This window comes from Acomys minous (assembly GCF_964271855.1).
Source record: "Acomys minous genome assembly, chromosome: 2".
NCBI lineage: Eukaryota > Metazoa > Chordata > Mammalia > Rodentia > Muridae > Acomys > Acomys minous.
Window position 1 is genome coordinate 121,345,990 of NC_140484.1, and position 72,089 is coordinate 121,418,078.

At 39.5% G+C, this 72,089-nt stretch overlaps 1 protein-coding gene and 2 long non-coding RNA genes across 4 annotated transcripts; 1 reads left to right on the forward strand and 2 right to left on the reverse strand.

Moving 5' to 3' along the window:
* Positions 1–15,263: 15,263 nt before the first annotated feature.
* LOC311581668 lies at positions 15,264–19,327 on the reverse strand. Its single transcript, XR_014773840.1, has 3 exons — positions 19,080–19,327; positions 18,301–18,382; positions 15,264–16,015 (listed from the first exon to the last, which is right to left on the reverse strand). It is a non-coding gene; the product is annotated as an uncharacterized lncRNA (long non-coding RNA).
* Positions 19,328–19,449: 122 nt separating this feature from the next.
* Positions 19,450–54,178, forward strand: CTSC (cathepsin C). Of its 2 annotated transcripts, XM_084773383.1 has the most exons (7): positions 19,461–19,763; positions 22,252–22,397; positions 38,032–38,198; positions 41,491–41,634; positions 44,216–44,331; positions 51,251–51,382; positions 52,722–54,178. In XM_084773383.1, the coding sequence occupies exons 1-7, from the start codon at positions 19,508–19,510 to the stop codon at positions 53,225–53,227; spliced, it is 1,467 nt and encodes a 488-aa protein (XP_084629509.1). In that variant the 5' UTR covers positions 19,461–19,507; the 3' UTR covers positions 53,228–54,178. The 2 variants fall into 2 exon arrangements, with proteins under 2 accessions (XP_084629510.1, XP_084629509.1); XM_084773384.1 differs by lacking the exons at positions 38,032–38,198; positions 41,491–41,634; positions 44,216–44,331; positions 51,251–51,382; positions 52,722–54,178 and adding exons at positions 27,906–27,990; positions 29,671–32,856 and having other exon boundaries at positions 19,450–19,763.
* LOC311592681 lies at positions 53,599–57,508 on the reverse strand. The gene is made up of 2 exons (XR_014777484.1): positions 54,678–57,508; positions 53,599–54,642 (listed from the first exon to the last, which is right to left on the reverse strand). It is a non-coding gene; the product is annotated as an uncharacterized lncRNA (long non-coding RNA).
* Between the last annotated feature and the right edge of the window lie 14,581 nt (positions 57,509–72,089).

The window sequence follows — 72,089 nt, forward strand, 5'->3', positions numbered from 1 at the left end:
AATTCAAAACTGACGTTCATAATTGCAGCATCATTTTGAGTCCTTCCCCGTTAGCAGAGAAATCCCTGTTTATTTAAGGGACTAGCTGATCCAAATCCTAGTTAAAGATTAGTTAGATGATGTTTTCAGATTTACACTGGAAACAAAGTTTCTTCAAGTACTTCAGATACTCAGACGATGAAAACAAACATTCATTCACAATGGTTACTGAATGTAGCACTGATAGAGGTATGAGCACCATTCTCAAGCCTTTGTCCATCGCTGGCTGAGATACAAGGACAATATGTGCACTGACTTGTGAAGAGAGGTACATCCAGATAGACAGGCTGATGGGGGACAATATGCCAGCATAGTAATAGGCAGAATGATGTGAGTGTGGTAGCAACGTATGCTGGGTGCTTTTCTGTATTTACAATGTATAGGCACATACGTGTGGGCTGCAGATGCACATTTGTGCGTGTACTCATGAAGGCCAACGGTTTGATGCCAGATGTCTTCCTCGATCACCACCCACCTTGCCTGTTGAGATAGGATCTCTTGCTGAACCGGAGCTCACAGGTTCTGGCTAGTCCGCCGAGCCAGCTTCCTGCTGACATTTCTGTCTCTGCTCCATTCCCATTGGGATTACAGGCTGGCCAGCCTCCCCTACCAGCTTTCACCTGCTTCTAGGGATTCTAACTTAGGCCTTCACAGGTCCACACACGTGCTTCACCGACTGAGCCATCTCCCCAGTCCCACCTAGTTGACTTTTATTACACATTACATAGCAAAATTTCCAAGTGACTTTTGCCTTATTTTTTTTTTTTTCTCTTTTCTGGCTAAGTTTTCTTCCCCTTCAATGTGTTCTTATAGGACATGTAAGTGTTTGATGCAAAAAGACAGAAACCAATTACTCTCTCCATGGGGCCCCAGTGTCTATTTTGCATCCTTTCAGATCATGACTGAACCTTCTGCATCCTCTCAATTTCTTCTGCCTACCACTGTGCCTTCCTCCCTCCTACGAGACTCATTTGGGCAGAACTTACACTTATGTCAAAGAGAAAGAAGTTACAGAAGGGGAGAGACCTTGTTTTGTGGTTTTGTGAGCTCCGCTAGATTGCATATATCTAATCTGAATGCTCCCTGAGGTGCTGTTTCCACAAGGGAAAATCTGCAGAGAAGAAACAGGCCCACGACAGTGTTTGATTCAGATCTTGGGGTAGGTATGGAGACTTTCCCCTTTAGTTTTATATGATAAAAAGTAGATGCATAAGACATATTGCACACTGAAAGCATGTAGAATTGCACACAGTCCAAAATTTGAGCACTGATACTATTGCTTGTAAGCTAGGGTACTATCTACAATGTCAGTAAATTGGACTATGATATACCTGTCTGCCAGCTTTGCCAAGATTGTGCTTTCTTAGTGTAATACCACATGCATGAAATAGTACATGTTAGTAAAAGTGATTGGTTCTCTTTTATCCTGAAACACAAATAAAACTTTATTTTTTTGTTTTTTGTTTTTTGTTTTTCGAGACAGAGTTTCCCTGTAGCCTTGACTGTCCTGGACTCACTTTGTAGACCAGGCTGGCCTCGAACTCACAGTGATCTGCCTGCCTCCGCCTCCTGAGTGCTGGGATTAAAGGCGTGCGCCACCACGCCCAGCCAAATAACACTTTAAATGGTTAGAACTTGGTAATTCATTATGCAGAGCCATAATTTCTGACTTCCAATGTATACCTCTCAAAGATGATATATTATAATTATTTCTACAATTTCTTATAAAAAACAATCAGCTTAAGCAATAGAAAACAATGTTTCATTCATAACCCATAAAGCAAATTCACAGTTTGTTGTTAAATAATTTAACTTAAGAACTATATAAACATTTTATTCTGGAGCCAGGTGGAGCTTAGGCAGAGGCAGGTAGATCTTAGTTCAAAGCCAGCCTGCCTAATCTACAGAGTGAGTTCTAGGACAGCTAGAACTACATAGCGAAACCCCTGCCTCAAAAAACCAACACACACACACACACATTTATAAAACATATATATATATATATCAATACATACACAAATGTAGTATTATTTACAATGGGATATTGACAAGATAAGTAACAAAACATTCAGAGAAAGATTCTCCAACAAATACTGATAGTTATTTGAACAGTGAATAAAGAATATGGGGGTCACCGTAAACTGGGGACACATTGAGAGAGATTGAGACAAGGGGAAGAGAGAAGAGGAAGCTTTAAAATAACAGAAGTAAGGAAGAGAACGTCAGTGATTTTGAAACATTTCTTCTTGGCCATACTGAGTGAAAATGAGAGTGGAATCCATCCAAGGCTGAAATAACAGCTCCCGCCACCTGTCTTTACAGAAGTACTCGTTGTATGTGGTTAAGATGACCTTGTTGGAAGTCTTATGTAGTAGTAAGTATAAAGTATTATGCATAGGAACCCAGTGTTCATAGCCTCCTAGCTTTATTTAATTTGGGGTGTGGGGGGTGGGGATTGACACAATCAACTCCATTTGGTCTGCTAACCTTCATGTATTTAGTAATATTACCATATCAATATCTACTTAAGAAAATCTATCTAAATACAAGGCCCACTGCCTGTCTGCGCTCATCTGAATATGTTGCTTCTTCCACTCCTTAGAACAATTTCATACCATCCTTTTTGAAACCTTGGGCACACAGGTTTTCCTGATATTCTGTCTTTGCCTGTTATGCAAAGCACATTCTCGATATCTCAGAGGAGTTCATCGTGAGAGTGTGTGGAGACCATTAATGATGAACTAGTGGTGATCCTGATATTGGGACCTCCAATTAAACTTCATTTTGCCAATCAAAACTTTAGTAAGAAAAGTGGAAGTTTCACATCATTTCCTAATCTTGCCACTCTCCATACTCCATACTAAGATGGACCAGTGTTCTCTCTCTGTCTGTCTCTGTCTCTGTCTCTGTCTCTGTCTCTGTCTCTGTCTCTGTCTCTGTCTCTGTCTCTCTCTCTCTCTCTCTCTCTCTCTCTCTCTCTCTCTCTCTCTCTCTCTCTCTCTCTTTCCCTCCCCCCTTCCTCTCTCCTCCCCTCCCCTCTCCATTAGGTTCCCTATTCCTTCTCTTTAATAAGCCTTTCACCAGAACTAGAAAAGTTCATCCTTGGTGAGGTAACCCAGACCCAGAAAGACAGGCATGGTATATACTCACTTATTATTGGATATTAACCCAATGAAGACATCCTCTGAGGGACTCCAGCCAGCAGGTGATCTGGACAGACACTGGGACTCAGCGAGCCTGAGTCTGGGCCGAGCTCTGAGAATTGGATGGAAGAGTGGAAGTGGGGTCAGGAGCCCCACAGGGAGGCCATCAGGCTTGGTAGAACTAGACCCAGGGGGCCCTGCACAAACTGAGGCACCAACCAAGGACAATGCAAGCAGAGAACCTAGACTGCCCTATTCAGATATAGCTGATGGACACCTCATTCTCCACTGTCCCTGAAGGGAAGTCTGAGGCCTGCAATTTGGTCACTTCCCCTTGGCGGGGAGGCCCTACTGGCACACAGAGGAAGGGAATGCAGGCTATCTTGATGACCTGATGAGATCTGAGAGGGGAGCCCAGCCCCCAGAGGTCAAGAATAGAAGAGGGAAGGGGGTTGGGAACTGGAATATACAAGTAAGGGGATAATATACCTATGCAATGTAAATAAATTATAACAAATAAAAATGAAAAAATAAAACTTGTCACTTTAAAAGACTAACATTCAAATCTCTGCCACAATTATTTTTTTACATGTATAAGTTTCTGGTAATTTTTATTTACCAAATTATATTGATAATTTTCCAAGACTACAGCTCAGTTTTTGTTCCAAAAGTATTCTGTGTAATTAACATGTTCATAGAATCAAAAGATTTTAGTTTTATGTTAAAACATAGTTATAAAGGCCTTCCTCCTCACAAATTATATACTAGATCACTCCATTTGCTTACATTGACTATCGACTGTTAACATCATGATCACACAGTTCTTATGAATAAAATAATTTGAATATTTTAGTCACATATTTGTCCTATTTTTTCTTCTACAGAAGGAGTAATTAATCATATAACTTAAGGTAGAGTTTAGATAGCTGCCGTGTCATCTAATAGAAACTTGGGGCTAAGGAAATTGCTGCGTCTAATTAATGGTGGAAACAGCTCTAGATTTACTATCACTTACAGGTGGGGAGAGAGGGGGCAGTCTGAGCCATTCTGTAACCAGACTTTAATTTTGGTCCAATTGTGGTCTTACTATAACTATCCCTGTTAAAACAATACTAGTAATTGTTAGATAAAAGCATCAAAAGTAATTTAAAAAGAAAGAACTTTACGGACTCAACTCTCAATTTCTTCAGACCATCTCCCCATGACAAAGAGCCCCTTAGAAACTAAAAATAGAGTCTCTACAGATCAAGACTCCTGTTTGTTAACCTTGGTAATGAAAATGTGAGTTGCTCCTTCTTGAGATATTCCTAAACCTCTATTTTCAGAGGAAAGATTCGCAGGTTTACCAGAAAGCCTCGTAGAAGATTGGGCATCGTCATCTGAGAGTTTTTTTTTTTTAGGTTTGAGTGTACTTTCTGTTACTGTAACCAACACTTGACACTAAGAAGATTACCAAGAGAAAAGGATGGCTTTGGTTTACAGTTTTAGAGATCTCATCCTGTGATTAACTTGCCGTTCTACAAGGCAGAAAGAACACTGTGTTGGGATGTGACTACAGGAACAAAGCTATTTAGTTCCTGATCTGAAAGAGAGTTAATCTCTGCATGCGAAATTCAGTCATATTGTTCTTTTGGCTGCCATCAGATGCAGATGAGTTTTTCATTAGCCCTTCCAATTACGCAACGCATCTGTTGCCTACAGCATGTAAGTGTTCCAAAGAAAACTAATAAAGACGGCCAGTGTACCCCGATGATTCCATTTTATTCGTCTTTATCCCAGTCCTAAGCAACCAGAAAGTTTAGATAGCTAATTTATATATCATTTGCTAAGGACAGGGAAATGACAAGTTCATATCAGATTAAGTTCAAAAGCATTGTGATGTGCTTTACTATGATATAACGGTTTAGTGGAGCTTATCGGTTCCACTCAGTCTATGTCACAGGACCAAAAATAAGAGCCACTTCCCACAGTGAGTCCATCAGGGTGGCCACACCACAGTGTCAGCTGATCTCAGTTCTCTAGATTTAGAAACTGTCAACTGAAGATCTACATTCACTAAACTGGGAGTGTGCTTTGAGTCCAAGACTTGTGGCATCAACTTTGGAAGTGATCTTAGAGGTAGATGCCAAAGGTGTCTCTTACTTGCATAGGGTTGGGGCTTGGTGAGGGCACAAATTTATCCATTAAATTTTAGAGTCAAAATGTCCTCTTCCATGCTTTCATCACACCAGTCTTTATTTGTTGCAACTAATTCAAAGATGTGATTTTTTTTTTCTCTTTCAAACCCCTCTTTAAACCTTATCTTCATGGAAACCACCATGAAGTATTGCTGTCAGCTTGAGGTGTAGATGGGGCCTCTTGTTCCACAGCCACAGTAGCCAATGGCCTGGGTAGGTGAACAGGTGAAAACATTTCCATAGGCACTTGCTTTCCAAAAGAGCACTTCTGCCAGTTTTTCTGGTGCATACCAGTAAGATATGCTGAAGGCAGGACATTCATGAGTTCAAGAAGACTACCCTTGCCAAGACAGCCTTTCATGTGATGTTTTCAAATCGATTTTTTATCTTAAAGACTGGAGGTCTCATATTAGGGGACCCGCATGGAGACTGAGCTGCCTATCCAGTCCATCTAAACAAGAGGTCTACATCCTCTCCATGCATGGTCCTTGGTTGGTGCATAAGTCCTTACAGCCCCCAACCCCCACTGCTGGGCCCAGATTTGTTGGCTCTTTTAATCTCCTTGCAGAGCTCCTGTCCCCTCCAGGACCTTCTATCCCCCAACTCTTCCACAAGACTCACTGAACTCTTCCTAAAGTTTGGCTGTGAGTCACAGCATCAGCTTTGATCCCCTACTGGGTGGAGTCTTTCAGCGACCATCCATAGCAGGCTCCCTTCCTGTTCCCTCTCTTCAACCACTTCTGGTGTCTATTCTATTTGCCCTCCTGAATGGGAATTAAGCATCACATGGACGCTGTTGCCTGCTCATTGATCACTTTTCCACCTGATGGGGCGGCCTTGCCAGGCTACTGAGGAGGAGGATGCAGGCGGTCCTGATGAGTCTTGGTAGGCTGGGGTCAGATGGTAGGAGAGGAGGGATCCCTCTGTCTGAGGACTAAGGGGTGGTGGTGGTACTGATGGTGGTGGTGGGATTAGGGAGGGAGGGTGGGGCTGGGAAGAGATGAGGAATGGGGCTACAATCGGGATGTAAAGTAAATAAACTTTTTAAAAATTATATGTATATGACTGAAGGTCTCAATGGATAAGGTTAAGGGTCAACACTCTTGTCCTATAGAAAACTTCACAAACTTCACAGCATTTCTTCAACTAAATTAAGCCATTCTGTCTGCACAAAATTTAACTGCCCTGACCACAACTATGACTGAGCTTATAATCTTTTCCTCACCAAACAGAATTATGTACCATGTCTTTCTACTTCAACTTCTATTCTCTCACCGCAAATCCAGATAAAGGCAGTGAGCAATAGCCCTGCCACAGCTACACTGCCTTGAATTTCTTCTGCCAAACAAAATAGCACATCGCTTTTAATTCATTCCGGCTTAAATCCTCAGGACACGGGTAGACTGTAGCTAGATGATTTGTTAGGCTGCAACCTGAATGGTCTCTAGCCTTCCAATGGAGTCTTTGCTCCGCTCTGAAACTTCCTCTCTGGCCCCTTGTCAACAGAACACTGTGTTCTACATGCCCACCAGAATGATTTTGTAAGCTCTTCATAGCATTCTAGGGCTTTTTGTACCATAGCTCTAAACTCTTCCACATTCCTTCCACAATCCGGTTCCAAAAGTCTGAGACCCACAGAGAGGTTTATTAGAGCAACCATCTCACTCTCAGCACTAATTTAGTATCTTAATTTGCTTCTCTCATCACTGTGATTAAATACCTAGGTCACAGTTTGAGAAGGCTCAGTTCACCTCAACAGGACAGACATGGTGGTTGGAGTGGCTCACAGCTTGCAGTTCCAGCAGCATGAGTGTGAGGGACTTGCTTGTACCCTATTAGCTGTCAAAACATTGGAGAAGAAACCTAGCCAGAGCACAGACTGCATTGTAACCCATAATGCTCACCCAAAGCAACCCACTGTTTTCATGGAGAACCCTGCCTACTCATAAGTGCTTCATGGTCTCCAAGAAGAGTTCTACCACCTGCAGATCAACTGTTCAAATACAGTGCAGGGTGTAGAGGATTGGGGCATTTCATACCCAAATTCTGAACACACACACACACACACACACAATTCAAGGCCTTGTGTTCTTTACCAGCCCTCTCCCATGGAGCTAAACTTCCAGCCTTAGTATTTACGAATTCTTTATTGCAGCCCTAAGTATTAGATAGTGTGAACATGCATAGTGTTTGTATATTTTAGACCCTCTATAATTGATTCTCACTTTCTGCTTTCACTTATTAAATAATTTGTTCTTATTTTATGTGTATATGTATGCATGTGACTGCACGTATATGTATATTTGCACTGTGTGTATACAGGTCCTGCAGAGGTCAGAAGATAGTGTTAGATACCCCAGAACTTGACCACTTCCCTGTGGTGTGTAGGCCTGGTGACGCTCAGAGAAAGAATAAGCAGGCTACCAAGACGAGACTTGATAGCCTATGGCCGTTTACTGGGGGAGGAGGTCCCCCTTGGTCACAGATATAGGGCAGGGGAATAGGATAAAAGTGGGAGGGAGTGAGGAACAGGAGGATACAAGGGATGTGATAACAATTGAGATGTAATCTGAATAATTTAATTAAATTTAAAAAACTGTGAGCTCTCTTATGGTCTAAATCACTGAGCCATCTCTATTGCCCCATGGGTTTAATTTTTAATTTAATTTCTCTGCCCTTAGCTCACAGGTAACACACTTATAGTTACTGTGCTCCCTGTATGGATCAGAAAGGTTAAGGGGAACTTACCAGAGATGACCACTCAGACACAGTGTATAAGTAATTGAAAGTCTGTTCCAGCAGGTTAGGACCATGCAAAGATGTTCTAGGATATGGTTTGGACTGTACAGAACACTGGGTTGTTTTTTTTGTTTGTTTGTTTTGTTTTTTTTTTTAAGGCAGAGACCATGTCTCAGCATCTGGCTCAGCAACTGCAGGAGGTCTTTGCAGAAGTAAGCAGTTTGAAGCAAGCAGTTTTAATAGAAACTAAGATAACTGCTTCACTGGAGGGGGTTCCGCACAAACAAGCCTTTTTATCAAGAGCTCAGATAAGCTCACTAGAACATCCTGACCTTTGGTTCCTAGAATAGAGTTGGGTAGTTTTCCATAGCTTTCTACAGCTTCCAGTCAAACCAGGAATAGCCTCAGCAAGAAGACAAGATGGAGGAACCTCTTTGCCGTCTTGCCCTGTCACACAGATCTACTAAAAATCACAGAAGTCAAAAAGGGGAAAAATAACTGAAAATTACAAAATGAAAGCACCCAATGATAAAAGTCTGTGTCTGTGCCTACTCCCTCAACTTGGTCTCAAGTATACATGTACAAGACAGTGTTTAGAAAAGGCAAACCATCAAGCACCTGAAAGGAATATTAGAGTTACACGTTTAGAGAGAAATTCCAGAGAAGGAAACTATTTTAGAACATTTATGGGTAGGCAAACACCAGGTTTTAAAAAATATGTAATGCAGAGGAGGGGAAAATAACATCCAAGACTGACCTTACTGCCCATTAGTTGTTCCTCTAAATATTTACAATGTTGCTCTTTATTTTGCTTGTCTAACACATTAAAAGCACTCGTGGATTTAAAATATAGATCAGCATAGCAAATTAGAGAAATTAAACATATTAAGAATAATTTGGTAAACTGCAAAGCTGATTTGAAATTACACTGAAATATTTCAGTCAGATTCTAATGCTAATCCTGACAGAAAAGAACGAGGGAGGCGGGTTGCAGAGAGAGCACACTCACTGCGCAGTGCATTATTTTGCGCAGAAAATATTGTAAATTTTTTATAAGTTTATCTTATAATCTGATAATCAACTTGACTACAGAGAAATAAAATTTGTAATGATACTTTACAGGTGACATTTAATAAGAAAATGTTACACTAAAAATAACTTGGCAACATAAGGAACAGATTCTTTTAAATAACATATCAAAGAAGTTGGGAATCCTACAATAAGCCATACATTTAAAAAAAAAAAAAGCACCTCATGTTTTAACCAAAGGATGTAGTTTTTCTCCATATATATATCCTAATATGTCCTTATTACTAAAAGATCATATGAATATATTAGAGAAACAAAACTAAACCAAGCTAAATATGATAAAAAGAAAAAAGTCACTAGGAATAAAAGGTTAGTTAATTAGAAAAACAGCAAAACAAAAACAATTGCAGATAGACCTACCCAAAAAAGCTTTTTTCTAAAATATTTTAACATTAGTTTTATTAAATGCTATATTAAGAAATAATAGGGAAGAGGTTGACAAAACATGCAATTTTGAACATGACAACTATTTAAAAAAATAAAAATGAGAGATTCTAAAATTCACGAAAAAGAAAATGTTTGAAAAATTATGAAAATATTGAATGGATTTACTTTCACTTGAACATTAAAACAAAACAAAGTTAAATAATACATCCTCCATGTACTGAAGAATTTAAAATATTTAAATCTGGTACTTAAATGTAGGACAATGAGGACTTTTAACAAGGGCATCCGAAGCAGTGGCTAATCAAAATATAAGTTAACTCCTGCATCACGCCACATATAAAATAAGACCTTGGGTGATGTAGAAATGCAGGGTCAGAAACAAACAAACAAATAAATAAATATCTGAAGTATTCCAACCAAATTTTTAAAATCTGAAGTATTAACATACAAAACAACTCAGAAAAAAAAAAGGTTTTCAGCAAGGAGCTCGGTGAAGGCGATAAAACCTTCTGAGCCCTCTGGAGACGATGACCTTCCTAGCGTGGTTCTGGGCAGCAATCATCAGCTTTGATCTCTATCAATTAGTCCTGCTGCCTTTCTTTAAAATGAAAGTACCTTGGGCTGACCACATGGCTCAGCAAGTAAAGGCTTTTGTCAGCAAGTCTGATGTCCTGAGGTTACTTCCTGGAATCAATGTGGTAGAAGAGAACTGACTCCTGCAAGGTGTCCTCTGACCTCAACATTCATTCTTTGGTATGTGCACACACACACACACACAGACAGACAGACAGACACACATACACACAGACATAAATAAATAAATAAATAAATATACAAATACATAAATAAATGTATATTTTTAGCAATTGTTCTTTTTTAAATGAAATGAAGTATTTTTAGGAAAGATAGATCTTCAAGAATTTTTCTTATGACATTGTTTATAGTGGTGAAGAATTATAATGCTGAAATACCAAGAGATAAATGCAAATGTCCATTAATAAGAAAATTATTTAATAGATTCATTATAGATGTTTATGTCTATGCAATTATATTGTGCAAATTAATTAAATTGCTTGAAGTGAAAAGATCTATAAGATCTCTATAATGTCATTTAAAGAAGGAAGAAGTATTTTATTAAGAATGAAAATAAGATTGAAGAGGAATATATTGAACATGCTACCACTTAATGTGCATAAACTGTGTGTGTGTGTGTGTGTTTATCATCAAAAGAATATTGTTTCCAGTGTATAATCTAAGACACAGTTCTAAGATTTCATATAATTTATTTAATACCTCAGTGTCCCTCACTGAACCGAAAGCTCACCCATTTGGCTTGGCTGACTGACCAGTGCATCCCAGGGACTTCCGGTCTGTCCTGTCTCCTGCTATAATAGCAGCTGGCACCACTACTTCTGCCTATTAACATGGGGCAGAGGCTGTGGGGAAGAACTCAAGATCTCGTGCTTAAGTGGCAAGCACTTTACTGACTAAGCCAATCTCCCAGGCCCTTTGCCAGACTTCATAATCTTTAATGTGAGGGAGCAGTAAAAACGCTATCTATCTGCCATCTATCTATTGTCTATGTATGACCTATCTACCCATTTACCTTATGGATGTGGAGGGGGAACACATAAATCCTCTTGTCCTTTTAATTATTATGCCAAATTAAATGTTTAAATCCACCCTGCCACTAATTAAGGAAGGTATCTGATTCTGAAAAGGAAAGAAGCTTCTCGACTTGGAGAAAGTGACAGTCTCGACCTTTACTCCGGCCAGCATAGGCCAGTTGGCTTGGTTCTGATCACTTCTTGACAAGACGCAGTTCTGCTATTTCAGAATTCACTTTGTTGAAATTATCTTTTCTTCCTGGCATAGCCTGCGACAAAAAAAAGGAAGCCAACCTAAACTGCAAAGCTTTGAAAATAAAATGATGACACATAGCTTAAACTTCCTGTTGCTCAACATGTGTTTGTAAGCGACTTCGTGCAAATCTTATTTATTACCTAGTCTTGGGTTTCTAAAGCTGGATGAATGTGTCTGAAGTGAATAGTACATGTAAGAAATACCAAATTTATTACTTGTTAATGCTAGTATTAACCCAGTGACAATCTGCTCCTGATAGACCTGATTTTTTTTTTCCTTTTGGTCTTTTGAGACAGGGTTTCTCTGTGTAGCCTTGGCTGTCCTGGACTTGCTTTGTAGACCAGGCTGGCCTCGATCTCACAGCAATCTACCTGCCTCTGCCTCCCAAGTCCTGAGATTAAAGGTGTGTGCTGCCATCACCCAGCTAGACCTGATTCTTAAAGCTGAAGAGTAAAGTGGTATATTGTTAATCAACATTTAATAATACTTATTGAAACTCTCTAATTGATGGGACAATCAATTAGAGCTTAGTGTTTTTGTTCCAGAAAAGCACGCATATTAATTCCACATGGCTTTAAGAAATATTTACAAATAAAATAAAGAAGTTGACTAGGAGCACTCTTTAAATACTGCTGTTTAAGGAGGAGCTGCTACGGAGGTAAATTATTTACGAGAAAGTCTTCTGCAAATGGTACAAATAAGCAGTCAGCACTCTGGGAGTATCCCTGTGAGTTGAAGGCCAGCCTGCTCTACAAAGTGAGTCCAGAACAGCATAGGCTACACAGAGAACCCTGTCTCAAAAAAAGAAAGAAAGAAAGAAAGAAAGAAAGAAAGAAAGAAAGAAAGAAAGGAAGGAAGAAAGAAAAAGAAAAAGAAATGTTGAAGTATTTCAGACAGAGGAGAGAAAGACACAAAGGTAATAAAGAGACAAAGAATCTGGGCGGCTTGATGATTAAATGTTTCTAGGGCAATTAGAAGAATAAAGAGTTAGTGAGGTCAGTCACACAGGGGTCATGAGAGTTTGCTCAAAATGATAAAAGCAGGACTGAGTGAAATGTACCAAACAGTGAAGTTACTTGATAAAAGAAAAAAGTGCAGTCAGAGGCGGAGATTCTTAGGGCACTGCTGATCAGATGAGAGGCACAGGGAAGAACAGGAGCTGGAATCATCAGGAGAAACACTTAGGTCCCCTTCTTGTTCATCAGTTCAAGGAAATGTTTGTGGATGTAGAAGGTAGTTGCTGTGGGTAACAGCAAGAAGGACTTTGCACAAGGAGCATTGGTCCATGCTGAGCCAAGGAGGGTACACACACAATAAGGATATGGAGTTTGCTTGACAAGGGTAGCCTAGTCTGTGGCCCAGGGGAGAATCTAACTCTTGATGGAATAAATGCTTCCTTAAATTGTTGCTTCAAAAGCCCAGACTGACGCAATACAAATATACAGTGAAGTGGGAATTCACAGCTCAGCTGCTTCCAGTCTGAACAGTTCACTTGTAAAACCTGTTTCCTTTCAATTCTGTATTTGGCTTCATTAATCATTAGAGAAGCCTCACTTTCTCCTCCTCTTCCTCCTTTTTTTTTTTTTGTTTTTTTGTTTTGTTTTGGTTTTTTTTGTTGTTGTTTTTTTGTTTTGTTTTGTTTTTTGAGACAGGATTTCTCTGTGTAGCCTTGGCTGTCCTGGACTTGTTTTGTAGATCAGGCTGACCTCAAAGTGATCCACCTGCCTCTGCAGCTAGAGTGCTGGGATTTAAGGGCACGTGCCACCATGGGAAGCCTCACTTTCTTCTTCTTCTTCTTTTTTTTTAAATTTAAATAATTTATTCAGATTATATCTCAATTGTTGTCTTCTCACTTGTATCTTCCCATTTCCCCCTCCTTTTCTCTTTCACCTTATTCCCCTCCCCTAGGCCTGTGACAGAAGGGATCTCTTCCTCCATCACATGATCACAGCCTATCAGGTCTCATCCTGGTAGCCTGCTTACCCTTCCTCTGAGTGCCACCAGGCCTCCCCACCAAGGGGAAGTGGTCAAATAGAGGGCATCAGAGTTCATGTTAGAGTCAGTCCCCACTCCACACAGCTGTGGAGAATGCACTGTCGATTGGCTAGACCTGAATAGGGGTTCTAGGTTTACTGCATGCACTGTTCTTGGTTGGTACAGTAGTTTGACCAGACCCGCCTGGTCCAGATCCACCAGCATTGATGTTCTCCTTGTAGGGTTTCAGGACCCTCTGGGTCCTTCTGTTTCCCCATTCTCCCATATCTCTCTTACCTTGAGTCCCAATAGGAAGTTCCAGCATCTCTCCCAATCCCCTGCTAAATGAAGACTCTCAGAGGACATCCTTGTTGGGCTAGTGTCCAATTATAAGTGAGTATCTACCATGTGTATCTTTCTGGGTCTGGGTTAACTCACTCAGAATGACCATTTCTAGCTAGCTCCATTCTAACATTCTAATTTGAAACCTGATTTCCTTTCTGGGTTGTTACATATGTAGTCTCCAGCAGCGACTCTCCAGAAAACCCACTTAACTTTCTAAGTTTTGGTTTTGTTTTGTTTTGTTTTGTTTTTTTCTTTTCTTTTCTAGTTTTTCAAGACAGGGTTTCTCCATGTAGCCTTGGCTGTCTTAGACTTGTTTTGTAGACCAGGCTGGCCTTGAACTCTTAGTAACCCACCTGCTTCTGCCTCCTGAGTGCTGGGATTAAAGGCACGTGCCACTATGCCTTTATCTATTAAGAGAAGTAGTAAATTCTGGGAGAAGATCCTCAGATTGGTAGGAAAAAAGGCTACATTATAAACATGCTAATAAGCTATTAAAATATGAAAAATAATTCTCTAAAATGTCATAAGGTCAGGATTCTAACAAATTCAAGGATGTTTGTTTGTTTTTTTCTCATACATTATCTGAATAAAACTAGAGTATTCCCATACTTGATATTAAAAAAATGAAGCTAGTGACCCATGTTAGTTAACATGGTGTCTTTTCACTCTACCCCTCATGCTCTGGTCATATAACCACTTCTGCTTGCTCACCCCTGCTATCTTCTGAGCAAGGACACACATTTTTGAGGCAGCTTCCCTCACAGTATGTCAGGTAGAATGTTATTCTAGGTAAGCTGTTCTTAAAGTATATTCTTCATGTGTTTCTGGGGTTTTACACGAAATGAACACTGCTTCCAGTCATGTAAAAGCATGGATGTTAACAGTGCAACAGCTTTATCAATCTTGTATTTACCATGTCTTTTCATTGTAGCAAAAGACCATCCAAAGTCATTAGCTCCTTGGCCCCTTTGGGGTTCAATGACCCTTTCACATGGCTTGCATATTAGATGCTATGCATATCATATATGTACATGTATCATCATGATTCATAACAGTGGCATAATTACAGTTATAAAGTAGCAATGAAAATGATTTTATGGTTGGCGGTCACCACAACATGAGGAACTTGAAAGGGTCTCAGGTTTAGGAAAGCTGAAAACCTCTGGCCTGGACAATCAGGGCTCTCTGATATTTGCCAACATCACCCAGTAACACTTGTCTCAGAGTGTATCTCTACTGTGAAGATGTGATTGGTTTTGAAAACAGAATGTCACTTGTCACCTTCATTTTATTGTTACTGATAGGAGGATACTGAAATGGATTCAAAAACTACAGAGCTTCTTTCAGCACTTGAGGCCGGCTTAACTCTAGAAGACATGAGGAGAGGAGCAGCGGGGAGGTGTGGCTAAGCTTCTGGAAACTCCAAGGCCACCAAAGCTGCCCTGAGCCAGTAGTTTACAGGTTCTTGTCTTGATAATATGTAAAATGAAATTAGTGCACCATAGAGGACAGCGTTAAGAGGAAAGTTTATTATAGATTTATAGGTAGGAATAAGGAAGGAGAGAGAGAGAGAGAGCTGTTGTCCACAGGACATAGAGTATCATTCAGTTGCTAGTTTAGGGGCTGTTAAAGGGCTTATGACAGAAACTGGGCTGAGGTCATGCCAGTTGGCCCAACCAAGCATGCAGGTGCCTTTTGTAGGTTTCAACCAGCAGTCACATAGTCATGACATGATGTGCAGGCTCTAGGCAGAGGTTCTCATTTTTGAGATAATGATGACACAGAAACTCTTGGGTGCCCCTGCTCTGCATGTCTGGTTCTATCTCGTGTGTGTTATTGCCATTATTGTTAATAAATAGCTTTTTTTTTTCCTTCAAAAAACCCTTCTTAGTCATAGTAGAATAAGCACTATCTTGGAGTCTTTATACGTCATAAAGCTGAGCATGGCAGATTCCTTTGGTTCTTGAATTTGGGAAGCAGAGGCTGGTAGATCTCTATAAGAAGAAGGCCATACTATAAGGGTTTATACAGTGAGTTTGAGTTCCATGTCACCCAAGGCTACATAATGAGATCTTGTCAAACAAACAAGCAAAACAAAGATACTGTGAGCTGTGAGAAGAGTTTGAGAAATAATGCAACCGTGCAATTAAGCAACCAGGCAGCATCACAAAGTTAGGGTTGAGACTGCTCGCACAGTAACAGTTCAAATCCAGTGACTGTTCGTCTCTTCTTCTGCTTTTCTTTCCTTCATCCATTTTGCTGAGGAAATGAATGGGTAAACATTAGCTGAACTCTGGGATCAAGCTTGATGCACAATCCTATGGAAGAGCATAAACTGTGGTAGAAAAGCCAATCACACCACTGAATGAACCACAGGAGCACAGCAGGGTGTGGAGTTTTGACCAGGTGCCTAGCACATTAGGATACAAGCAAAGTCCTAAGTCCAGGCAGAGTGTTACAAGCCCCCAACAAACTGGTGCCTCCCTTCCCTACTGAGCATAATTTTGAACACAAGTCTCCCTCCCTGGCCACCACAGGGGCCACAGCAAGCCCATTTCCTTTCAAAAGAACCTGCTGTGACTGTGCTCACAGCAAGACTCCAGGATCCACCTCCACTTCCTAATGAGGCCAGCCACTGAAAGTGCAGCTGTCATGCCAGGGACTGCCCATTTCTGCCCAAGTTGCCTGCTGTACAGGCCATCCTGGGACCCAGACTCCTCGCTGGGCTGGTTGTGATTACCTCAGACTTCTCTTACTGTGGCTTTTTTTCCTTTTTCTCCCAAAGTCTAAGTCCTTTTCTTCTTTACCTACTTTGTCTTGGCTCTATATGTTCCTTTCTCACTTTTTCTTTTATAGACATTAATCTCAAGGAAGTCCTTTGAGCCTCAGTTTTACTAAGATTGAATTACATAATAACTACTTTATAGAATTATATCATACCTATTAAATAGGATGGTGTGTGTTTATTGCCTTCATACTGTATATCAAATATGATGGTATAGTGCCTTAGTAAAATGTAATACACTAAATAAAAAGTTATTATTGTCATTATTATAACCAAATGCCAGAAGTATTTGTAACATCAAATTCCATACCCAGAGTTGATATGTCCAGTGTTCTTTCTGCCTCTAAGGTCTTTTATTTTGATGGGAATGCCAGTACAGTGCTTTTCACATAAGTTCACAAGGCAGAGAATATGGCATCATGATGCCACATATCATTGCATTAGTCATTCTTTTAACAAATATGCAGAGAATTAATTGTGTGTTAGAAATTATTTATGACTCTAGGATTTTGAAGGCTAGTGACCAGGGAAAAGTTGTCTAATAGACATACATGCAGCGAAAGGCTGATGAGTTGGTTCGGTGGGTAAAAGTCTGGCATCCAACCCTGGATAGGTAAGTTTGAATCTTGGGATGGATGTGGCAGGAGGATGGAACTGACTCCAGTCTCTGTATATGTCCTCCTTACACAACATACATACATAAGTGTAATTTTAAAAGTTAAAGAGAGAAGAAAACTGTTTCTAAAAACAGAAATATACACAGCGACAAATGTCTGATATCTGAAGGGAACTGTTACCCACTTACTTAGTCATTGTAAAACCAGGTGAGATAGAAATAAGAATTATAATTATGTATACTTTACAGATTAAAAAGAAAAGAAAAAGACAAAAGACAATAACACATCTACTGCAGCTTGTGCCACAGCCGGACTATAAGCTTGAGTCTGAGAACATTTCTGAAAATGATCTCTAAACCTCAAGTTGAGTTTGTTTCCTCCAAAAGACACTAAAACACAATTGTTGGGTCGTACCTCAACATTATCTGGTTTGGCAGAGGTATGAGGTAGGACTCAGGAATTTGCATTTCTAGGAAACTGGCCCCAGCACTACACTACTAGAACTACACTAGATAGTGCTGCTCCTAGAAAGCTCCCTGTGTTGTGGAAGCCCAGAGACACTTTGCTTAGAAGCTCATTTTATTTATACTAAAAACTCTTGGACATGCAGCTTTGCATCCGTTTCTTGCTGATTCTCATTAACTGGCATTTAACAAGTGATTCAACTCTCTGTCTCCATTTCTTAATGTCAGATGTATTCATTAATCCAAGAGCCCTCCACCAGGGATCTCTTTGTCATTCCCAGTAGAAAGGCTGCTTCAATTTCTTTTCATAATTCACAAGTAAATGTTCTACTTTGATTATTATCATCAAAGAAATCCCCAAATTCAATGTTTAGTTCTAAGATATGGATTATTTAGTTTAAAAAAAATGTAATCTTTCAGCAAGGGCACACTTTGCAGAAATTTAAGAAGGTGATGTTAGTATGTAAGGGTGTCTTTAAGAAATGATAGCTTAATTATATAATGTCAGTTCTTAATCCTAGAAAGGCCTATAAAATGTAAAAGGTGTTGGTCCTTCCTCCACTTAGCTCTTGTAGCTTAATTTCACATTAAAGAGCACTTTCACCCCTTACTACCCAAGAAAGCCCAAAGCGTGCCTTCAGGCTTAGAAGCCTGAGTGTTTTTAAAGCAGAAACTTACAGAAGCGGTTTTTCTTCAACCACTTTGCTTCCTCAGACTGCTTGCCCTCAGTGGAAAAAGTCTGCATGCGAATATCTATGATCTGTGAGACGGGGCAAAAAAAAAAAAAAAAAAAAAAAGCGCAAGCTTAATTGGGCAAAGAGACACATCAAGTCAGCTTGTGGTCCATCTCTGTATCCACAAGTTAGCTCAGAAGGAACATAAGCCCAGCTCCCAACAGCCAGGCAGCCTAGAACAGCTCTCAGAAGAAGGGGGGAGGCTTCCGTAAAGATGCGATCTAACTGCAAGCCGGAAGTCTGAATCAGAAAGGTAAGGCTCTGAAGACAACTTTCCCATCCTCTCACCCTACGCCACGCTTGACGAGGAAGCTCAGAACATGACCACCCTCAGGTCACGCTGGGCAAGCTACTTCCTCTTTCTCTACCTCTTGCTTTTTTGTTTTGAAAATAAAAGGGCTTGAACAATGTTATCATTGAGAGTCCTGTCACCTCCTCCACCCCCTCACCCCATTCAACAAATCCTATAATATTCCAGAGAGGGAAAACAAATCTGACGCGCCTAACCTGCAAATATGCACCACCTCACTACCGCTGGAATCTTCTGGTAAATGGGCAGACAGGAAAGCAAACAAAACCGTAAAGATAAATAGGTAGAGTTGAGAAATGGAACATAAGTTATCAAACAACTCGAGTGGCTGAAGTTAGCGAGGAAAGTTTTTCCGCAGGAGACAAAAATGCAAGTGAAGATCAAGAGAAGAAAACAAGGGAAAGAGAATTTACCTTCAGTAGACCTAAGTCTCTAGGTCAACCCTGTCCTGGGGTGGGGGTGGGGACGGGAGGTTCTATTTTAATCACACTGTCATTACAAAACTCAGCAATAGAGTCCTCAGCTTTAGGGTCTGGCTGGAGGCGCTGAGGGGCAGAAGTCCGCCAAAGCCACAGTTCTCCCTCTTAGTGCTGCCCATCCCCACCCTGCCAGATCTCTAACTTTCTAAGGCCACTTTTTTAAGTCTTCGCCTCACAGATCTTCCTAATCTCGTCCGGCCTCACCTAGTCACACCCTGCCCCGCCCCATATCCCCAGTCTCTCCACCCCCCACCCTCGCAGCCTCTCCGCTCCTCCCCCCACCTCATTCGGTTCTCACTGCCCTGTAACGTAACCCCGCCCACGGGCCTAGGGTTTCCGGACTCCAGGGTATTTTAAGGCGCATGCCACTAGGGTCGCCTGACTCCCATCGCGTGGTGCTCCAGTCCTTGCTTTCTCTGCCATCTGCTTCCCGGGCGCCATCAGCCATGGGTCCCTGGCCCCATTTGTTGTGCGCCGTCCTGCTCCTGGTGGTTTTGGAAGTCTGCACAGTGCGCTCCGACACACCTGCCAACTGCACCTACCCTGACCTGCTTGGTTCCTGGGTCTTCCAGGTGGGCCCCCGACGTCCCCGAGGAGACGTAAACTGCTCAGAGATGGGTAAGCCGCGTCCCGGGATCCCCGAGTTGCTCTTTTCGGTCCCTGAGTCCCTCCTGGCTCAGGGCCGTCGCTTGCGGGTGACCGCAGAGTTAAAAGCAGACGACCGGTCTCCTGGGGGAATCCGAGCCAGAGCCAGAGCCAGGGCCGCCAAGTTGAATTTGAGCTGCTGAGAACTTCTAACTTTACACTTATTTTCTTGGTTATAACTCGTATCTTCAAGAAAACTTTCCCCAGATGTTAAAATTGTTTTATTTGCTTTGATTTCTTGAATAGGAGTGGAGAACTGCCTTCTTGATCCTCTCCTCCGTTCTGACAGGTTGTTTTAAAAACTCCTGTTGAGCTCAGAATCTGTAGGGCATAGCAAGATTTTTGTTATTGTTGGTTTTTGGTTTTTGGTTCGTTCGTTTTTGGGGGGGGGCGGCGATGCGCTCCCCTCTCCCCGCGGTGAGGTTGTGGGCTAGAACCATTCTCTCCCAGAGGATTTCTAACTGGGCCTGTGTCACGTGCTATTTACCTTGACATTTCTGGCTGCACTGTTTAATGATTGCAAGAGATAACACAAAAGCTGTTTTCTGGTTCTTTTGTCACGCTTTACCCGGCAGTAGTTGGAAATGCCTGGAACCAAGCACAATGCCTTGGCTCATGGGAGTTCTATCAGTTAATGTGTAGTGAGTGAACCCTGGGCCATTCCACGTGCCTCAGACTAATTGCTTACCTCTAAGAAAACTTCAGAACACATCAGAAGAGCGACACTTCTGGTCTTCCCTCACAGTCTGACTTGCACAGAGAAACTTAACTCTCAGCTGTAGCTTCCTTGTCAGCAGAAAGAAAGGCTATTACATCTCCCCTAAAAAGGTCATTTAAGTAATTCCAGGTGACTACGGGTTTCGCTTCAGAGTGGGCGGTGTCTACCATTGTTTCTTTTCTAAATTTGAGCATGGAGGTGAAGCAGAAGGGAGAACAGGTTTGCTTTGCCTTATCACATGCAGTCTCCACCTGGGGTGTTACTGTAAAAGAAGGAAGGGCTGCAAAGAAGTGTGGGACTGCGTGGACACAGCTGAACGTTTTTTCTAGGAGCCTCTGCCTATAAACCTTGTGACTCTAACCCAACAGGTAAACACACACAGATTTGACCCCTGGTATTCTGATAGTTAAACATTAATATCAACTCAAACTATTTTTATGTATTAGAAGCCTCACGGCCGGGCTGTGGTGAGGCATGCCTTTAATCCCAGCACTCGAGAGGCAGAGGCAGGCAGATCATTGTAAGTTCGAGGTCAGCCTGGTTTACAAAGTGAGTCTAGAACAGCCAAGGCTATGCAGAGAGACTCTGTCTTGAAAAACAAAACAAACAAAACAAAACAAACAAACAAAAAACCCAAAAAATGTATTAGAAGCCTCATGTTGGCTGAATCCTTCAGAAGGATTCAGGCTAAGTGTTAATCTAGATTGAGGAAAGAGGTAGGTACCTCATTTCTTTGTCCAGAAGACTGCTTTCTGTCTTAATGGGCTCAACACATCCTTATGGTTTAAAGCTTCTTCCTATATAATCTTCTCTTTTTTTAAATCAGTAGTTTTTAACTTCACCTTCCATCCCGGCTCCTTCTTGGGGGGGTGGAGGGGTGCTGGAGACAGGGTTTCTTTGTGTTGCTTTGACTGTCCTGGATTCACTTGTTAGACTAGGCTGATCTCAAATTCACAGCGATCCGCCTGCCTCTGCCTCACTGAGTGAGGGATTAAAGGCATGCACCACCATGCCTGGCTTCTTTCTGTAATTTTGAACAGTCCCCTCCCCATTCTTTGTAAGAAAAAAATGGTTTTTTTCTTTGTTTTTCCTTTCTTTTTTTTGTTTCTTTTCCTCCTCCTCCTTTTTTTTTTTTTGTTTTTGTTTTTGTTTTTGTTTTCAAGATATCTTACTATATAGCCCTGGTTTACATGTAACTTGGTATGTAGACCAGGCTGGTTTTAAACTTGCAGAAATCCACCTCTGACTCTAGAGGGCTGAGATGACACACCCAACTGGAAAATATTGTAAGTGTTTGGTTGCCTGTGATCTCTTGGCCTGTGTGCTTTTCAGAAACCTCACTTCACAGGCTAGCCTGGATGCCTCCATCACCATATAGAGGGAACAAAATTGAGATTCATAAGGAAAAAAATAATCTTTTTAGGCAGAGTCTAAATGTGTAACCCTAAATAGTCTACAACTTACTGAGTGTATACATAGCCCAGGCTAGTCTCCTCGAACTCTGCCTACCTCCAGCTCCCCAGTGCACGGTTTATAATTAAAGGCTTGTGCTACGTGTTCCAGGAGAGACCAATTTTTCTTTCTTTCTTTCTTTCTTTCTTTCTTTTTTTTAAATAAGCCAGATCATTAATCTCAGTAAGGCTGCAAGGTCAGAAAGTACCTTACCATAGAAATTATGGAGATGTGCTCCCTTGGGGGGGAGGGGTTCAGTTAACTTTTTGTTGTGCATTTTGTTTTCCTTAGGACCAACAGAAGAAAAGGTGGTGGTGCACCTGAAAAAGTTGGACACAGCTTATGATGAAGTGGGCAATTCTGGCCACTTCACCCTCATTTACAACCAAGGCTTCGAGATTGTGTTGAATGACTACAAATGGTTTGCGTTTTTCAAGGTTAGTTTTTTGGTTTCCAGTCATTTGTTATCTAAACTATCTCCGCCATAGGGACCTCTGGAGTGCTAACTTTTACACGAAGAGCATAACTACAGTAGACACACTAGTTTTCGAAGACAAGATGGCTATTGTAAATTTGACATTTAAAAACTATAATTTGAATAAGTTTGTACATTGGAAAATGTGTAGTTTTGTGTTTATGTATTTTGGAAAGTATAAAAAAAATCTTATTTCTTGTATTACTATACTTTTTACTTTTCAATATCTGTTTTCTTACTCACTAGCTTTGTAGTGAATCTGTAGGAAGGATAAGGAGATGATAAATTTCATTGTCTGGAGTTCATCCAAGCCTTCTAATCATGTCCTGCTGGCGCAGAGGCTGGCCTCAAGGACTCGTTGGAGTATTAAAATGAATTACATATGGTCATGTGAAGAATTTATTTGGCTAAAGTAGAGAGTGAAATAGAATGCATAAAAGTCACTGTGCTCCTTGGACTGTTTTAAGCAAAAGACTGGCTGGCTTACCCTGCTGGAATTTTACTTCTCTGACTAGTAAAGGACCATTGTCTGTTCCTGTATACAAACACTACTTCCAGGTATAAGCATTCTTGGATTAAAATGGGCGGGACTGTCTTGGTTCTGTGGCTCCCACGTGCTCCTTCTTACGGAAGAGTTAAAACTTTCCCTATAGGCTTACTATTAAGTGGTTCGAGTAACTTGAACCTAAAGCAGCTGTTTCTCATTATACGTAGAATATATATATACAGAGTTTTTTCATAGTCTTTGCAGCCGCTGGAGCATCTGGTAAGAACAGACCATTTATAAGTACTTCTGGGAAACTGGGCCATGCATCTGTTAAAAACAGATCACCTAACCTCTAAGTTTGATGTTTTCATGGAACTTGAATCGTCTCCAGGATATAGTATTCTGAGCCAAACATATTTCTTGGAATAATAGCTCCCAAAGATATTTTAATACAGAAGACCTCATTAATATAAGTAAGTAAGTAAATAAATAAATAAATAAAAGAGATCTGGAGGAAGATTCAATTCCTATCTGGTAAGAATCAGTCTGTGAATTGTTAGGAGCCCATTTGGTTAGTTAAAGCCAAGGGTGGCTGTTTGTAATATCAACAGCAAGCACTATACTACAATCTATCCCAACAGCATCTGAATCTCAAATTTCAGTCATATGGTGGATCTGGTGGATGTATTAAATCGGAATTTAGTTCTCAGTGTGTATTAGAATGGGCCTAGGTTGTTTTGGTGTTTTTTTGTTTTGTTTGTTTTTGAGATATAATATAGCCCCCTTCCCTTTCCTCCCTCCAAACCCTCTTATGTATCCTTTGTTTCTCTTTTGCAAATTCATGGCCTCTATTTTTTTTATTATTTCTTTACACACACACACGCACACACACACACACACACACACACACACACACACATGTTCCTAAGTAAATATGTCTAACTTGCTTCATCTGTATGACATTCTTATACATATGTTTTCAGGCCTGACTGTTTAGTATTGGATCACTAGTTGGTGTGTCCTTCCCTGGGGAAGATTTCCCCCCATCCCAGAAGTCCTCAGTTGCCTGTAGTTCTTTGTGTAGCGCTGAAGCCTCAGTCAGAGGCTTTCCCTAGGCCACTTTAACATGTTCATTGTCGTCGCCATTGTTTGTTCACGTTTAGGGCCAGGGTTTCGTAGACCTCCTGTGCAGCCACATGCTGTTCAAGGCTCTTTGCCTTCAGATCAAAGTTGTTTGCAAACCTGACAAGGAAATGGACAAAAAAAAAAAAAAAAAAAAAAAAAGATACTTAGTTTAAATTATGAACCCTGAGATGTGCCATAATTTTACTGTCTTTGTGGTTTTCTTCTTCCTCCATTGACACAGAAAAAAAACTTAGTTGATATTTGCAGGAATGAATGGAATAGAGGAACTTGAACTCGTTTTGGGAATAAGTTGAGTAAATCATTAAGAAGTTGGAGATGGGGTATAAATAAATGAACAAATAATTTATACGCTTATCTTAGAAAACTTTCCATGTATCTGTATTGCACAATATGAGCAGGAAAACTAGTAAAACCACCATTTAATCCCAAGAAGCCTAATCATCAGAGACGGGCGAGGGCAAGTTCCCACAGTACTTGCCATCATGGTGGAGGGAGGATCTGGCCTCTGAATGAGGAGTTGGAGCACACTGTGCATTTCTTTTCAAATCAGTTGAGAATTTTACCAGAGCGCGAGGGGATTCATCACATTAGGTCCAAAGAACTACTTTTAAAGCCACATAAAGCTAAATGTGTTTTTCAAGCTTACAGGAATGAGTCAATGTAACTCACTACTCAATGTACAGATGCCCTGTCAGAGTGGTATTAGATAAATGCTTACTCTCTCACTAAGTAGGAAGAGGGTTCTTGCCCAACTGATTTTATTTTATTTTTTAATGTGGATTTAAATGATTTTTCCACAACCTTTACCAGGGACATGTTTTCTTTTCCTGCAGAAAATCCAAGCAACGTGGTTAATTTGGCTGGTGATAAACATAATACTTTCAACAAGCAGCAAATAATATATATTAGATTTTTGTTTTTCAAACAGTGTAATCAAGCAGCTGCAGGTGAACGGTTTTCAAATCTTGCTACACAGACCTGGTGACCCGAGGTAGAGCTCAGAAGCCATGTAAAGGTAGACTGAGATCCACAAAGTTGTCCTCTGACCTCAGCACATGTAGCACGACACACAAACATCCCTCTGCCCATACACTAATAAATAAACAGATAAATAAAGAAGCAAAACATTTTAGTAGCAAGTACAGCAGCAGTACTAGGGGAAAGTATCTAAAATTTTAAGAAAAAATATAAAGTGCAGTGACTTGTAATTAAAGGAGAGTCAAGTACTTTGGGTGACTTTGTTAACCCAAAGTTAGTTAAATTTTACAAGTATCAGGATATTTCCTACAGCTGTGAAAAATCATATTTTGAGAAATATATCATTCAAAAAAAAATAAACCCATTCACTGAATAAAGCACATAGATTTTTTTTTTTAATGGCATAGAAAATATCTTTTGAACTAGTATTTAAAATCTGGTCTTTGATTTGGTTTGCATTTTTGAGATAAGGTCTTGATATGTGGCTCATGCTAACCTTGAACTTGGAATCCTGTCTTAGTCTCCTTATTATATGTGGTGGGCAAAAGGCCTGGCTTCAAATGGATAAATAGCATCAATTTTAAATGTCATATATAAGCTAAACTTACTCAGCCCAACTATTACATAAGCATCTAATGGAATTTTACTGTATTCCCCTGCTGTTGTAATTCTGTATGTTATTATTCTAAAAAACAGTTGGATTTCCAGATCTTTTCATTAACACACCTAAGAACATATCATTGCTTCCCGTTACATGTGTGAAATGTGCTTTTCTCAGACTTCTGACTGTCCTCAGGCATGACTTTTGTATCCTGGTAGCAACAGCAAACATGTCCGCCCCAACTCGCCCCCCCCTCCCCCCATTCTCTGCGTTCATGTTTGGCTTGGAGGTGACTAATGTCAGTCTCTGTGCTACCACCTTGCTTTATTCACATCTTATTCAGGCACAGATGAAAGATTAATATTTTCCATCACATGGAGATTCCTAAACATTAAAAAACAAATGAAAAAAAGCCTTGGTTTTTAATTACTTAAAATGTGGTAGCTTGAAGTAAAACTAGTTTGTCTGTGGTTTTGCATGTGCGTTTAACCTACATACTTGAATTTGAACAGAAAACCGGGGTGTGTGTGTGTGTGTGTGTGTGTGTGTGTGTGTGTGTGTGTGTGTGTGTTTATTTTTGTTTTTTCGAGACAGGGTCTCTTTGTGTATAGCTTTGGCTGTCCTGGAATGCACTCTGTAGACCAGGCTGACTTCGAACTCACACAGATCCTCCTGAGTCTGATTCCCAAGTGCTGGATTTAAAGGCATGTGCTACCATATCCAGCTTGGCTTTGTATTTTTAAAGGTTCTCTTTTTCCTATTTCTTCAAGACTGTCTCTGACCTGAATTCTGATCCAGGCAGGGACTTAAGCCTTTACAACCTCCTGTAAAACAGAAGGGAAGAATTAGGCTTGTGACAAAATGGAAACTTCTTAGACGTATTCTTTGAAGACTCGGGGCTGTGTAGATACTCTGCAGACAGGTTCTACATTATTGGATTATAATGGCAATTGCCATTTGGCTCTCCTTGTCCCTGTGGCACATTTACACCTCTGTGAGGTACCTATATATTAAAGAGAAGCTGGTCTCGTATTAAAAAAAAAAAAAGCAACAAAACCAGGTAGAATATAAACAGCTGTGATTATGTCTCACTTCATGTGGTGGCAAGTGACTTCTTTCTCTTCCCTTGTGTTTTTATGTGCTTTCATCAGTTTTTATGAGAAGTTATATAAAGCCACACTGTCTGGAGGAAGTCATATAAACAGACTGAGCCCCAAACAATGTCTTCAAGGAGAACAAGTCACCAATCCTTTACTTTTTCTCATTTTATCTCCTGTGAGATAGTGGAAAAGAGAGGGGTAGGAAAGATTCTCATCTTGTTTTGAAGAGAGTTATTCAAAGGGTAAAAAAAACAGAGAGGAAAGTAGACTTGTTATGTATACCTAATATTTTTTTAGTGTATTTCTCTTTATTTTGTGGAGGTTGTAGATAGTGGTGGGCATTTGTGGGCCACAGCCCCTGTATAGAAGGAACCTGTAGTTCTTTCCCTCCACAATGTAGGTTCTGGTCTTTAGGTTTGGCCTTATATATCTTTACCCACTGGGCTATTTCACTGCGCCCTCCTTATGGCTTTGATGTATTTGGTGGTAGTCAAGCTAAAATTTCTGATTATTGAGCTCATTTTTAGGCTTTTTAGTCTTAATTGAATTATAGACTAACAAATAATAACAGTAAAAGGGAGACCACCATCACCAGGTTCATAAAACAAGCTATTACTTAGAACCAGGCCAACATATTGAGTAGGCCATGACAATTTTTAATTTCACAGTTTATGTGCCAGAATTTTTCTAAGTTTCAAACCAGAATTGTCAGTTTTGTTTCCACGATAGAGGGGTAGGAGACCTGTGCACTAATTTCTTCACTGTGTTTTCAGGATTTATTTTTAAGATAAAAGAATTTTAGAAGAATTGTTTTTGCAGTAGATATGCTTTTAAAAATATAAATTCTGTACATTAAACATAGATTTTTTTTTTAATATTAGGAAAGAAGTTTATTATGAAAGTGGGAGAGGGGAAAGAATAGGGGTGGCCCAGAAAGGATAGAAACTGAGAGTCAGAGAAAGAGCAAGTGGTGGAGTGGGGCACAAAGTATTTTTAAACTTTAGATTTACTTTTAAAACTTTTGGTAAAGGGTTGGCTGTGGAAGAACTGCAGTCCAACAGTTCGTATCAAAAGCATTTTGATGTATGCCTCTTGTGTGTTTTGTTATGGATGCTAAATTTTGTGATGACTCAGTTTACCACTATAAACTCTTCATAGGATGTCACTGATTTTATCAGTCAGTTGCTCACGCAGCTGGGAACTGTGGGAATGTATGATTTGCCACATCTGAGGAACAAACTGGGTGAGCGCAATTGAAATATTCTTCTCTTCATTGTTAAGCCTGCTTTCTCCTGCATGAACCTCTTGTCTTATGCATATCAGTGCCCATTTATTCTCCAGAGGAAGGGAGAATGCAGATTGTTATTTTGCTATGCATTCTTGCTTGAGCTTGCTTTCTGCTACTTTCACCTTCTTGGCCATTTTATGTAACTTTCCATCCTAATGTGTCCTGATTGCAAGATCAAATCCCAAGCACTTTAATTATAATCTTGGGAGACATGAACCCAAAGAGGAGAAGACCAACTTGGCAAAGCTTGGCTAACATTCAGTTCACATTTGTAAAGTAACTAAGCTGCCCACCCAGCTTGTCTTCCCCAAGTTAAAATCATGTATAGTGTATACCTAGTACATAGACATCCATCCAGGCAGTGTTAAGACCACATTAAGATTGTACAGGAAACACAGCTATGGGTCTAAGGTGCTAAACTGAGGTCACAGGTTGTTTGATCTATCTTTTAGAGAGAACATGGCTCTTTCAAAATGAATGGACATACTGGTCACTTATCACCAAGTTGTCATTCATCCTCTTTAAAGTGACTTCTACTAAGAGGATAGACCTTTGACTGAAAAAAGATCCCTTTGGCTCCTTCATTTCATATTTTCAGAATAAATATGTAAATTACTGCTCCCATAGAATTTGATGGGAATACTGGGTGATAATCAAATAAAATCAATGGGATGTCTTACCTTTCCTTGGGTTTTAGAATAATATTGTTTCTCCTTGTCCTTCCTCTTTTTCTTGGATACTAAGTTTTAAAAGCCAGATGAGAAAATGAATAGTGAGAACAGGTCTTGAAAGCACCACCATCACTCTGTAGCCACATTTCAGGCTTTATACCAGGCTTTGTAATAGGTCCTCAGCATTTATATAACCAGAAAGGAACTGTCTTGGGCTACTCAGTGACTATACACTCTTAAAATTTAGTGTCAGCCTCTAAGACCACCTCAGAGTGAGCACAACTGACAGAAATGAGCTGGGTCTTCTTTGTTTCTCCAGGGAACCGAATAAGTAAAGAATCAGTTAGTTTCCTGTAGTTCAGAACTGCACAGAATTTTTAATGTATTACATGGTGGTACTTTAGGAAAAAAGAATGAATGGAAAACCTTCCCAAAGTGGATCCACTGTTTTCTCAATACAATTGATGAAATTCTGCCCTATATCCTGCAACATCCCATCCCCTTTTGGAGAGACATATGCCAGTAGAAAAGATAAACCCTAGCCTTTGTTTCATAGGTGGAGTATATATCCTACTACTTAGACATACATCCAAGAAATACTAGGACGATATGTGCAAGACTTGTGCTGTGGATCTAAGATGCTAGAATTTAACTTGGTGCTTCAGCATACTTTAAATCACATTAGCCTTTTAGGGAGACAGTCACTTTCAGATGCATGTGCTTTGCAAGCATGTTGCCTGCATGCATAATACACTTTTTGTTTTGTTTTTAATCACTGAGCTCAAAAGCAATTTTATCTGAATGTCTTTAATAGCTTGAAAAAAAAAAAACCCAACCTATCAACACCTAATATATTAGTGCTAGTATTGCTTTTTTTCCCTTTTTACTAAACAAAGGTTACTGTGATAAAGTGTTGAGATGGTTGTGATCTTTGTTGCTTGTAACCCTAGTTTTTGTTTTGTAGTTATTAAATAGATCGTCTGTTGAGAGGCTCTTTTAAGACCACAGCCGAGAACAGACTTTGGCTTAAGAGGCAAACCTCTACCGCTAGCAGCTAGCAGAGGCCATGGCAGCTAAACTCCCTCCTGGAATCTGTTTGCATGTAAAATGCAGAGGAGTCCTGGTGACCTACCTCCGAGGCGGCTGCCCTCCTGAACTCCTGAACGGTTCCTTGGAAAACAGTAATCACCACTGTGGAATGTGAACAACCAGAAACTGCACAGAATAAAGGAAAAACACTCTGGAAGCAATGAAATCTCAGGGGGGGGCCTCAAATAGTTAGAGGAATGATTTATAATGCATCAAGTTCTTTGTCTTTCTCTTCCTATATGAATACTGTTGTGTTAAAATAGTTTCTCCAAACTGGACAGGATTTGGGGTTTTTGTTTGGGGGCCTTCTTCTTCTCTCTTCCTCTTCTTCTCTCCTCCTCCTCCCCCTCCTCCTCCTCCTCCTCCTCCTCCTCCTCTTCTTCTTCTTCTTCTTCTTCTTCTTCTTCTTCTTCTTCTTCTCTTCTTCTGTTTCTTCTTCTTCTTCTTCCTTCTGTGTTTTATCACTGTGAAAATTTTACTCACAGCTAGCTTGTCTCGTTCTGGGTATCTTTACTTTTTAAAATTACCTTGAGAAATTCTCAAAACTAGAAGGCTTTGAGATGACCTGAGATGGAAATATGTTAGCTACTGGAGGGAAGATGGTCCCATGGAAGCCACATAGAAAGAGGAAAGATGCTTTCTTAGCCATATACTGAAAGGTGTATTTTGTAGACAGTGAACCTGCAGAGCACCCAGCTAGAAAAATGGTGTGCTTACTGCTTTTATTTTCTATTCTTTTTTTCCTTCTGTTTCTTCATCTTGGTTTTTAAATTAGGTGCTAGCTTTTTGCTAGAACTTGACATCCTATGAACCCAAAAGCCCTATAAAAGCCCCATACTATCACCTATAATGCTTAATCTCATACCTTTTCTGACTGTAAAATGACAATACTAATCTTTCAAACCTAAAGACTTCTCTGGGGTGAAAAAATAAAAGAAAAGCCATCTAAACAAAGTAAATGGCACTTAGAACCACATTTGGGTTGTTTTTCTGATGCATTCCGGCACAGAAGCATTGTGTAGGTTAGTTCAGTGGGGCAGAGTGGATGTTGCTCTGCCTGCTCCTGAAGTCTTAGGAGAATGCTTTCCAGTTTAGGTTTCCTAACAACTGGGCCCCACTCATGTTCTTGCTTTAAGACAGTGTTCTTTTACTCAGCAGATAACATTAACTTGTCTTTTTTCCCCCTTTGTGGTTGCACACATTGGGAATCAAGCTTCTGTATAAACCCCAATGTAATCCCTTGTGAAATTGACTTTTCTTAATTGCACTATTGTTTAGCCTGATTGCTATCTTGTAGCTCTTTCCTGCATAGCAGTGGAGTCATTTCCCTCTCCCTTGGTTTCCAGCTGGCTTGGAAGACATAAAAGATGCATGTGTAACTAGTCCATGTCATCCACTGGGCTTTTCTCCTGCACCTCAATTAGCTAGGAAGATTTTTGGTATGTGAGTCACAATGATAGTTTTATCCCATGTCATATTTACTGGTTTGATGAGCTTTTTTATTCCCCCATCCTGCCTCTGGTTCTTATTGTCTTCAACATCTAGGATTTGGTGTCCTTGCAGGTACCTCTGGTTTGTACTTGTAAAGGAATGGTCTGGTGTCTTTCTCTTCCAGGATAGAAATGTGCTTTTTTGTCTTCATTTTCAGTAGGTAATGCAAAAAGAGCCTTATAGGTCTCTGGAAGTGAACTACACTTTTTTTTTTTTTTGGCATACTTTTTACAAGTTATACTAGCCTACTAAGTGGTAGCTATTTTTCTAGTGCACACATTTCTAGTTATAAAATTCCATGACAAAGAGACTTATACTAGAGAGTGTTTAATTTGGCTTATAGTTTCAGAGCGTTAGAGTCCATGATGGAAGAGTGAAAGAATGGCTCAGAGCTCATCACATCTTGACCCGTGAGCACTAGGCAGAGACAGCTAACTGGGAATTGTAAAGTCTTCTGAAACTTCAAAGCCCGCCTCTAGTGACATACTTCCTAATCTTATCCAAGTAGTTCCACCATGTGGGACAAAGTATTAAAGTATATGAACTTATGGTGTGTGTGTGTGGGGGGGGGGCATTCTTATTTACAGCAACACACAAAACATAACTTTTCTTGGGTTCTAGAAACATTGGCCAGGAATGGTACCATGTCTTTTCTGTTCTTTGATCTAAAAAATATTATCAAGTTTCAGAGTCCTCAAAGATTTATATATGTTAAAGCTGATTTTTCAGGGTCTAAAAATGCTGTTGGGAACACACACACACACACACACACACACATACATTTTCTGAGAAATATTTTCATCTGAATTTTGTTTCTCTCTGTAATTTGGTTTCTAAATGTTTATGAGAGCAAATTAGTGGCTACAAAATCATACATATGTGCCAGAAGGGCTCACAAACACACTAGAGCTTAGCATTGTTTGTCATAATTGCTTGTTTGTATTCTGTCCTGCTTTGTAAGAAAAGCGGTTATTGACTTTGTATTACAAAACACTGTATTTTCTGTGTATTATGCAATATGTGTTAAATAGCATGAAATAAATGACTTTAATAAATAATTCTGTGAGAAAGAAGCTTGAAAAAAAATACCTCATTGTGGTATTGTTTTTATTGAAGTTTCTGGAGTGTTGGTACCTTTGTGCCCTAAGAGGCTATGACAAGTCCTCAGGCCATTTGCTAAATGGCTTACTAGAAAAGATACCAGACTCACTTGTGTGTGTGTGTTCATTTACTTATGCTACTTATGCCTTAAACATCTCAAAAAAAATTATTTTTTTTAAAACTTCTCAAATGTATAAAGCCAAAAAAGAGCTCTAAGATAGTAAAGTTCTAGCTTTTGGAGCTATGACTAAATTTAGTGACTTAGGAAACTAGAGAGTTTTATGTCTTCAGTGGGTCCTAGGGTAGCATGAAAGAGGATTTGTTATGCCCAGGGTAATAATCAAATTTATCATCTTTCATTCTTGTATTTTAATCCAAATGCCAGTATTTTCAGCTTAAGAAGTATCATCATCTGCTTGCAACTTCTGGAAACTTTGCCTTTAATAAGAATTCAACTTTTTAAAATAAACTGTTTAGTCTTGTTAATGGGCAGAAAGCCCATGCTTATTCTTGGAGCAGAATTAAGGAAGTTGGCTTTTTTTTTTTTCTGAAAAAGCTACGGGAGTCTGAAGGTATTTAGCTGAATGTGGATTTAGTCAAATTAGCCTTGTTGTTTCCTCACATTATAAAAGTGGCAGGACATGGGGAGGCTTTCTTTGCATCTATGTCACTATCTGCACTGGAAGGAGGTGTGAGAGAAAAAACTTGAGTAACTGTCTCTGGTTTCAGTGTTGGTCAAATGCGATACATCTCTCTCTCTCTCTCTCTCTCTCTCTCTCTCTCTCTCTCTCTCTCTCTCTCTCTCCCCCTCCTCAAACATCTCTGAGGTACTGCTCCAGGGAAGAGTAAATTAACATAATGGATGAAACTTTGATACCCAGATTTTTATTTATTCTACAATTTGTATAGACAACTTTTAAAACTGCCTGAATGCACCACTATAATAATATTACAATTCATACGAGATATGGATGATTAAATGAACAGCATATGTTGTAATATGTTGTTGTTTCAAGATAATATCATTAATAATGAAAGAAAAGTCATTATCATAATCTTGTTTCCAAAAGCAATGTTGATGTTTTACTGCTTACGTTTGCACTGAGCATCCTCAGGAGTGCTATGACTTACCTGTGCACTACTACCTATCTTTTAAATAAAGAAAAGACTCAGTTGGCAATTTGAAACAAAACATAACTTGACTGACAGCATAGGTAAAGTATTAAACAGCTTTGCTACATAAATGCCTTCAGGACAACAAATGATGTCCTCATTACTCTTCCGATGTTTATATAGGCTTATGTTGTTACTTTTGGGGTACTTTAAAATGTTTAAAACTCTTTAAACTTCAGTATTATTTTTATCCTTCTTTTTTTTTTTTTTTTTAGGCCAGGCTGTACTCACACTCACGGGGTGTGCCTCTGCACCTCTGCCTCCCCAACTCTACAGAATGAGTCCAGGACAGCCAAGGCTACACAGAGAAACCTTGTCTCAAAATGCACCCCCCCAACCCCCCAAAAAGCAAAATTGTTGGTGTCTCCCGATTACTGCACTATGTGAAATAAACATTCAAATATTGGCTGTAAAGTTTAACCAGAGAAGCAAAGGACGGACATTTTAAGTGATGAAACAAACAAAACCCCTAAACACTTTAAAAGTATAAAAAAAAAAAAACCAGTAAAAAGTTATAGGATAAATAGCTTAAGCTATAAAATATCCCCAGCAAGTCAATGTTACTAGGTCGATCTAGTAGAGTTGATGAGACCACATTGGGGTGGGGGTGGGGTCACACTGAGGACGTGGCAGCATACGTGCTAACGTAATGGGAAGTTTGAAGAACTGTTCTGCTACATGTTGGAAGGAATTGCAGCAAAGTCTCCTTTTTTTTTTTTTTTCAGTAGAAGTTGGCAAAAGTGTATGGAAACTTAAATTGTCTCATCTATGCAAGCCAGTCTTCGGAGACCAGTGTTTATACAAATGAAGAAAAAAAAAATTCTTTGGGTAGAGGGTGGGAATTGACTACATCTATGGCTGGATAATGCGGCCAAAATTTCAGCCTTTTGATCCTCACAAAAATATGAGTTCACTGTAGCTGGAAGAGTCCCTGAGAACTTTCAAATGGAGGAAATAATACATTTCCCCTGAGGAGGCTCCTCCGGTAAAGGTTTCTAGCTCTTGACCTTTGAGGTCACTAGGGCCTTATTTCTCCCCCTCTGTGTGGCACTGTACGGCCCTGCCCTGTGTGTGCCACCCCATCCTGCCTTCCATAAGATGACTTCAGGTTAACGGCAGAAACAGCAGAGTCCTCCAGCTGCAGAATAATAGAAAATACGGTTTTAAAGGAGAAAATAATTCCATGAGTTTAATGCAGCAAACTGACTGCAAACGCCAGTTTTACTATACTTAAAAGATAGGAATTACAGTAACCAACTTGTAGCTTTAAAAAAAAAAAATTACCCCTACGTATATAAATGAGAGTCAGCAGTAGTGCTTGTTAACCAGACTTTAGTAATTTTATAGAGAAACACAGGTGTGAGATTGCAGGGGTTGGAAGTTCAAGAGAGTGTTTGGAACTTTTAGGTGAACTGGAATTTGCAGCCTGGAACAGGCTTGGAGAGGAGAGTAGGCCTCTCCTGAAGACACACTGGGTGCTTCCGGCTCTTAGATGACAACGCTGCTTTTAATTATTGATGCCTAACTTTTATGAATTTTTGTAAGTCTGTGCTAAGTTGTTCTTAGTAAGACTTGTTCTTTATTCATTTTTTTATTTATTCACTCGTTCAGTAATTAACGGCTTCCTACTGCCAGACAGCTTCCTAGATAGTATAAAGCAAAACTCTCATTTTCACAGTGTTTATGGATTTTTAGTTTGTTTTGTTTGTTTGTTTTTTGAGGGTTTTTTGTTTTTGTTTTGTTTTTGTTTTTCTTTTTGTTGTTGTTGTTGTTGTTGTTTTTGTTTTTTTGAGACAGGGTTTCTGTGTATATTCCTGGCTGTCCTGGAACTCACTCTGTAGACCAGGCTGGACTCAAATCACAGTGCTCAGCCTGCCTCTGCCTCCCAAGTGCTGGGATTAAAGGCATGCGCCACTACTGCCCAACACATTTGTGTTTTTATGGGAAGAATAAACATAGAGGTTACATGAGGGAGAACCCATAAACAGTCTGTGGGGCTGGAATCTTTTGCTATCAACCCCATTTTCCCAGTGAAAGTACAGATGGAAGACACTGGCCCGGGGACATTCAGGCCCAAAGCGGCCCAGCTGGAGGCTAGCTAGGCATGCCAAGCCTCCAAGGGCTTACAGATCTTTTACCTCTGCTCTGCAGTAGTAAGTCCTTGGCAAGAATGGTAACAAGCTGGAAATAGTCATGGGCCACAGTGTGAAGCTCTTCTGAGCGAGCTAATCCGAAGTGTTTTCAGAGCACTCGGTGGATTTAACTAACTAACAAACTAACAACAAAAACAACACAACAAATGAGTGTCCGCTGTGAACCTCTGCCCACCCCCGTTCTTTGCAGGGCCACCACTACTACACTAGAGAAATACTTCTCCTTATCCCAAGAGGTTCTTGTGAGGTTGGGCTAACACCGCTGGAATCACCATTGGGCACCTCGCCCTCGCTCTGTAGTCTCTGCGCTTCTCTCCTCTGCATCGTTTCCCTCTCCAGCTGTTTGTGAGGGAGCAGTATATGAAGAAACAGCTTAGTATTAAACTTGGTATTAAACTAAATAATCCTCAGGGGTCTTTTACTTCGGCCCTCTGCGAGTATATTATTTCTGTGTTGTCTTGAACCCCTGGATGGTGAAAGAGTCAGTGCAGTGTTTATAAAAGAAAAGGTTTCTGCCTCTGAGATACAAAAACATCTGTATCCAATGTATTATTAGTAGTAGGTGGCTGTGCTTCCCAGGAGTCCAAGAAAACTGTCATACAGTGTGAGGCACATTTCCCAGTTTTCCTGAACCTCGGTCAACTCACCCTTTCTTAGAGAACTCGTTAAGCATGCTAACCATTGTGAGGTAATACAAATGGTCTCAGTTTTTTTATATTTGAAATTTTAAGGCCCTTTTCTTTCTTTTTGATTTTTCTATTATTTTCCCGTAAACATTTGCTGACATATTGCTACAGAGACAGATGGAGACAGAGAGAGAGGAGACTCTGCTGTAAGGAAATTTTCAGGGCCCTTAAATACGTAAGGCTGTTTTTTAGTCAGCAGAGCCGAAAGAAACATTGGCCCTCAGAGGCCTACCTGGTTCATCTTAGCAGACAAGATAGGACCAATAAATATGACCAAAACCTGGTACTAAAAAGAAACACATGGTCAAATTCTATGGGATTCAGGGGATATTCTATAAAATCACCAATACTTCATCTACTGATAGCAGAAGTTTTGTATGGTTCAATATGACTATCTCTCGAGTTATCTGAGATCTTGATAAGTACATTGTGTATTGGAAATAATTGTGTCAAAAATGCATTTATTTCACTTATCTTGCCCAACTGTGTTGTAGAGTCTAATAGATACCGTAAGTTCTGACACTATTTGTATTTGACCATTCGGAGCATGCTTATCAACTTGTACTGGATCACTGAGTCCCAGTGTTACATTTCTGAGTGTTTTTTGTTTGTTTGTTTTTCTTTCTTTCTTTTTTTTTTTTTGGTTTTGTTTTGTTTTCTTTTTCTAGTTTTTCAAGCCTGGATTTTTCTGTGTAGCCGTGGCTGCCCTGGACTCACTTTGTAGACCAGGGTAGCCTCAAACTCACAGAGAGAGACCTGCCTGCCTCTGTCTCCCTGAGTGCTGGGATTATAGGTGTGCCCCAACACACCTGGCTTCTGGTGTCCTTATTTTACAGATAAATATGGCCTAATAGAATTGCCTTCAAATTTACCATCTGTCCATACCTTTCTGCTACTGTCTGCCTCCCTCCTGCTCATCCTGGTCACATGCTCCTCCTCAGTGCCATTTCATGAAAGTAATGGGCTCCAGAGACACTGTGTCTGACTTCAAACCCGGGTCTGTCACGGCAGTGTCATCCGGCGGTAACATGGAAACGTGCCAAGGGCCATATTACTAAAATAAACAGGAGGTAGAAATTAACTTGCTCCATAATGGGCATATTCTAATACATCAGGAGGTTAATAGCAAAAAAGGATTTTGTTTAGCGATACTGAAAATACTTTCTGTCCTCATAATCTACTGATAGGAGCCTCTTTCAACAAAAAAGCAGAGGAGAAAAGTTCTGTTCCTGCCATTTAATGGCCCTATTGGCTTCAGAGGGAATGAAGACTCTTCCTGAAATGTCATCAGAAATACAGGACTAGTTGTTAATTTTTTTTGTAGACTGTTTGTGAGAATTAAATGCAAATGCCTTGACTATAAATTGTTTTTAAAATGTGAGCGTTTTCACAGCCATTCTTTCATTCCTAGAAGTACATTTTGTTTGGTGGCCAACAATACTAATCTTAAAAAAAAAAAATTGGTTTCTTTGCTTTTAGAATAATTAACAGAACGTCATCAGCCAAAGTGATGTGTTTATTTTGGTTGGCAGAGGGCCACAGTGCATCTTTAGGGTAACTAGGAGCCCAGGAAACAGACCTGAGAGTCAAGCACAGATGTAGTTGACCTTTTGTTTTCTTTCTTGGTTTCAGTATGAAGTCAAAGGCAGCAAAGTCATCAGTTACTGCCATGAGACCATGACTGGGTGGGTCCACGATGTGCTGGGCAAGAACTGGGCTTGTTTTGTTGGCAAGAAGTTGGCAAGTCCCTTTGAGAAGGTGAACACGAACATGGTACAGCTGGGAAGTCTCCAGGAAAAGTGAGTTGTGAAGAGGGACATGTACATTTAGCTTTGTTTAATGGTGTGCGTGATATGAGTGTGCACTTTTAGAAATTGTAAATTTGTCTAATGAACTTAGCCATGTTATATAAAACTGTAGTGGAAATATATGTGACAAAAAAAAAGTACTATTTCAACACCAATAACCAGAGAATGCTTAAAAATAAAAATATGATCAAAAGAACCACAAAAATCACAAATTACTAGTAATGAAAAATTATTATTTAATTGGTTGTGGTAGAGACTGTCTTGCATAATGTATGTATGTGATGATGCTACAATAAGTGTTCACTTGTAAACTCAACAGAATGCAAAGCAAAAAGCAACTGAAATTAAAGTTCTTGGTATTTCTGTAGTGTTTTACTTCCTTGTGCTGTCACATGCACTCATTGCCGACTGAGTGGCATAAAGGAAAACTTTTGCTCTGTTTCCCCCCCCCCCAGACAAGGTTTCTCTGTATAGCCTTGGCTGTCCTGGTCTCTCTTTGTAGACCAGGCTGGCCTTGAACTCACAGCAATCCACCTGCTCTGCTAGGATTAATCTCTGCTAGGGTAAATGGTGTTCATCATCACGCCTGCTTGCTCTGGGTTTTGAACGCTGGGACTTGGTTTCTTCCTGGTTTGCTGCCAGATCCTCCTCTTCTTCCTCCTCCTCCTCCTCCTCCTCTTCCTCTTCCTCCTCCTCTTCCTCCTCCTCACTGTGTCCTCACTTGGCCTTCCTTGCTCTATCCTAACCTTTTCATCTCAGTACCCCTAGTTAAGCTAGACCAGAGCCCACACTAATGACCTCATTTGGCCTTTATCACCTCTTTAAAGATCTGTTTCTACATACCATCTGAGGCTGTGATATTGGAGATAAGGGTTTTAAGTATGGCTTTTAAATTTTTTTTTCTCTTTGAGATGATAATAAAATTACAGTGTTTCTCCCCTCCCTTCCCAGGGGATGAAATGCAGCCTATAAAATGCAGGTACTGTTTTCATTCACGTGCCTGCTATAAGGAGCCACACAAACAAGAATTTCTAGGCATTGCTAGTTTTGCAAGAGGGAGATCGCTAAGTGTTATCTCCTTTTCCATTTTGTTTCCTTGTAAAAGCCGCTAAATATACACATGAACCAAACATTCAATGCCTAGTGATCCTGGCAAGGAAGCCCTAGGGGGCTGAGAGGTCACAGAAGATGATGAGTAACTCTTGTCTCTCAGAGGGCTAGCCAAAATGGAAAGTAGTCCAGTCTTTCCCTTTGAATGTGGACTTATATGGCATGGTTTCTTAGCAGCATCATTTCTTACAAGCTGTTCACTTTGCATCTGGTGAGCCTGGTTCAGCCTTGAAACATTGAACCACTCTGAAGAATCTCTCCTGCAATGCCTTATCCTAAAAACAAACGTTGGAGATTAAATTAACACTGGGATCTCTTTCAGCTCTTAGTGAGCTCTTACCCAGCGTTGAATATATTATTATTTTATTTATACCTGTCCACTGAGAATTTCATATATATCCATAATGTATTTTTCTCATCTAACCCCCACTCGCTCACTCCAGCTTCTCTGGCCACACTCTCCCATGATCTCTCCAGACTTTATATCAATTTCTTTCTTTTTCTTTGCTTTTGTCCTCCTTTATAACTCACAAAGTCCAATTTGAGCTGCTGGTAAGCACATGAAGGTTCAGTTCTCCACTGGGGCTTGACCACTTTTCTGAAACCATACTCCTTAAGACAACAAACAAACAAAACATTGATCCTTCCAGGCCCTCCAGCCAGTAGCTCTCAGCTAGAGGTGTGGCCTCTTGAACCCCACCCCACCCACACTGGAATGTAAACTGGCTTGATCTTTTTTAGTCTTCTTGACTCTTAAGCACTAAAAGTAGCACTTAAGGGCTGTGATGGCATCCTGTCATATTAGTGTATGAGGCTCTCCTGGCTATTATGGTTAAGCAAGGAAAGTAGGAAGCATTGCTTCTCAAAAATGTAGTAGTGTGTTACGTTCACTCAAACCAGAGACTGCTTTAGTCACTTATATAAATTGCTGTCCATTGACATACACAGGTTTGACAAATGTCAGAATTCAGTGAATAATTAATTTTTTTGGTCAACATGTGCTTTCTGTGTTATTTTCCATCCGTGGCTGAGAATTTTACACAAAATAGACAAATGATTCTCATGTTAATGTTTTATAGATCACATGGAGAACTTAATTTCAGTCTGGGATTTCATTGATCTGAGTCGAATATTGTCCACATTGCCTAAAACTTCTCAGCTATTTCTGCTGATAACTGATATCTAATAACAAGAGCATAAAATGCCTATAAGGAGTACTACTTAGGATTTGCGTAGTTATAAACCATGTATGCATATACTTGCTATTAGCTGTTAATCCATATAACAGATTAGAAAAATGCTCATTGAAAGGACATACGCAGGTTGAGGTCATAGCTTTGCAGGTAGCCTAGCACGCATGAAGCCCTGGATTCTGTGCGTAGTTGCTGCATAACCCATGTGTGGTGGTGCACGCCCGTAATCCCGTCACTTAGGAAGTAGAGACTGGAGGAGGAGACGGACAAAGCCATCTCTGGATATAGAATGGCTTTGAGACCAAAGCCTTTCTCAAAACCATAAGATAAATTAAACAAAGAGGCGTGCAAAAAGGACAATACTTCCATGCCAACTACAAAGATAAACATGGCTTTAAAAACAAATTATGTGTGAAACCTTTATGAAAATTGATTAACTCTGTATAAACTTTATATTTTAAAAAATTAATAACAGGGTGGAATAGGACAGAAGAGGGAGAGAGGGTGGCAACAGAAAGACACAAGCCAGAGGATAACAATCAGGATGTCATCTGAATAAATTATAATGAATTAAAATTTTAAAAAGGAAAAAAAAACACGGTAGACAAAAAGTTAATACAATGTAAATCCTTTTTGTATCATTAGTCTTTTATACATCTTATAGTATGAATACATGTAAACAAAGTACCATTTACATTGATAAGCCCCTTATTTTCAGACATTGATGTAGGTTATTCCCAATCTACCACTAATACATAAACATTCTATTGAATGTCATCCTAGATCTAGCTAGGTTAATTTTTTTGTGGGAAAAATTAGCTTTCAGCTCTTCTCTGTTGCCAACTACGTTTCTAAAAGACTACACCGACTCTCCACCTTGACATACAATATAGTGTGAGTATCTGTTTTATTGGAGACTAGTTTTATCTGGGAAGACTACATCTGAAGCTATGTCCTTTTGTTGTCCGATATTCTGATAGGCTCTACAGTTACAATCACGACTTTGTGAAGGCCATCAATACTGTTCAGAAGTCTTGGACTGCAACCACATATGAGGACTATGAGAAATTGAGCCTAAGAGACCTGATTAAGAGAAGTGGTGGCCACAGCCAAAGGATTCCAAGGTAACATGGTGCCTCTCCTCATCACTAGTAAGAACTAAAAGCAACCCTTCCTCCACACCAGCCCCACCTGGATGGGCCATCTTTTTATTCATCATGCCAATTTAATGCAGTTGCTGTGGTTGTTGTCTTTTTTTCTTTCACCTTCCTTCATATTTGTGGATATTGTCCAAATTATGTTTTGGGGACTTTTCCTGTGCTATCGGTTCATATCCTGTCTCTACTCTTTTTATTCCTGGATTTTGTCTCTTATCTTTAATGAAATTTTTAGCTATTCTATGAAATGTTGCCAGTCTCACTTCCTGTCCCCAGTTACGGCTGTTACTGACCACAGTCTAATGACTAGATTTATCCTTGCTATCCCAGCTAATCTAAATAGTTCCATAACTGTGTTTACTACTTGACTTGCTTTCAAAAACATTCTTGAAAACTTTGTTTTAATTTTACCATCATTTTATGCCACTACTTCTGCTCCCTCAGATGTCTTCAACTTGCTAATAATAACTATCAAATTTGACAATGGAAAAAAAAATCCAAAAATCTAGGTGTTTTAAGGCTTAGGAAAAAATAATTAGATATTTTTCACTATGTCTCTGTATTCCCACTGCCCCCTGCCCCTAGCCACAGCTTTGGTACCATTTGCCATCTTTTGTTTGTAACCTCATTTCATCTTCCTGCTTTGGGAAATAAAATGTGTTATTTCTCTGACTAACAATTTGAGTATTCTGTGCTATCTTTCTAGGACTGTGGCTAGATCTAGGAGTGGATTTGTGGTTCCTTAGCATTTGTTAATTATCCAAGGCTATTCCTGTGATGCTAGCCTTTTCTTTGTGAGAAACCAATATGGTTAAAGAAAAGGCAACTAGACACCAATAAGGGTTGATAAATTATTTAGGATGATTATTTTGCCCTAACATATTAAAATATTCCTCAATTTTCATAGCCGTCAAAGACTAATTCTCGATTATCTTTAGAATATTTGATTTCTTTCTTCTCTTTGTGATTGAAATAAGGCATACAATGATATAGCTCTTTTTATCTGGCTGAGATTCACCACCTTTTTGTCAGTGGACAAATGAACCCAATTCAGTGAAAATATTCAACTGTGAAACACTATGCCCTTGTCTTCATCCAACTAATAGCATCTCTTTTCTCAGAAAGACTGTTCTATGATACTTCTCAAAGCCTGTGTGAGGTGCTTCTAGTGAGTGAGCTGCTCTGGTTAGTCAAAACTGGGAAAGAATGCCCTATAGTACCCATTTCCCGGATTCACTAAGTAGAGTCTTAATGTCTCTGTGACAGAAAATTGAGACCTATTTACAGAAATCTCAGCAGAGGGGATTATCAATGGAGACAAGAGTTTGTTCTTCTGTCTAAGAGTCTAGGCCTCACACTACAGTTTTGTCATGTTATGTGCCTTGTTTTAGGGAAAGTCCTTTTCTCTTAGACTCTGTCCACACACCAACCTTTGTTTTATGGAAAGCTATTTTTGCCACTAGAACTCTATAGAAAGTTTAAGACAAAGGTGGAAATAACATGGAGAAGGAAATATTAAAGCAAATACAAGAAGTCTTGACTGCTTGGTTTTCAGTAGAATTTTTGTATGTGAGTTGATTTTTTTGCTATAGATATCTAGTTGCATCCTAGAAAGTATCAAATATTTTTTAAGCTGGGGCTCAGGGAACAAGGGAACTGCTGAAATCACACGCAAATACCACTTAGGAGCTGCTCTCTGATGCAGACATTTCGCTGGATTTCTAAAACACCGAGGCCAGATAATGGGTAGTATCTGCAAAGTGTTTCCAATGTTAGTACCCTTAACCTTCTCTTTTTCTTTTTGTCTGTGTCCATATCCATTATAGCCTCACTTCCTCACTTTAGTTTTTAGTATGTATGTCTTGTGGCCAAATACTCAGCCTTATAGGATGGCAGGAAGACAGAAGTTAGCATTTTAAATCCTAGTTTGTGCCAGAAACTTGTCTCAGAGTGCCAGTATCTTATTTAGTACTTCTAGTGACATGTATGATAAAAGTGGTAGGTATCCTAGCAACCATTATAAGTATGTGTACATTTTGAGTTATTATTATTATTACATAAGTTTTTTTGTAAAAATTGTTTGAAATAGGTATGAGTATGCCTATTTTTCATTAAGAAAAACTGTACTTTGTGACATTAAAGTTCTTTGTATAATGCCACATATTGTGAAACCATCACTCCTCGAGTCAAACACCAGTTAGTCCCAAGTTTTCTGTAGGCCCTCTAATGAGCATCTTTAATTTGTATCTTGTTTATTAACCAACATCTACAAAAGTAAGAGAAGCATGCTAAGAGTAGCTTTCACTGCCCGAGGACAGTGACTAGATCCTGCTACTCTGCAGTAACCAACAGTTCCTTATGCAGCTGAGTTATGTAACTGACATATTGTGTAATGGCCACATTGCACCACTCAAGGGACAAGTGCTCTTTGGTTCTCAGTCAAGACACTAGCTACGCTAATGGCTTAAACCTTAGAATCAGAGGTTAGGGGACCATCTTCTCAAAGGAAAGACACTATGTTGGCATTAAGTATTCATTTCCATTCTAGGCCCAAACCTGCCCCGATGACTGATGAAATCCAGCAGCAGATTTTGAACTTGCCAGAATCTTGGGACTGGAGAAATGTCCGTGGTATCAATTTTGTTAGCCCTGTCCGAAACCAAGGTAAAAACTAACAAAGTCTGACCTTTCACTAAGTCATTACAAGCTGTTGTTAATTGAATGGTTATTATGTATCAGACTCTAGGATGGGCTTAGAGATACAGGAAAGGAATGGTCATGGTCTTTCTGGTTTAGTAAAGAGATGGAGGCCAAGTGTGGTGGCACATCCCATGGGGGCTACAGCAGGAGAGTTGCCAATATGGGTAGATAGCCTACACTATATAGTGTGATCCTGCATGAGAGCGCGTGCGCACACATACACACAGTGGCCTTTGAATTCTTCCTTCCTTTGCTTCAATGACCAAATTTGCTTAAAATGGTCTTTTTACTTGAGCTCAACATTTCTCAACATGGGTTGCACCAGAGTGAACTCATTTACCTGGATGCTAGGATACATTTCTATGGAAAGAAATAATTTCATGCAAATAAAACTGGTCTTCTTTCCAATAGAAGATAAACTGGTTAGTTGGATCCCTTCTGCTATCTACCCTTCCATTTTGCCCACTTTGTGATCTTCAATTACTACCATAAGCTTAGATTTCTTGAGCTCTACATGAATCTTTAATTAACTTTATATCAGAATGTGGCTTCTGAATGAATCAGTTAATTCAGTTTCCTAAGTCATGAGTTGATTTAGCTTTGTGATTACAAAATTTCCTTTACCTGCACATGCGAACAGATAATCTTACTTTCCTACGTTTTTCTCAACAATTGTGTGGAGACTTATTAATATAGGTTGTGTAGTTGATCTGAAATGCTTCAAATCTGAAGCTTTCCAAAACATTTTGTGATGTTGAATTAAGTTTCTAAGTTTGTTAACATGTTAGACTGCAGATTTTTAAAATCAAACACAGTCAACTGGTAAAAGCATGTACACAATGATTTTGAAAAATGATTTGTTAATCGTTATCTTTAAAAATGGCTTCTACTTGAGTTCCTGCCCTGATTTCCCTCTGTAATAGACCACTACCTGGACGTGTAAGATGAAATAAACCTTTTCTTCCTGAAATTGGTTTGGTCATAATGTTGTACCACAACAATAGAAACCCTAACTAAGAGAGAGTCTCTGTGCAGGATTAGGGAGGTAAGGGATGTCCTATGTTGACTTTATAATGTTTTGTAGTCACAGAACAAGACAAAGTTATAAATGAGTTCATTTGCCAAAAATATGTGGATGAGAGAATCAAATAGATGAGTTACTTGCAAAGACTGAAAGTCTTGGCTGGTGATATTCTTGGGTGGTGATATTCTTGGGTTTGGCGTTAATGGAAGCTAGTGGTTTGCTATTAACGTAATGCATCTCAAAGAAGTTACCTTATCATCAAAAGATATTAGGTCAGGTACAGTGGTAGTATGTAAGCAATTGTTGGGCCACTAAAGATAGCCCAAGCCCTGGGCTCCCAAGCAGTTCCTTAGCTTCCTTAGAATCATGAGTGTTCTTAATCAGTCACTCAACCTTCAGAGGATTAAAACTTACCTCATCATCAAATAGTTCTTGTGTATGTTAGTGCTGTGTCACCATGACACAAACTACAGTCTTTTGAGAAGAGGGAACTTCAGTTGAGAAAATGCCTCCACCAGCTTGTGGTAAGCCTTTGGGGGTATTTTCTTGATTGATGATTGACGTGGGAGTCTTCAGATCATTGTGGGAAGTACCACCTATGAACTTGGTGGTACCTGGGTACTATAAAAAAAGATGAAGAAGCCATGAAGAACAACTCAATAACCAGGTGTCTTTTATGACTTCTACATTAGTTTCTGCCTTGAGTCCCTCACCTGAGTTCCTTCATAATAGAGCATTAGTTGGAAGTGTAAGATGAAATAAATCCTTTTTCCCCAAATTGCTTTTGGTCACGGTATTGTACAATAACTATAGAAACCTTAACAATAACTAAGAGAGAGTCTCTGTGCCTACTTGAGAAAATTAGGGAAGTAAAGAATGTCCAGTGTTGACTTCATTATTGATAGCAACTGGTAAGTAATGTGAACTTTTAATACAATGGTGCTGTGTCTCTTGTTACTTATGTTAGGAAGCATTATATATGTGTGTATAATGTGTGTACATGTGTATACATTCACCTGGGTGTGTGGAAACTAGAGACTGATCATCACAACTTCCTCATCAAACTCTGGCATATTTTGTGAAACACCATCTCTCACTGACCCTGAGGCTCACCATGGTCAGTGCTGCCTAGCAAGCCTCCTACTTAATTCTGTCACTCCAGAGTTATAGACTTGTGCTACCACACACAGCTATTATTAGAGTCCTAAGTATCTGAACCCTTGTGTTTGCATAACAAGCACTTCATCCACTGAGCCCTCTCTCCAGGTGCTAAGAAGCTTTTTAAAAGCAGAGTGTTTGAAGATCAATAGCTCCTATCCCTAAGACTTAGAGTTTAGAAGGATACGCAAGCAAAACATTCAAGTACAACATGATACTTACATTAATAAGAGTATTGAGGAATTCAGTGGGGAAGAATAGACTTTACCCCCACATGTATGGTCAGGTGCCATGAGACAGGAATCGAGGGGAAGGGAATGAGACATTTTGAAGGAAGTTCTCTGACATTGCTTTTCTGGAAAATTGGTAAAAGTGCTGAGAGTCCCCAAATCTCCCCATTCTTTGTGTGTTGTAAATATGATTTGTACCAACAAATGGAAAATTTAAAATATAAGTCATTGATGAATTGATTGCTTTCAAGTTATCTCTCACCAGTGCTGTTATATCAGGTACTGATTTGTACCAACAAATGGAAAATTTAAAATATAAGTCATTGATGAATTGATTGCTTTCAAGTTATCTCTCACCAGTACTGTTATATCAGGTACTCGAGGAAATAAGTGTATTTAGAAGTTCTTCTCTTAACTTCTTTTTAATGTGTTTCTTATGCTTCAGGGTAGAAAAGACACTGATTTTTTTTTTTCTCTTCATACTAATTGAGGTACTTGGAAATTTCCCACTTCCATAATATCAGTCTTTTTTATAATACAGAATTCCAAATTAGCCATAATTAAGGGAATTCACAACTTTTCTTAAGTCTGTGAACACATTAAGATTTAAGCAAAAAAAAAATATTAGAAAGACAAGTGATGTTGTATGTTTAAAACACCTTTAAATTTTTCTTATAGCTAGATTAGCTTTGAGGGTGAGTGGGGAGAGAAGATAGTGAAGAGATCAAGATGGGTTTACTTTGTTTTCAGAAGACCTTTTTCTCCCTGGGGGAATGAGAGTGGTTCACTAGGGTAAGCTCGCCACATTAGGTAATGTGGAGTGTTTTCAGATATTTAAAGTTGACTCTATTTAAGTCTTGGTTATAAATGTTGCTCATTAGAGCAGGAAGACAAGGCCCTTAAATTGCTGACTGTTGCATAATCTATCTTTGCAAAAGAAAAAGAAAAGAAATGAAAAGAAATGTCAGAGGCTGACAGACTTACCCTGGGTCACATGGCTAATGTGGGGCAAAGCAAGAGAGGCAAGAACTGTGAACTTCCATGTTACTGCAATGTGTTGTCTATTGCTGGATGAGGTGTTGTGTAGGTGGGATCACATGCTGAGCTTTCTGTGATCGAGGCCTCTCTTACTGCTTTATAGTCAGAGTGAGTACTACCTTTCTTTTGGAATCTAAACTGGATTTTCTTTTCCAAAGGAGGCAATGATTGTATTAGCAGTTGACAATCTTCCCAGAAAGTTTAAAGGAAATTTTCCACTGTGGTTTCAAAACAAAGCAGGTTCTGAGCCATGGGCTGTACTTATGACCTGTCCCTCCCCTCATATAATCAGATAATGTGGGTTGAATGATTAATATTCACAGACTTTATTTCTAGGCTGCTAAAAGCTGAGGAAGCTGAGGGTTAATAGGACTTAGGTGCCTCTTGTCAGTGATAGTGGCTTTTGTTATCTTTTCTTTGACACTGACTTTTTTTTATGGAAGAGTCCCAAGGAAGTATTTTATAGAAACCACAAAGTCAATTGTCTATATAGTGATTATGTGACAAGGAAAGAAAATCTGGAATGGACTTTAAAAACAAAAGCCAAACAGGAAAAGAAAACTTTTTTTTTTTTATTGCTGTGGATAAGACGAAGAGTAGATGGTTTCTGCCCTTACAGAGCTTACCCTCTGTTCATGAATAAACAAAGTCGTGATTCAAAAGTACAGTAATAAAAAAAAAAATGACAAAGGCCACTAGCTCAGCACAAAGAGAAAACGAGATGCTAACATCTGTTATCGGTTTACTTACGGACAGGTCATTGCCTCAGCTTCAAGGCCTAGTTATCAGGTGTGTCCATTGTACAGTAGTGACTGCTGGGTCACCATTATGGGTGTTTATCTCATCATCATAATTTAGAGGATCACCAGCAGCAAGGGCAGTGAATAACACTGACAAATATGAGAGGTTTAGAAGGGTTTAGAATTTGGGGGAGCATCAGGCATGGTAGCAGTTAAGAAGTGAGGCTGCTGGGAGACTGGCTTCAGGGTCTTGTGGTACTGTGCCCTGTAGAAAGAGGCTCACATTAGGATCCAAACTTCTGCTTCCTCTAGAGCTCAGGAGTAAGTAGAAGGTTGATAGTTCTCTTTGGGTTTGCTTCACTTCTGGGTTGTAAATATGTACCTACTTGTCACCTCCTGACTCATTCTTTCCGCTGAGACTCTTCACCGTGTCACACGGCAAGATAAAGAGCACTCGAGGAAACACCCAGCTTAGTGTGAGGGAAAACAATGTAAAGTATTTCAAATAGGCTTTATGACTATGGAGTTTGAACAGCATCCTGGCTTTTCCTTGCTTCTAGAGGGTTCATAAATCATTACCTGGAGAAGGAAAAACCGATATCCCTGCTAACATTTTAAAACATAGAAGTTTTCGCAGTGCTTTCTTGTAAGTTAAGGTGGCTACCAAATTACTAATCATCAGGTTTATTAGATACCTTTATGTGCAAAATTAGTTAAATTGACTTCATAAATCTTTATATTCATACTGAGATGCTCGGCCCTTTAATAGCTTTGCAAAAACTGAAATCATAAATTGCATGGCATACACAGTGTGTAGAACTGGCTTTATCTTAGAGTTGGTATAGTCATATCTCCATGTAATCTTTGTTTCAATGACAGAGGTGAGAGAGGCTGTGTGACAATGGAAATATAAAGCTATATTCATTTGTTTAAAAAATTACAGCAAGAAGTCTAGTTTTACAATGCTTTATGTTTATTTCTTTTATCCATGCACTTGAAGAAACACATAGAAAAGTAGTATTTTCATATACATTACTCATAATACAATATTTTTCCTTTCCTTGTAATGGCATCCTAGCAGATGCTTCTCATGAATTCATTTGGCCCATGCCAGTAGGTCTTGCACTGTCCTTTACAGGACATGAATCCCACTCATTAAGACTCCCTCTAGTTCCCAACACCAGAGTTTGGAATTTCAATATGAATTTTGGGTAAACTCAGTTTACTACATTAGCTTTTTTTTTTTTTTTCAAGATTTAGCTTACATGTGTCCCACCACATTTCTCTCACTCTGATGGCTGAAACTGTTATAGAAATAAATTTATTTTTTATTTTCAAGAAATATCTCAGGTTCAGGGCTTTTGGAGTAAGTCTTCTATATTTTGCTGATTTTTAAATTTTATTAATTTATTCATATTACATCTCAATTGTTGTCTCCTCCCATTTCTCCCTCCTTCCCTCTTTCACCCTATTCCCCTCCCCTAGGTCTGTGACAGAAGGGGACCTCTTCCCCAATCATATGGTCACAGACTATCAAGTATCTTATATCAAGTATCTTGATAGCCTTTCTATTCTTCTCTGAGTGCTACCAGGCCTCCCCACCAAGGGGAAGTGGTCAAATATGGGACACCAGGGTTCATGTCAGAGTCAGTGCCCGCTCTACACACAACTGTGGATAACGTCCTGTCCATTGGCTAGATCTGAATAGGGGTTCAATATTTACTGCATGTATTGTCCTTGGTTGGTGCAATAGTTTGAGCAGATGCCCCTGGGTCCAAATCTGCCCATCATGATGTTCTTCTTGTAGGTTTCTAGAACCTTCTGGATCTTTCTATTTCCCCCACTCTGCCATACTTCTCTCACTTAAACTACCAATAGGAGGTCCCCATATCTATCCCAATATCCTGGCAAACGAAGACTTTCAGGGAACATCCCTGTTAGGCTAGCGTCCAATTATAAGTGAGTATATATACACCATGTGATTCTTTCTGAGTCTGGGTTAACTCACACAGTATGATCATTTCTAGTTCCATCCATTGGCTCACAAATTTCAGGATTTCCTTGTTTTTAATGGCGGAGTAGTATTCCATAGTGTAAATGTACCAGAGTTTCTTTATCTATTCTTTGACTGTGGTGCATCTACTTTGTTTCCAGATTCTGGCTATTATGAATAAGGCTGCTATGAACATGGTTGAGCATATGTCCTTGTTGTGTGGTGGAGCACCTTCTGGGTATATTCCAAGGAGTGTAATAGCTGGGTCTTGAGGAAGCCCTATTCCCAGTATTCTGAGAAAGCGCCAGATTGATTTCCAAAGTGGTTGTACAAGTTTGCACTCCCACTAGCAATGGAGAAGTGGTCCCCTTTCTCCACATCCTCTCCAGCGTGTGCTGTCACTTGAGATTTTGACCTTGGCCATTCTGATGGGTGTAAGATGGAATCTCAGAGTCATTTTGATTTGCATTTCCCTGATGACTAAGGAGGTCAAGCATTTCCTTAAGTGTTTCTCAGCCATCTGATATTCCTCTGTCGAGAATTCTCTGCTTAGTTCTGAGCCCCATTTCTTTGTGCTGATTTTTATTTAAAAATTATTATAAATCCTATATTAAGGTTTCTCATTCACTCAAGTTTTCAGTTTTCAAGTTTCTTTGTGAAATTACAATAAATACACATATTATTTTTTTCTTCCCTTCAGAATCTTGTGGAAGCTGCTACTCATTTGCCTCTATGAGTATGCTAGAATCAAGAATTCGTATATTAACCAACAATTCTCAGACCCCAACCCTGAGTCCTCAAGAGGTTGTATCCTGTAGCCCATATGCCCAAGGTGAGTGCTTTATTTCAGAGCTATGTTATGAGCCATTTGACTATATATCAGGAGCTATCATCGGCAAAATTAAAGGGATAGAAGAGCACAGCAGTCCAGTGTCTATAATCAGAGAACACTGGTATGAATCTGGCCCCATCAATTATCAGTGGACAGTGTCTCACGGAATCCACTGCCTCCCACAACAAGATGTCAATATATCCAGTGAGCACTGCCTCTTACAGTATCACCTGATGGTACACAGTACTGTAAAAAGCAGGCACAGGCCTTACTCAAGAAACAGAAAATGGATATAAGCAAATGTGTCTTAGGAAAATGATACAGCTTTTAAGCATCACAGCTTTAGGTTCCAAACACACATGATCTCTTTCCACAACCCTGTTCCTACTAAAATTGTAATATATATGTCTTTGCTTTTAAGAGACTTTAGCAACTTGTACTTGGCCTTTCAGAACAGGCTACACAGAAAATTCAAATAGGATTTGGAAGGAGACACTATTTGAAATAGTAGTGCCATTTTAAAGTTTTCTGATGTCTGTCTAGATGTGGCCACAGGGAAGTTTCTCGGCTTCCGGTGAAATGGCTGGTGAATGACTGTCAGTGAGCCTTTCATTCCCTCTGAAATACTACATACCCTATAATGATGTCTAGGCCCTGGGAGCTATAATATATCAAAACTGTCCTTATGTTCATGAAGCGTACAATTAGGCAGGATAAACACAAGTTAAATAATTACAAGGATGAGAACAGTGGTGGAGGTACAAGGCTACGGGTATGTGTCATAGGTCCAGGGTGAAGAGGGAGATGGGAGGAGTCTCTTGGTAGGAGGTTGACAAGGAAGATTTGCTTGAGGAGTCGGTGTGTGTGTGTGTGTGTGTGTGTGTGTGTGTGTGTGTGTGTGTGTGTGTTTATCTGACAAGGGTGGGACTCCTTTTTTTTAAAATTTGAAATAACTATTCTAAACCTCAAGAGCTGTGCCATTACCATCTGCATTTGACAGATAAATAAACAGGTACAGAGATGTTAAATGGTTCACACACTTTTGGATTCGAACTTATTTTGGTGCCAGAGCCTTCTAGCCAGAGCTAGGCTAGAGTAGCTATATTCTTTATTAAGTGTTAAATAAATGCCTGTTAAAGAACTAGGCTGGGAGATTATTAGATGAATGTGGAAGGAAGGAAGGAAGGAAGGAAGGAAGGAAGGAAGGAAGGAAGGATGAAATGATATTTAAACTCAGAACAACTTCCAAGGAACAGAAAAGAAAAAGCAAGATACAGCAGACATTGTGCCTGCCTTCTTCCAGCAGAATTGTAATAACCACGTGTGTTTCCATTCTTAGGTTGTGATGGGGGGTTCCCATACCTCATTGCAGGAAAATATGCCCAAGATTTTGGGGTGGTGGAAGAAAACTGCTTCCCCTACACAGCCACAGATGCTCCCTGCAAACTTTTAAAAGAGAACTGCCTCCGCTACTATTCTTCCAACTACTACTATGTGGGTGGTTTCTACGGTGGCTGCAATGAAGCCCTGATGAAACTTGAGCTGGTCCAGCACGGGCCCATAGCAGTTGCTTTTGAAGTCCATGACGACTTCCTGCACTACCACACTGGAATCTACCACCACACTGGGCTGAGAGACCCTTTCAACCCTTTTGAGCTGACAAATCATGCTGTTCTGCTTGTGGGCTATGGAACAGATCAGGCCACGGGGATGGACTACTGGACCGTGAAGAACAGCTGGGGCACTAACTGGGGTGAGAGTGGCTACTTCCGGATCCGCAGAGGAACTGACGAGTGTGCCATTGAGAGTATAGCAGTGGCGGCTACGCCGATTCCTAAACTGTAGGGCACAGCTCCCAGTGTTCCATACTGGTCTTCGTCATTGTTAGAGTGCTTTAGTCATAGGATTAAGACATTTAAACAGCAATTTCAGAAGCTTACCACTAGGTTTCCATGAAAACTTGTGCCTTTGAATTTAAAACTACCCTTGAATTTTTTTCATATCCTCCCCATTAACCACTGAATTTTTTTTTTTAAGTACTTGCTTACATAAGACTTTTGTGAGCAATGGTTAAGTTGTCAATCAATGATTGTTCCTGGTCATCTACAATTCAACCAGATGTTTCATTTTTGAAAGTCTATGTAAAAGCGCAACTCTGTTTTTAAATTACATACATCACATGAAAACATAGCAAAGAGCTAATTTTTTAAAAAGGATTTTCAAAATAAATGTTCATGTAATCAATACTGTAGAACTTCTATATGTGTTTAAGAGAATTTTTGTCACTGGCCCCTTCCCTTAGATGCATTTATGTTCCATGGAAGCACTTCTTTAAGGAGGAAGAGCAATGAAAATATTTCATGTAGAAAACAAGCTAGGGGGGAGGCAGGGAAAATAGGTCAGCTGCAAAAATGCTTGCTGTGCAAGTATGAGAACCTAAGGTCAGTCTTCAGGATCCCTGTCAGAAAAACAAGGCAGACATGCTGACACACTTGTAATCCTACACTAGGGAGACAGAAACAGGTAGATCCCTGGAGCTTACTGGTCAACCAGTGTAGTTAAATGGACAAGTTCCAGGTCATCAAGTGACCTGTGTCAAAATCAACTTAGCATTCCTGAGAAGCTGTAGCCACAGCTGACCTGGCTTTTGAGCATGCTTGTGATTCCATATATAACAGAACATACAGTTAAATACATAAATAAAAGAAAAACTTAATCTTATGTCTGAGGGGTATCTTCTGACAATACCTAGCAAACCCTAAATTCATACAGGAAATAAAAAAGTTTTTTACAATATCTACATGTTCAAACTATTTCTTGTCCTGTGTCTCTTGTATTTGGAAATGTTGATGGACCTTCACTCATGAATAATATAGTAGCTTCATGAGTGAAATATCAACGGTTTAGATTTGAGTAGCTCTTTGGGACTCTGTGGATGTTTTTGTAATGATGTGAAATCGTAGTGCTGAGTAAACAGCTGACATCTATTAAAAGTAATGTGGCAGGCAAATTAGGCCATGCTATCAGAGCTCTATAGTAATGTCATAAACTAGAAGCCTTTTGAGGCTCAAGAAAACCAGAGCAGTTTTATCACCTAAGCTTCTCATACAGATTAAGACAGTAATTTAGACCAAGGGCAAGAGATTTCATACTGAGTCTTACAGCTAATAAGTAATGTAGTCATGACCAATTCCCAGATCTTTGACTCCATTTTTCTCAGAGTACTTTAGAGCACTTGGAATGTTAGCTCTGTGTTCAGTCTATCTTGGCATCCTGAGTCTTAGGATTTGCTAACTTAAACTTATATGATTTTATTTGTTTTCTGATAGGGTCTCTGTAGTTCTGTCTGGCATGGGATCATGCTAGCCTCAAGTGCACAATGATATGCCCGGGTCTGCCTCCCAAGTGTCATTTTTTTAAATTGTAGTTGACTATGATGACTTTTTTTCTGCCCTTGAAGGAAAGTAACACTCTAGAAGCATGCACTGTGGCTTCATCTTTTGTTACTTTGTTGGTGAAGTTTTCTGTTTGTTTGCATTTTGGCATTTTGAGACAGGGCCTTATATCGCCCAGTTTAGCTTTTGACTTACAATCCTCTTGACTTTAGCTCCTGTGTGCTAGAATTGTAGATTTGCTTAACCAAGCTCAGGTATACTGTGTTTAAAGTGCACCTTTTTGAACCTCCTAGAGTTTGCCAAAATTCTTTGACTTTCTTGTGTTGATAAGGAAGCAGATATTCTGCCATGCACACAGCCAAGGCCATTCGTTTGTAGGCCTCCAGCAAGACATACAGTTTTTATGACTGTTACTGAATATAATTTTACTTTTATATACTGCCTTGCCTTCCTGTTTTGTGAGGGCTCTGTGAAGTGTGAAGTATAACCTCCGACATTCATTAAATACTTTAGGAAATTTTGTGAACTTAACTAGCCCTGGGTACCACTTCTTACTACTATCCTGAGTTGAGAACGATAGTTTGAATAGACCCTAACTTTTCAGGGAACAAGAGCTCAAGTTATTCTGTGCTAAAAGGCAGATAGCGTCTCCCTGCACTGTGGTTGATGGAATTCAATAAAGACTGCTCGGAGGTGGCATACCTTCTTTCCAGAGGAAGCCAAGCAGCTTGTTGTCTACAGTTTGTTTATAGTAATACCATTATACCCTGCTAACAGTGAGATTTTAAAAAACTAGAGTGAGCTCTCTGGTGAACCTTCCCAAAGTTCCAGAAAATCTACAGAATATGTCCATAGGACACCGGAGGTGGGGTGGGGTGGGGTGGGGGCGGGGGAATTAAACTGGGCATTTTAATTCTGGCACAGCCCAGAGCCATAATGTTCAGAATCTGCTGGCTCTATCTGATATTTCTTAAATCCTAGGAAGTTTCCTTAACCTGCCTATACATTAGTTTCTGCCTCTGTGAAACAGATACTTTTTTATTTTTCTTATCTTAATATGCCTTTAATTAAGATATATCACACCACATTTCCCCCTTTCTTACCTCTAGCCCCTCCCAATCCTTTCCCTCCAACTCTTCCCATGCTCCCCTACTTTCAAACTGATTACCTCAAGTTCTTTGTTCATTATAGCTGCATATATATGTGTATGTATGCATAAAAGTCTAAATACAACCAGATAAGCTTGCTTTTCTTGTCTGTGTGTATGATTTAGGGGCTAACCACTTTGGAGTGTCACCTCTGAGACATATTAATTCTCCTCCCAGCAGTCTTTAGTTGCTGTAGTTTTTTTGCCTAGATTTCTCCCATTCATCAATAGCATGTCTGTTGATACTGATGTTGTTTAGTCTTGTTTCTGCAAGCATTTCAGAGACTGACTTTCACAAGTCTCTTCCTGGTGTTGTGGCTGCTCAGGCTTCCCACTCCCTCTCCTGTGCGTGTTTCCTGAAACAGACTGTAATAATTCTTACTGTGCATTGTCTACTCCTAAAGTCTTGTCCTAGGGCATGAAAAGGTTTTCATTTGTCTTTTAAATTGCAGTTGTGTGGTGGAGCATGTCTTTAACCCCAGCATGGGTAAGGCAAAAGCAAGCAGAATCTGAGTCTGAGTCTGAGTCTGAGGCCAACCAGGTCTTCACAGAGAGTTCCAGGCCCACCAAGGTTATAAACTGAGTCCTTGTCTCAAAAAACAATTGAATAAACAAATAAATAAATTAAAATTAGACTTGCTACTTTGCTACTTAAATTCTTGGCCTTTCACCTAAGATCATTTTATCCGAGTAGAAGAGCTAAAGTAGATTTAAACAATTCAGTTTCTGTACATATCTGAAACTGCCCAGGCACCCTCTTTGACATCTAACCACTGGATTCGGGAACCGAGTAGGATTTGATTACAAGAGAAATATGTAAGGTACCTGCTTCAAACATATCTCGAAGAACAAATGCCTCCTTCAGTTGGCACAAAGTATCCAGGACAGCTCTGGACATGAAGGAGGACTGTGTAAATATTAATTACTATTCCAGCAGTCTTTCTACAAACTAAACTTTGAAATAATCTGCTATGGTGCAGAGGTAAGATGTATTCTATAAAAAAAAAAGTTTATGGGAGAGTTTATGGGATTTTTAAATCTTAAGAACTCACAAAGGAACAATTAAAAAAAAAACCCACATATAAACCTTCAAGAACCGTTGATTTGTGGAGATGCGTTTGATTTGAGTTGGTTTAGGTTACTTCTTTGTTGTCATTTTGAGGCTTTTACATTTCCCACCCCACTACACCTGCTGCTGTCTATGGGACAGAGTGACCATGGCAGTGAAGGAGCTTTGGAAACTGGTGGCCACGGCATAGCGCAGCACTGAAGCAGAGCAAGCTAAGGCGAAACTAAGATTTGTATAATTTTTCTTCTCAGCTTCCAAACAGGATGAAGTAGGCTCTAAGAAAGTCTAAGATTACTACAGTGCAGCGTTTTCTAGCTCACCTCCATCTTTAAAAGTGAGCTTTTTATGGCAGGTAAAATAACAATCCTGATACTGTTCCTGACAGTAAAGACAAGTAGATCTCAATATGTTCAGAACTCTCTAGTGGTTCTTATAATCCTTGTCTGTAAACTCATTTCTAAAATCTTATATAGCTCTCACAATTTATATTTTGTTTGAGGCAAAGTGCTTCAAGTATATTCAACCCATGGATGGAAGTTGAAAAGTTTTAATTTAATGATTTTTCTCTAAATATAATTATGTTAATGTTTATATATATATTTATATTATTATTTATTTATTATATATTAATAATATATAAATATTATATATATATATATATATATATTTAACTCTGTAAGAAAGAAACTTCTTAGATAAAATTGCAGGGCTCAGGGCCAAGGAAATGGGATAGATTGCCTGCTGCACAGGCTGAGAACAAACATTAAATCTCTGGAACCCACACAAAAAAACAAAAAACAAAAAACAAACAAACAAAAAACCACCAACAACAAAAACCAAAGACTTGATGTGGTGACAGTCATCTGCAATCTTGTTGTCTCTGTAGAGTGATGGGAGTCAGAGACAGAAGAACTAGCTTGAAGCTACCTGCCAGGTAGCCAGGAGAACTACTCAACATAGGAGCAGAAACAAGAAAGACTGCCTCAGTAAGAAGCAATCTCTGAAAGTGATCATCTGACTTCCACAGATTTGTCATGACACATGCTTGCCGTCACACACACAAATACGTGATAGATAGATAGATAGATAGATAGATAGATAGATAGATAGATAAAGTGAAACTAATATTGAAGATGTATACCTATACCTTTCAATGTGTATATTTCAAGTGAATATGACCTTGGAATTATGTGTTGATGGCTGAGCAGCCATTGAACCCAATGCAATAGTATCTGTAATAGAATAACCTCATTGAATCCTAATTCTGCTTGAAAGTACACATTTGCCTGAAATTCCCTAGGCTATACCATAATTGAGTCTCAGCCAACCTTCTGGTCAGTCAAGCCACACTTTATGCTTGCTGAAAGATTAAAAATATGATAGAAGATATACTAGTTCTTGGACAGAAAGGCAACATATGCTTTAGTCTGTATCTTATATTATTTTTTCCTTCAAGAATGTATTTGTCAAGATCTCTTCTGCCCAGGGTAATTTTTATTTTATTTTAAAAATATTTTATTAACTTATTCGTATTACGTATCGTTAGCCCATCCCTTGTATCCTACCATTCCTCCCTCCCTCCCGCTTTCCCCCTACTCCCCTCCCCTATGTCTGTGACTGAGGGGGACCTCCTTCCCCCTGAATATGCTCATAGGGTATCAAGTTTCTTCTTGGTAATCTGCTATCCTTTCTCTGAGTGCCACCAGGTCTCCCCATCAAGAGGATGTGGTAAAAAATGGGGCACCAGGGTTTGCATGAAAGTCAGACCCCACTCTCCACTCAACAGTGGAGAATGTCCTGTCCATTGACTAGATCTGGATAAGGGTTTGATGTTTACTGTCTATATTGTCTTTGGCTGTAGCCATAGTTTGAGCAGGACCCCTAGGCCCAGATCCACCCGGTCATAATGTTCTTTTTGTAGGTTTCTAGGATCCTCTGGATCTTTCTATAATCCCCATTCTCCCATGCTTCTCTCACCTAAAGTCCCAATAGGATGACTTTCCCTCTGACCCACACACACAAAAAAAATGCCCAGTGACATTTAAAAGTAAGTTGAAGAACTAATTTAACTTCTCCTTTTCCAACTCCAAGGCTGTCATGCTCATGCACTTGTTAGATTTTTGAACTTTCTGTCCTAAAAGACAGCTTGTTTGCAGAAATTCTGTTCCATAGATAGGTAAGTGGTGGGAAGAGTGTTAGAAACGGCAAACTCCATAAATTAAGGAAAAAAAGGCAGACCTGTCCCTTCATCTAATGCAAAAGGTCTAAATAGATTAAAATTTTGGGTATCACTTGAAAAGAAATAAGTTGGAGAAGTGGTCTGGTCAGAAGAAATGAAGGAAAAACCATGAACATTAAAAATTAATATGGAGAATTTTTCTGTAATGTATTTTCTGAACCTTCAAACACATTGAATAATCTTGTTGATGCTTAAGATGAAGGTTACAAATGAATGTTTTAGTATCAGATTTTTTTTTACCCCCATTCTGTTTGGCAGGGAACGGGGCCCAGGGAGCTAAATTAAATACTATGTTTTTCCTTGAGATTGATTTCTCAACCATCATGAAAACTGGCACCCCTCCCAAGAGCATGCAGACACAATCCTAGTTCTTCAGTCTGAGATTCATCTAAGATAAAAAGGACAAGTCGACTAAAAGAAACTTTGCAGAGTCAGCATTGTGTCAGGGGAACGTCAAGTGTTGGGCAAAGGTTTAGAAGTAAGTGGGATTGATATATGTAAACGTACTTGCCTGTTGGAATAAATGAATCTAAGAGAAAACAAGGGTAGGAAAGTAGGATTTAATTAAGAAACAAAGCTTCCACAGACTGACTCATTGCACCTAGACATCACTGTTACTGCATACTTCCCACCTAGAGGTAATTGAGTTTCTTGGGACCATTTGGTAATGTATATAGGCGCTGGAGGTTGTCCCAGTTGGGAGATGGGAGCATGCTCCTGCATGCTCAGTTGTTAGTGCCAGGTAGATAATAGCTGACCATGGGACAGTCAGAGAGATTCTTCCACATGGAGAACTATCTAAATAAAGCGTCAAGGGTGCAGTGTTGAAATGTTTAGTCCACAACCTGCTAACTTACTTTCACTCTTTTCCAGCACCAAATAGTTGTCACGGACTTTGGAAGAGGAAGGTTAAAGTTTTAGCAGAAACAGAGGCTGGAGATAGCTCAGAAGTTAAGGGTATTGGCTATTCTTCCAGAGGACCTGGGTTCAGGTCCCTGAGCATGGCTCACAACCAGTCATCTGTTACTCCATTTTCAAGAAATCTGCAACCTCTTCCAGCCTCTGAGGATGCCTGTCATGCATGTGGTGCCCATATATACATGCAGGCAAAGACCAATATGTATTAATACAATTAAATTTAAAAGCAAAAAAGAAACTTACAGCAGATACTTCCAGTGTGAATAAAGAATTGAAGCTAAGCTCGACGCTCCAATGGCATAGTGAGATGCAGACAAGAACAAGGAGTGAGTGGGAGAATGTGCAAGCATCAAGAAAAATAGGCACGTTCATTCAGATTCGCAGTGGTATAACAAACCCTCATTCTACAGACACCTCTAGCCAGGAGGCAGGGAGTGACATTTTAAAAGTCTATAAAAACACAGACGTAATGCAAAAGGGTGGGGAGTCATTGCTGATGCAGAAGTGGCAATGAATCCCACACATGTAGCAAGTAGTGAGGGCTAAGGCAGACTGGAGGCCCATGTGTGAACAATTCTGCTATAGGAGATGAATGTACCATCTATTTGATTGACACAAGGATAAGAAAGACAGGGATGGCGAGATGGCTCAGTCAATGAGGTGCTTGTTCCACAAGCATGAGAACCTGAGCTCAGTCCTTAGCATCATGTAAGAAGCCGGGGAAGGTGGAACTTACTTTAATCCCAGAGCTGTGGAGGCAGAGACAGCCATACACAACTCTGGGGCTCACTGGCTAGCCTAGCCTACGTAACAAGCTTCGGGTCTCAATGAGGGATATTGCTGCAAATAAAAAGATGGATTGCTCCTTGGGAGTAACACTGGAGTTGAATTCTGGCCTCTATACACATAGGTACACTCTCAAACACATGACCATCCTCCCCCCTCCTCTCTCTCTCTCACGCACACACACACACACACACACACACACATACACAGAGAGAGAGAGAGAGACAGCAAGACAGAGAGAGACAGAGAGAGAGACAAAGAGAGACAGAGAGAGGCAGGGAGGAGGAGGAGGAGGAGAAGGAGAAGGAGAAGGAGAAGGAGAAGGAGAAGGAGAAGGAGAAGGAGAAGAAGAAGAAGAAGAAGAAGAAGAAGAAGAAGAAGAAGAAGAAGAAGAAGAAGAAGAAGAAGAAGAAGAAGCACAAAACTGCAGTACTTTTTACTTTAAAAGACCATTTGAGGGGGCAGGAAAGATGACTCAGGGAGTAAGAACACTGGTTGTTCTTGCAAAATACTAAGGTTCACTTCCCAGCACCAACATGACATCTCAAAAACTGCCTGTAACTAGTTGCAGAGTATCCAACACCTTTTTTAGACTTTGGTGGTCACTAAGAATGCATGTGCTACACAATCTTATCTATAGGCAGAAGTGACACACACAAACTAAGAGTATGGGACACTTCTTAGACTATAGAAAACTGTAGGGAAAAATGTATCCATTTCTCTTACATTCTGACCACAACTTCAGAAGCTTTATGGACACATGGATCCAAGCACAGTGAACTTCTGTGTATACAGGTAATTTTTCTCCAGCCAGTATTCATCTCAAAGGGCAGGGATTTTCATTGTTATAGGCAGAAAGGAATCATTGGGGTGACTTGGCCAGTGGCATACAGGAAACTGTAGTGAGATGACTTCTCTTTAAATGACAATCCCACTGGACGTCAGAACCTGTTTGGAGACTGAGCTGCCTTTTATTTATTGAGTCTTAGTAAATCTCCCTGTCCCCAGCCTGCTGATTTTCTCTGAGGCTGGGGTACCCTTCTGCTATCTACATCTCTAGAGTCAAAGGCCACCAGTAAAGTTCCACCAAGTTAACAATACCAACAGCACCAGTTGAAGCCGTTCTCATCCTACCTCTGCTGTGGACTTAGTCATTTTGTGCTGTGCCTGGAAAACCCATCACATCTACTGTTGCTGGCCACAGGAGCCACAGTGCTACTTTCAAAAGCCTCCCCCAAAGTGTGATATTGATTACTCTGACAACATTACAGCATCTTCACACAGTAAATACTTCCAAATGATAAGTTCTATTCTAGTCTTTCAAACAATTATTTTTTTGTAGCTAATTTTGGCAGGTACCATTCAAAGAAGACTCACATGCTACCAGTCATGTAGGTAAGTCCTTTGCATACAATGTCATTCTACCTGAAGTTCTTCTTCTACAAATCAGGTATAAGACCAATTAAGTAAGTTGTCTTAAACAACTGAGCTTAAACATTCACATGGGATTCGAACCCACCCAAAGGCTGAGAGCCAAGGCTCTTAACTACTCTGTAATTCCTACCTGTTCCTTACCCACAATGTGCTGATTCTTCAGGCCCTGGTTCCATTTACTCTACTTCAACTTTTTGTCTAAAACTATTATACTTCTATAAGCCTTGAGAGGTAAGAAGATACATTAGCATTTTAAACCAGGATTAATTCTTAAAATCTAATGAAAAGATGGACTGTTTTCTGGTGCTATAACAGAATACATGGGACTGGGTAACTGTGAACAGAGAAAGTTTTGAGACTACATGTTTTGTGAATGTTATACTATGGTGAGACCTCAATGTTACTTCATCTCTGGTTGGAAATTGGCAGGGAAGCAAGTACACCAGGAAGAAGAAAGAGGTAGGCTTGCTTTATAACACTCAAGGTATGCATGTATGAGGCCTCTGCTGTGATCCAAAATCTACTCATTCAACTCCACTTCCCAAGGACAAGCATAACCATGATTATTATATGAGACAAACCAAATCCAACCCATAGCAGATGGTCATGGCAGAGAGTGTAAGCCAGAAGGGATCTGGTGAGAAAGGGATGCACAGCTTTGTAATAAACATGGGATATTTCATCAGACCACTGCAAAAGGAAAAAAAAAATCACTTCCTTTCAACCAGCACTTACCAGAAACCTGAGAATGATTTGGCAGATCTGATATTGAGCAGATGTGCACCAAATGCTGTGAACTTCAATGGAAGTATTGTGTGCTATGCCCTTAGCTCTGCTAGGAGATTATGTGACTCAGCATGCAATAGCAGAGGGAAATATTAAGGGCAAGGTTTCTTCTTATACACTGAATATGCACACAAAACCCGAGAGGTGATGGAGGTTCTCTCTGTTGTACTGCACATTCCTCAGGGTGTTGGTAGGAAGACAGCAGCCAAGAGCAGTCTCCACAAAACACAGAGTACAGAACACTTAAAGTCAATGTTTATTTGAACCAGCCACCTGCTGTTTGAGGTAATAAAATAATAAAAGTGAAGGAACCCTAGAAATTTTTGCATGCATTTTTACCTAAGTTGCTTCAGAGTGCTTTAGCACAGAGATTGTTGGCTTTGAAAGGCATCCAGGAGGCTTCTCTCATGGGAGACATCTCTGGTTTTGTTTGGAGAAAGTTTATACAATGAACCCAGTAATATTTACAGTTATAAAAATATTAAAACAACCTAGATGTCAGAAAAGTATGAAATAGATTATTTATAATATACAAATTTATCAATATATAATATTTAAAAACTATGCCACCAATGTAATGGCATTATAAACTGTTTATATTATATATGGGGGAATATGATGCCGTGTTTTGTTACATAAGACACAAATGGGCTTATAAATGCCTTGAGAGGGTCAGGAGGATTATGAATGGCTATGGCTTTTGGGGAGATTTTTGTTTTTAATGGCTTTATTATAAGTAACAAAAAATGTAATCTAAATTGGATGCCTAAAGGCCTTTGTCACATTAATGTGCAAGTTTTTCTTCCTACACAAAGAGTCACTACCTTCTGCAAATATGATCTTAATCCTTTCCTCTGTCAAAGGGTACCTTTCTTCAAAGATGGTCCCTTACTTTCTCACTCTGACTTGACTCTCAGACTATTGAAATCTGCCTGCCTCCAGGTCACTGCTTTGAAGCTGTCCATATTAAAGTAAGCAAAAGCCACCTTGTTGCTGCTAACAGTTTTTGGGATTTATCTCAGCATTTGATATTCCTTAGGCTTACAGTCATGCCTCCCATTCATCCCAAGCATCCAATCCTCCATCTATTCCTCAAATTTTTTGTTCCTTTAGTTTCCAAACCATTTTTCTTTCCATCTCATCTCATTGTCCCTCAGGGATCCCACACATATATAAAATTTGGTACATATGAGTCCCAAATCTGGCCTCTATCACTAAAGCATTTGTATTAATTATCTATTGTGATATATTACATTAATTAACAAATTTTAGTGGTTTAAATCAGCATCCATTTGTTGTTTTCCAATTCTGGTGGGTTATCAATTGTGGCATTGTTTTGAGGGGATTCTTGACTTTTGGCCTATCACAAAGCTCCAATTGAAGTGTAAACCTCTGGCTTGCCGTCTCTCTTGAAGGCTCAGGTAGAAATGGTTCACTCAGATTGAAGAACCCATCCAGTAGTTTGTAGGTAGTTGGATTGAACAAGTTCCTTGATGATGTGTTAGCTTTCTGTTGCTAGGACATAGGAGAAAACTTACAAGAGAAAGTCAGCTCAAGCAAAGACAGATTTATTTTAGCATTTGGTTTCAGTCGACAGTCATTTGAGCTGACTTACAAGAGAGAGTCAGCCCAAGCAAGGACAGGTTTATTTTGGCATTTGGTTTCAGTCCATAGTCATTTGGCTTTGTTGCTTGTGGGCTTTGATGAGGTAGAGTTATTATGCCAGGGAGCATGTGGTGAGGAAAGCTGCTTATATAATGGTGTCTTGGAAGCAGGGATAACAACAAGATATAATTCTCACATGCATGTTACCAAGGCCCCTCTTTACTTCCTTCAACTGGCTTTAACTTCCTACATTTCTGTCACTTTCCAGGATTCTATGAAATTATGAAAGCTTCAATAGACTAATCTATTAATAAAGCCAGTGCCATCAAAAGTAAAACAATTTTTATTTTTAAGTGATTTATTCAGATTACATCTAAATTATTATACCCTCACTGGTATCTTCCCATGCCCCCTTCTCTCCCTCTTTCACGCTATTTCCCCCCCCCCCAGGCCTGTGACAGAAAGGGACCTCCTCCCCCACCATATGATCACAGCCTATCAGGTCTCATCCTGGTAGCTTGCTTATCCTTCCTCTGAGTGCCACCAGGCCTCCCCACCAAGGGGAAGTGATCAAATAGTGGCCACCAGAGTTCATATCAGTCAGTCTCTGCTCTCCACACAACTATGGAGAATGTGCTGTCCATTGGCTAGATCTGAATAGGGGTTCTAGGTTTACTGCATGCCTTGTCCTTTGTTGGTACAGTAGTTTGAGCAGACCCCCTGGATCCAGATCCACCCACCTAGATGTTCTTCTTGTAGGTTTCTAGGACCCTCTAGATCCTTCTATTTTCCCATTCTCCCATACTCACTCACCTGGAGATCCAAGAGGAAGACCTAGCATCTATCCCTTCTAAGTGAAGACTTTCAGGGGACATCCTTGTTGGGCTAGTGTCCAATTATAAGTGAGTATATACTATATGTATCTTTCTGGGTCTGGGTTAACTCACTCAGGATGATCAGTTTTAGTTCCATCTCTTTGTCTGCAGATTTAATTTTTTCTTTGTTTTTAATAGCTGAGTAGTGTTCCATACTCAGTGATGTGTGGTGGAGCATCTTTTGGGTATATTCCAAGGAGTAGAATAGCTGGGTCTTGAGGTAGCCCTATTCCCAGTTTTCTGAAACAGTGACAGATTGATTTCCAAAATGTTGTACAAGTTTGCAGTCCTATCAGCAATGAATGAGTGTTCCCCTTTCTTCACATCCTCACCAGCATGTGCAGTCACTTGAGTTTTTGATCTTAGCCATTCTGATGGCTGGAAGATGGAATTTCAGAGTCATTTTGATTTGCATTTCTCTGATTACTAAAGATGTTGAACTTTTTTAAACATTTTTTTATTTTTTACATATATACAATAAACTACCTATACCAAGAAGAACTATGACACAATCAGGAATTATATAAATGTTACATTCTTAGTGTTTTGGTTATTTGTATTTGACACCCTTGAAGAAAAATATCTTTCCTATCTTGATGCATCTAAAATTCGGAGTGTAAATCAATCTCCATCACCTCTTGTCATTATCAACTTAAAACATCTATCCAGACCTAAAAACATCTTAACTTCTAAATAACTAAGGTTCATTGTAAAATTAAGCTATATGGTCTTCAACTCCATCAGAGACTTGAGAAGGAATAAATTTGATTACCTGAGTATGCCAGGAATGCAGGTTAGTAGCTTTCCAAATGAGAAGATGACAGAGACAGTTTGCTTCCTGAATAGTCACCCAAAACTCTCTATTATGTTGGGGCATATTCTTCAGCCTTCTGGCCCAATATATCTGACAGACATATTTGTGAGGTGGGAACTTTTGAGGACTTGCTTACCCTGTCTTAGCACAGTTTCCCTATTAACTCTGTCTACATTCAAGGTTGCCCCTCTTCAGGCAGAACTCTGTCTCTGGTAGAAACGAGGACATTTTGTCCAGTGGCTTCTTTGCCACATTTGAAGCCATCTTCATAAGGAGGTTCTTTGATGCTCATCATCCTCTTTGAGGTAGGCTGGATGTTGCCAGGAGTTAACCTGTATCATTGTCAGTGAATCTTCAAAATAATAAAAGCATTTTTAAATGCCATATTCTGTATGTCTCTGAAGTTTTTGAGGACCTTATCTAACTATCCTACCTTATCTTTCTATAGAATCCTATTTGCCACACCTAAGATGTATGTTCTTGTGATAAAAGCAGATTAGTGATTGACATGGCCATGATTTGGTCAGCTAACAATTAACTTGTATAACTTATTTATCCTAAACAGCCTGCATTGACACTTTCAAAGAGAGCTTCCAATCCCAATTGGTCCAGAATTTCAGACTGTCCCACAGAGGATTTTAATTAAACCTGGAATTTTTCAATATTTAAAAACTGGACCACAAATGCAATTCATAGTTGGATTAACCATTTATACAATTTTATTTGGGCCTCACTAGGTATTATTCATCCCAAATCAGCCAGAAGAAACCTTAAGAGAATGACACTCCATTTCCTTTTAGAGGGGTCTGGTAGGCTTTTACTTGCTTTTTGGGGCCAAAAAGGGTTATTATCAATGAGAGTTGGTTAAAAGTTATTATTGGTCTTATTTAGAAAGAAAACAAGGTTAGACTCAGTGCTGTCTCTCTTTTCCCTTATCTTATATTCTTAGGTTTGCAGATAAGGATTGCAAAGAAAGAAGGGGAATATAGAAATATATAAGGAAGATAGAACAAAAAGTAGATTAGTGAATCTGCTCCTCAACTTAATGACTCAATTGAAACTCAAAAGGTTATTTTTAATTCACTGGTATAGAATTTTCTATATAGATGCAAAATAAGTTTAATTCTAGATACAGTGGTATAGAATTCAAATGTAAGCTTATTCATCACATACAATATGTATAAATATTTCTACTCTAATATGAGATATTATACCCATATAACTCAATTATAATACAAAATTTACTTCTAATACTTTGAAAGAGCCCCATTTCTTAATAGGGTTATTTGGTTTGGTGGTGTTTAATTTCTTGAGCTCTTTATATATTTTGTATATTAGTCCTTTGTCAGATGTAGGGTTGATGAAGATCTTTTCCCAGTCTGCAGGCTATCACTTTGTTCTGTTGACAGTGCCTTCTGCCTTATAGATACTTCTCAGCCTCATGAGGGCTCATTTATTAATTGTTGATCTTAGAGCCTGGATTATTAGTGTTCTGTTCAGGAAGTTGTCTCCTATGCCAATGAGTTCAAGTTATTTTTGGGTCTTCAGTTTGATTCCATTGATCAACCAGCCTATTTCTATGCCAGCATCATGCTGTTTTAATTACTGTTGCTCTATAGTAGAGCTTGAGATCAGTGATGGGGATTCCTCCAGAGGATCTTTCATTGTACATAATTATTTTAGTTATTCTGAGTTTTTTGTTTTTCCATATGAAGTTGAGTATTGATCTTTCAATTTTATTAAAAAATGTGTTGGTATTTTGATAAGGATTGCATTGACTCTTTAAATTACTTTTGGTAAGATGGCCATTTTTACTAAAAACAATTTTTAAAGTCCCACATCAGAAAATAGTCACATTAAGGGTCAAGTTTTCAGCAACAAGCATCTAGGAACCTTTCACTAGTTCATTAACTGATCGACTGATTGATGATTGGTTGATTTTTGAGACAGGATCTCATTATGTAACTCAGGCTCACCTTCTGAGTATATTACAGGTATGTACCATCACACCTAGTTTAGGAGATATTTTTGGTGAAAACTCTAGCACTTGCTTTTGCATGACGTCACCTTTAATGCCTTGCTATGTCGGCCTCTCCACCCAATCAAATCAGTGTCATTGATGTGTATGAGCTGTGAAAATTCCATAGAACACCTACATTAACAAAACAGTTTCATACTCTTTTGTGACCTGATTATAAATTATATATATATATATTATATACACTCTATATTATATATATATATATATATATATATATATATATATATATATATATATACTGTAGATTGTACCTCTACATTTTCATATTCTGTTGGTCAGAAGCAAATTACTCTAGGAAAGAAGGAATACTGGAGTCACAGAAAAGGTTGTCTTCTGCAACTATAAAACAGATGCTATGGAAAGTTTTCACCTTGTTATAGAGATAAAGGTCGCATCAGCAGGAGCTGAAGATATAGGTTCTTGGTTAGGAACACTGATTTCTTTTCCAAAGGATGCAGGTTCAATGACCAGCACCCATTTAGCAACTAACAGCCCATCTATAAAGGAAACTGATTCTTTCTTCTGGCATCATAGGGAATCAGACACACACCTGGTGCACAGACATACATGCAGGCAAAATGCTCATACATGTTTTAAAAAGATTTAAAACTAAAGTTTAAAAGATATTCTGCTAGCAAATGTAAACTATGAAAATAAGTACACATCTCTATCTTATTTTCAATAAAAGATTGTTTCTATCCCTTTAGTGTAACACCACCATCCTGCAAAACAATAGTTCTGGTAATCAGAGATACAAAGCAAATGTGGGAAGGGGACCGTTCAAATAGAACAGCATTTCTCAGCCTGTGGTTCACAGCACTTTTGGCAGACCTCAACCCCAAAAATATTTACATTGCAATTCATGTCAGTAGAAAATTACAGATATGAAGTAGCAACAAAATAAATTTGTGGCTGGGAGTCACCGAAACATGAAGAACTATATTAAAGGGTCGCAGCATTAGGAGGGTTGAGAACCATTAGTTTAGTGGAAGGAGACTAAGTGGGTGAGGATGGAGGTGCAGTGAAGGAAACAAAAGATGAATATCACATGAATTCATATAGGATTCCAAATACACACACACACACACACACACACACACACAGACATGAAATTGGAAGGTGGACAACTTGAAAAAAAAAAAAGAGATGGACTAATAGGAAAGGGAAAAGGGGACAAGAGGAGGGAGTGAATCTATACAAAGTATAAAGACATACAAGTATCAAAATGGTATCATAACATAGCACAGCATTCATTTCACAGGCCAATTTTACAAATTTAAAGAAACAGACATAAGTTTTGTTTTCATTTTAATTCAGCTATGGCCTCCTTTTTTTTTTAAATTTAAGCAATGTTTTTCATATATATTTGTTTTATTACACATGCATAAAACAAACTACATACAGCAGGGAGAACCATGTGACAGTCACGAGTTCTATAAATGTTACATTCATAGTGATTTGGCTTTTTGTGTTTGTCAAACTTGAAGTAAACATCTTTCCCGTCTTGTTGGGTCTAAATTTCTTTTTAGATCAAGATAAAGGAGTTAAGTTAATAGAGATGAGATAGGATAGATATTGAATTTCAATCATGTCCTCTTGATACTTATAAATTCTTAATACCTGTTTGAGTTTTGTTGGCTTTGTTTCTTAACAATTAAACTTTATTATACAACCCAAGTAAGTAGCTTACACAAAAGGGAAAAAATGTTATAGGGAAACAGGAGCGAACCTTCTGGTATCGTTCCACAGTATGGGTCCCTAGGTGTCTTCGGCCTGCGCACTGGTCCGGCCTGTTCGCTGATCCTTTTCTCAATTCACGTGCACTCACTCCCAGTCTGAACCTGTTGCTCCTCTCTGTCCTCTCCGCCTGTCTGTCTCTCACGTATAAGGGGCGGTCTCCCTCTCCCATTGAGGGTCAATTAGAAACACAATAGTCCAGGTGGAGTCCCTTGGTCCCCTTCCTAAATTCCAGGCCCAGAATGGCTTCACCCAGTCTATCTCAAGGTTAATCTCAGGAAATATCCATGGTGTGTCCAAGGACAAAGCCTGCCAAGACTGCTTTCACCTGTGACAAAGCTTACAATCCTTCCCACAAGTTTTCTCTCCACATGTCCGTCTTTAGCTATCCCAGTCTGTGAGCTGTGTTACTGCTGAGACCTGGAGCATACCTCTCACCTGGGAACCTAGCCTTTCCCAATCTAATATCAACATAATAGCACATTTCTATTTAAAATTATTTACCACTTTTTAATATGTCACTCATATTTGGGGTTGAAGAGAAACTTCCAGAACTGAAAATTGAGCAAACTTTTGGTTTTCATAATGTAAACTGCACACATGTAAAGACTTTTCAACATGTTAAACAACAAATATGGTGATCATCTTAGCTCTCTATTTAAAACATCAAAACTCCTTAATAAAATGTAAGAGTAAGTAGCTTCCAGTGGAATCTCAGCTATAAGGAGAGAAAAATTAAAACAGCTGCATTTGTTTGCTTAACTGATGTCAATTATTTTCAAAAACATTGTCTTTTGGAGGAAGCCAAATCCCTTGAAGATATTTGTGCCTCATTATATAACTTTCTAGACACTTTAAGTCATTAAAATTTCAGACCAGTTCTCAGACACTTAAGACACAAAGACCTCTCAGGGCCTTTGCTAACCCACATGGTATGAATGTAAGGACAACAGCAGCAGCAGCAGCAACAACAACAACAACAGAGCTATGGAGATAGCTCAGTCAGTAAAATGCTTGCCAGTCTGTCATAAGAACTGAGCTTGATCCTCAGAACCCATGTAGAAAAAAAAGTCACCTAGCATGGTTGCATGTGTCTGTAGTCCCAATACTGAAATAGACACAGGTCAATCCCCGGGCTTTGCTGGCTAGCCAGCTTGGCAAATTCGAACCCAGTGAGAGTCCCTGTCTCAAAACAAACAAACAAAAATTAAAGTGAATGTTAATCTGAAGAACACTACATGAAGTTGACTTTGGTTTCCACATATACATGTACACACATACATTTATACCCACACCCCACAACAAACTTGTGAACACACAAAACACACACACACATGCACACACACACACACACACACACACACACACAGAGAGAGAGAGAGAGAGAGAGAGAGAGAGAGAGAGAGAGAGAGAGAGAGAGAGAGAGAATTGAAGTCCCTTCTTAGCAGCTCAGACCTTGGATATTTCCCTAGATCATATGAGACTCCAGTTGCTTTTAATGCAAAGATGTTGTGGTTTGCTTCTAACAAACCCACTCTTTCTTTTTCCAGCTTGGTCATGGGGTCAAGACAGCTAAGAATGCAGATGACATTTTCCGATCAATTGTGCCACAGTTGGTGGTCAAATATTTCAAACATTACACTAGAAGGGGCGTTACCAGCGTTCCATTGGCTGTTTGTGCAGCAACGACCTACACGCCAGCAGCCCTAGGCCTGCCAACTCTAATGTGGAAGTTGCTCGCTGGACTTAGATCATTCATTGCTCATGATTTCAAGGCATGAATTTCTGGCTTCCCTGAAAATGTTTCCCATCTTTACATTGATTTTCACTGGGTCAAAATCCCAGGCTCAGAAAACAGTTG

Excerpts from the sequence above, each read along its gene's own strand:
- CTSC (XM_084773383.1), top strand. The coding sequence starts at position 19,508 with ATGCCACTAGGGTCGCCTGACTCCCATCGCGTGGTGCTCCAGTCCTTG. Across the intron at positions 38,199-41,490 it reads CTGGGAAGTCTCCAGGAAAA|GCTCTACAGTTACAATCACG; the intron begins GTGAGTTGTGAA and ends ATATTCTGATAG. Across the intron at positions 41,635-44,215 it reads CACAGCCAAAGGATTCCAAG|GCCCAAACCTGCCCCGATGA; the intron begins GTAACATGGTGC and ends TTTCCATTCTAG.